The following is a 71753-nucleotide window of genomic DNA, read 5'->3' on the forward strand; positions in this document are numbered from 1 at the left end:
GGGGTCCACTTTTCGGAACCCGATGAAACATTACGGAATCCGGAAACCGTTCCGATACGAGTTCAACCACACTAAAGTTATCGAATTCTGACATCAGATTGTTTTTCAAATCCTAAATTTTCGTTTTTGGAAAGTTTGACAAAAATTTCAATTTCATCCATCTAAATCCGAAATAAACGATGAATATAAACATGGATTTATGAAATACAATCACTTGCAGATATAGAACACTTACCCAAGTCGAATTCGTGAAAACTCCCTTTGGAATAGCCCAAATCCGAGACTCAAAACTCAAAAATGAGTAAAAATGGCAAACTTTCGATTTTAATCATTCTGCCTAGGCAAGTCGCATGTGTGAAATGCGACTTTGTCTCATATTTCTAGGCAAATAAAAACTGCTACCAACATTCAGTAAATCGATTATAACTTTCTGTACAAATGTCCAAATGATGAATGGGTTATCTTTTTGGAAACTAGAATCAAAGGGATACAACTTTCATGCTTTGAAAATCTCCAGATTCATTATAGATTGCGAGATATAAGCTTCCAAAGTCAGTTGTGTGCATGAGAAGTTTCGCATACTGCTGTAGACAAAAATTGTAGTACCAGCCTTCAGTAAATCGACCATAACATTCTGTACAAATGTCTTAATGATGAATGTTTTACCTTTCTGGAAACTAGAAGCAGAGGACTACAACTTTCATGCTTTGATATTCTCCAGAGCCCTTTATATATTGCTAGATATAAGTTTCCAAAGTCAGCTATGTGCATCAGAAATTCGCATACTACTGTAGCAAAAAACCATCAGTTAAAAATGGCCTAAAAATGGTCCGAAACTCACCCGAGCCGCTCGGGACCTCGTCCGAATATTCTAACAAGTCCGGAAATATAATACAGACTTACTCGGGGGTTTCAAATCACGCCAAACAACGTCGAAATTACAATTCACACCTCGATTCGGACATAGGAGTTTCAAACTTTTTAATTTACAAAACTCATGCTGAAACGTATTAAATGAATCTGGAATGACTTCAAATTTGGCACACAATTCATAAATGACATACAGGAGCTATTCTAATTTTCAGAATCGAATTCAGATCCCGATATCAATAAAGTCAACCCCTGGTCAAACTTTCCAAAAATCTTCTATTTTTCAACTTTCGTCAAAATGCGCCGAATAGTCCTACGGACATCCGCCTAAGTTCGAAATCACCATACGAAACTATTGGAATCATCAAAATTTTATTCCGGAGTCGTTTGCTCAAAAGTCAAATCTCCGGTCAAACTTTAAAAATTCAAGCTTTATAAAATCAAACTTTTTATTTTATTTTTGTTTTTCAAAAACTAACGGAAAACTTGCCTACACACCTCAGAATAACTTCAAATTTTGTACACAAGTCATAAATATTGTTACGAAGCTGATCGAACTCTCGGAATCTAAATCAGGACCCGGTATTAATAAAACCCCAATTATGGCCAAATTTAGAAATTCTTTAAACCTTTAAATTTCTAGTTTTCATCGAATAGCGATAACTCAAGCTAGGGACTTCCAAATTAATTCCGGACATACGCCCAAGTCCAAAATTATGATACGGACTCACCGGAACCGTCAAAATACTGATCCGGATTTATTTGTTAAAAATATTGACCGAAGTCAACTTAAGTGAGTTTTAAAGTACTATTTCTCATTTTTATCAATTTTTCACATAAAAACTTTTCGAAAAATTTACGGACTGCACACGCAAGTCGAGAAAATTTTAATGGTGCTATTTGAGATTTTAGAACACAGAAATAATTTTTAAATTTAAAGATAACCTATCGGGTCATCACAACTTAAGCTATCGTAAATAATGCATAAGACGATTTCTAGATAATACAGAAGCGATCTATAATTTCATCAGGATCTCTCACTTTATAAAAAACGATCCTGGTAATAACTCATAAGTGATCAACTGAAAATTACTTAGGCGATAAAAATAAATATATGAGCAATTTCAAGATAACACATAGACGATCTATGATAGTAAAATACCTTTCAATTGAGGAAACAGAAAAGAAGGATGAAAATTGCCCGAAATATAACATATTTAATTGTTGGATGGATCTTCAAATCCTACTCAAGCTCATATAAGTGAGACTTCCACCGGTAAACGGGCATTAAAGAAACATAAATAAATCTAGCAAGTTCTTCAATTTATGAATCACACCCGATACTTCAAATCAATTAGTAATGCACCAAAGTTCCTCACAAAATAGCATGCATACTCACAACGAAATCATCATTTAGTTCAGTTCTCAAATCAGTGATTTACTCGTAGATTCGGAAAGGACAATATACTATACACTTTTAGGAGCAAAACAATATTAAGCAAATATCTTATATTATATAGATGGACACGCAAGACTAATCTTTTCAAGGAACTCAAAAATAAATATTCATTGAATTTGATTTTTGATGTAATGAAAGTCTAAAGCAAATAGATATGACTTGAATTAAAATAAAAAAGGTAATTTATCTATAAAAAAAAATAGTATTTGTGGTAACTAGAAGTCTGAATGGTTGGCCGCCCCTTCTGGTGGCGACCCACTATATTGGTCTTTAGTGGCGACCCTTTGACTTTATAAAGAAAGAGAATTTATCCTTTAAAAATAACTAGTCTCTTTGCTACACTAGCCTTAATTTTATGTTGACTTTAGTCACATAAATCCTCACACTTTATAGCAACTGTACTCGCTACAAAAGTCGAATAGGTCACAATTAATGTAATTATTCTTTGACGATCTCCCTAAAATTTTAGACGTAATTATTTGTGTTGTTTAGCAATTTTAGTAGCCACTCAATATTGACTATGCCGCCACTAAAAGTCGAATAGGTCGCCAGTAAATTCATTATTCATTTGGTCCCCTACATAAACTATATTTTCACGTGACGGTAAATAATAAATAGAAACATCATAAACATCGTTTGATCAAATCAATAGTCTTCACAATTATGTTCTAACACTCTCACACAAGTTCATTCTCATCATTAAATTATTTATGCACTTGAAAATATTTAAAGCGTGTTGTTGTAGGCACGTGCCTAATGTGTAATACCCCAAAATACTTCGAAATACTTAAGCGTTATTAAAAAAGTTGATGTGCACTAATTATATTATTTTGTGTGGAGACGAGAACTATTAATATGATGAATATCAATTGGATATTACAATAAGTGTACGAGGCATACTATAAGTGGTGTGGGGTCTAAGGAGAGCCCTAAGTCTAAGTCAAGTTGGAAATTACATGATAGACTAAAGTTCAAAATGAGTACGCACAAGACTAAACTTTCAACAATCATATATACATATATATAAAGAGTTATATGTTGCGAAACATATCAAATGAAAGATCTTCGAGTCTAGTTTCTAACACTTCAAACCGTTCAACATTTGGACACTCCTACAATAAGTTATCACCAAATTACCAAAGGCTGGAAGAATGTGATTCTGCGGTTAGACGTACGACCGCAAAATCATTATGCGATCGCAAAAGTGGTCTGCAAATCGCAAAATAGTCGCAGACCTGACCAGTACAGCCTAGTTCTAGGCATCAGATTTGCGATCCATTGTGCGACACGCATACCCATTATGCAGTTTATTGTGCGACCGCAGACCTGAGTTCGGAGGGTCCATTTTTCTATTTTCATAACTCGACCCCATTTTGATAAATATGCTTTGGGCTTATTTTGGGGTAATTATCTCATGATTTTAGAGATAATGAGAGTGTTCTAGAGATAGGGAGTAGATGAGGTATTTTGTTCATCAAGATCTTGTTCAATCCTTGAAATCCAATAAGGAAATCTCACAAGATATTCACTCAAGAGGTAAGATTCAAACCTCTAGTCTTCAATTTCAAGTTTGGGGTAAAAGATGAGTGATTGAGTGTATGATTCTTGGGTGTAAGAGTATTATGTATATATTCTTGTACCAATAAGGTTTGTAGGAAGATTCTTGAGCTCAAATAAGTAAGGATTGGGTTGTGGAGTGAAGGAAATCTTGTAGAAGAACCTTGTAGCCAAATTTGCACACCTAGTGTTTGATAAAATGCTCAAAGGAGCTAAAACCATGAATATCTTCCTAATTTGTGTTCAATTTTGTTATGTTTCAAAATAGATTGGGATTGCTAGAATTTCCGGAACGTTGAAGTAATTAAAGGAAAGCTCAACGCGAGGTATGTTGGTTAAACTACTCTCTTAAAAATGAATTCCATGATGTCCCCGTAAGTTTCAAGTATGGTTGTCTCAAGTTCCTTATTCTATGTTCCGAGATATTCCCAATAAATTCGATTGTCCCGAATAAGCAAAGTGTCAAGAATTATGTATTCAAAATGTGTTACGAATGTTCCTATCACATTAGGTTATCCTTTGGTAATGTGTTCAAGAATGATATGTGTATTAAAATGCTATGTCTTTGAGTCATGTTTCAAATGAAGGCTATGATGTCAAATTGTGTGAGAAATTTTCAATATGCTTAAGACTCTTAATTGCTCATATGTGTACCTAAAGTCTTGATTGGAAATATTTTATTGTTGATAATCTATAAAGATGGTTGGAAGTGAAATATGTGAATTGGGGGTATAAAGTGTGGCCAACGTTCCAAGAGTGAAAGTTATACTTGTGGCTAATGGTGCCAATGAAATAGGATGATGTGGGAAAGATTATTAAATGATCTTTGACTCAACTGTTCCAAAATTATTTCAAAAATAGAATTTCCTAAAATCTTATGTACTCAAGTCATGCCCATATGTGGTTGTTTTAACAAATGCTATGCTTTGTGAGTATTTTCAACGTGTTTTGCGTTCTTACATATTCGTGAGTGGAAATTGTGTATTGCCTTTTTGGGGGAAAGTATTTCAAGAATAAATGGTGTGTTACTTGTTGATGATTTTAACTTGCGCATCAATTGCCAATTATTTTACTCCATTTCTCGGAAAGAAACCTATTGTGCTTAAATTGTTCATTTATAATGAACTTAAAGTTGTGATTTCCGGAATATTATATATGTTGATATTTATGATGATGATACATGAGAGGAAAGAAATGAAAGTGTGGAATATCAAATACGGCCACCGTGCCTTGAATAAAAAAATCTTGTGAATGGCCAAAAGAGCCTAGGGAATATTGTTGTTGTTATTGGTTGAAAATACTAGTGGAGATTCATACAATGTGAAAAATGATGAGCTAAATACATTTGTACCTATGTTACCTTTGTGTGCAAAAACAAAAAGAATAGTTTTGGTAAGTATCATTAGCAAACCGAGGAAGGGTGGGTTGTAACAACCCACACCTAAAACTACATGTGCCGGTGTATGAATGGATTGTGATTATTCCCCTTATTTGGGATAAGATTTATGGGTTGATATTATTCTCCTTAATTGGGATGAAACTGCTAATAATTATATATTGGAAAAGTCAAACCACGCGGCATATGTTGGAAGGCGGCCTAGCTGATCGGGTGGAGATAGGACGCCATGTTGCGCACATGGTGGTACTACTCTTGGTAACATTTTTATTTCGCATCACATGTCAAACCACATTGTTCGTGTGGAGATGGCATAGCCAATCGGGCGTGATCGGACTTCGTGCTACAAACACGGTGGTATATCGGTGCTAATGATCTTCCAACCAATAATATATATTAATTTGATATTTTAAAAATTATTATCTATTAACTGCATATTTGGATATTTGTTGATTGTGACTTGTTGTCTCTATGGTTTTTCCTTTCTTATATTGGCATTCTATTTTGAAAGAGGACAGTTAGCTTTACATACTAGTACTGTTCCATATGTACTAACGTCCCTTTTTCTGGGGGGCTGCATCTTCAATGGATGCAGGTGGTTCATCAGCGGGAAACTTTGGTCCTCGTTAGCAGTTACTCCCTATTCAGAAGGTTTTGGTGAGACCTACTCTATTTCGGGCCTAATATCATTTGATGTTGTACTTTGTGTTTTGAGGCATAGCTGGGGCCTTATTGCCGGCATTTCCACATTACTCTTCTGTTGTACTTAGAGGCTCCGTAGATAGGTTGTGGGTGGTGTTTGATGTGGGAAATTAAACTAGAAATGCTGGTATTTGGAAAACATGCTTTTCATTATATCTATAAACTTGTAATATTTTAGAAATTATGAATGAAGATGCTAATGGAAATGAAATGGGAGTTGTTAATGAATTCTTTGTTCAGTGTTTGATTAATGGAATACATCTCCTCTTTATTCATGGATGAGTTTGGGTAGAAGAAAATCTAATAGCCTTTCTCGGCCGGGTTCACTCGGTTGAGCGTCGGTCGCGCTCCCCAAGTTCGTGGCATGACAAACCTGGTATTAGAGCCTAAGGTTTTAAAGTATCCTAGGATGTCTCAGAGCCGTGTCTAGTAGAGTCCTTCTTATGGGTGTGTTTTCGACCACATCTATAATGAGGAGTCTACTTGGATATTTAGGAATTTCTCACTTCTTTGGTACTCCTGATCGTGCGATAGAGCTCAAGATATGAAGTTAATTTCCTCGTCGTGTCTCATTTTCCATATGAGTAACCCACGGGTTCGATGCATCGAAGAGGGAATGAAAGAACCAATTGCTAGGTGAAGTGTTTAATGTCCCCACACCACCAGATTATGTGGTGAGAGCACCTAAGAAATTGAAAGAGGATTATTGGCATTAATAAGCCTGAATGTTTGATATGAAAGAAGATCCACTCAGGTTTATGTTGGATGAATCTTGAAATATGTTATGGTTGTGGAAAGAGGGGGCACAAGAAGAACAAATTCCCTTAGGTTGGATACACACATCCCGGTCTGCCCGATATGCGGGCGGAAATATTTTACGTCATGTTGTAAGTATGCTCAGAAACGTGTTATGGGTGGTAGACTTGGGCATTTCCAAAAGTCCATAAAACAAGCTGTTGCATAAATTGTTACTCCCGCCATGAAGGCTTGTAGGAAGACTAAAGAGAATGCTTATGATGTATGCAAAAAGGGTAAATATCAGGTAATTAGGGCGAGTCAGTTTAGCGGACCCCATCCTCATTGTGTGAAGTGTATGAGATGTCATTTGGGGGTATGTCACCATGGTACTAATGTATGTTTTGGATGTAGAGTAGAGGGGCATCAATTAAGGTACTGCCCTGTCAATCTAAAGTCATCAAGTAAGTCACTCCTTAATACATCATTACGAACACCGCATTATTTTTCTTGTTGTATATGTATATACATATTGAAGGGGCCTATATAAATATGGTCTTAACCAAAACGTTGGATCACAAAACATTGCATGTACTTACTTTCTAAACGAGATGCATTATTCGTGTAGCCACTCTATCACAAATTCTCTTATTTATAAACTCTTGAGGAATTGAGTTCTATAATTATGTCCTTGAATTGAGTTATAACTCTAGGATTAATACTTACCACTTGCTTTCCTAAATTCTCAACAAGAGACTATACCTGATGACATTTTTACATAACCTTTTGATTCAAATGGATAATATATGCCCACTTGTGCTTATGCACGCACCACCATAATATTTACCTATGTGGTATCAAATCTAATATAAAGCAGCCTAGTGTTGAGATCCTTCTTGAGCCACTCCTTTTCTCTCCGGTATATGTGGCTCATATGGTTTAAACAATCACTTTGTTCCTTTGTGTATATTATCATGAATCCTTTTCACCGTCTAGTAACATGAGAGAAAATTGATTTGAAAGACAAGTTTGTCGTATCTCTATTCCTCTCACATAGGATCAACTATTGGCAAAGGTTAAGCTGAAGGAATGATAATAATCTCACAAGTGTTCAACTTCTTCTTTTTCATCCTCATAGGCTTGTGGCATATCTATTCCTTGTGTTAGTTAATGTTAAGAGTGTAATGCCACTACATGTCTTTTGAAACCCATATCACATTTCGGGTGACGGAATATTCTCATTTCGAGTTAAACTGATTTTTCCTACATTATCAATGTCTATTAGGAAACTCTATGCCTCATTTGTCAAATCAATGATGTCATCATAATGATTAATCATGCCAGTACTATTTGCAGTATCCTTCATGTCTCTTATGATATAACTTCCTAAAATACTCTTCTCGGCATGTTGGTGGATTCTTGAATAATTCCAACCAAATCTCGGACCCCGTTGTTCCTATTTATAGTAACCTATGGGGGTTGAAGGTTCAAACATGTCAAAGAAGAAGCATTATCCCATGATCAAACATATTGGGTAGGAACGTTTATGGTCATATTCATGTTAGCGCATCTTAAAATCATTGATGGAGGTCGCCAAAGGTTTAGTTTGGGTATATGCAATAGAGATTTAGAGTTGAAGAAAGTGAACGGGTTATTCTTAAGATTTTCTCTATAAATATATTGGGTGAATTGTTAAGGAAGGTAAAGTATGTGTACTCACATTAGGCCTTATGTAATATTGAAGGAAATAGGCCAAACTATTAGTATGATGTTTTCCTATTATTGTCCTTCGTGTACTCGGTGTTTCATGTGTCTATGTCTAAGAAGGTAGTTGGAAATACTTTGTATATCGTTCTGGAGGAGGTTATTGAAGGTGAAGGTAATGGATAGTTAGCTTATGAGAGGTACCTAATTGTCATCCTTCTTAGATAAGTCCGGAAGTTGGGATTGCCTACATTGATATGTTATGGCGAAGTCTGAAAGTTGAGAAGGTCACCTTCATGGCCGAAAGTATTATGGAAAGAAAATATTTTTGCTTGGTTGTATAGCAGGTGGTTGTGATTTGAAAGGTACTTTCTATGTGTTATGATTTAAATATGTGCAACTCATGTCCAGATATCACTCTTGATAATATAATGCTTGTAATGTTGAGATTAGTATTGTTGATATACATTGTGATGCTTTGTCGAGTTGTGGATGTGTTGATACCCTATTTTTGGTGATTCTCTGGCAGGTGGATAGGCCCAGTTACAGGAGAAACATTATCGAAATGTTTAAGAATTTGTAAAGATAGCCGAATTTTAAGGGATATAAGAAAGTTTAAATTTTGGAAAGGAAGTATGAGACCGAGGTAGTCAAAAGTGCCTATGTATAATGGTTGGAGGTAAAAGGATGGTAACTCTATTCTTAGAAGTGACTTGCAAAACATTCAAGGACGAATGTTCTTAAGTGGGGGAGAATGTAACACCCCGGAAAATTTCGAAATACTTAAGCGCTATTAAGAAAGTTGATGTGCGCTAATTATATTATTTTATGTGCAAACGAGAACTATTAATATGATGGATATCAATTGGATATGATAATAAGTGTACAGGGCATATTGTAAGTGGTGTGGGGTCTAAGGAGAACCCTAAGTCTAAGTCAAGTTGGAAATTACATGATAGACTAAAGCTCCAAATGAGTAAGTACAAGACCAAATTTTGGACGCGCATATCTATGTATATATAAAGAGTTATGTGATGAACAACCTATCAAATTAAAGATCTTTGAGTCTAGTTTCTAACTCTTCAAACCATTCTCATTTGGACACTCCTACAATAAGTTATCACCAAATTACCAAAGGCTGGAAGTATGTGATTCTGCGGTTAGACGTGCGACCGCAGAATCATTATGCGATCGCAAAATAGTCGCAGACCTGACCAGTACAGCCTAGTTCTGGGCATCAGCTTTGCGATCCATTGTGCGACACGCACACCCATTATGCAGTTCATTGTGCGACCGCATACCTGAGTTCGGAGGGTCCATTTTTCTATTTTCATAACTCGATCCCATTTTGATAAATAGGCTTTGGGCTTATTTTGGGGTAATTATCTCATGATTTTAGAGATAATGAGAGTGTTCTAGAGATAGGAAGTAGATGAAGTATTTTGTTCATCAAGATCTTATTCAATCCTTGAAATCCAACAAGGAAATCTCACAAGATATTCACTCAAGAGGTAAGATTCAAACCTCTAGTCTTCAATTTCGAGTTTGGGGTAAAATATGGGTGATTGAGAGTATGATTCTTGGGTGTAAGAGTATTATGTATATATTCTTGTACCAATAAGGTTTGTGGAAAGATTGTTGAGATCAAATAAGTAAGGATTGGGTTGTGGAGTGAAGAAAATCTTGTAGAAGAACTTTATAGCCAAATTTGCACACCTAGAGTTTGATAAAATGCTCAAATGAGCTGAAACCATAAATATCTTCCTAGTTTGTATTCAATTTTGTTATGTATCAAAATAGATTGGGATTGCTTGAATTTTTGGAACGTTGTAATAATTAAAGGAAAGCTCAAAGCGAGGTATGTTGGCTAAACTACTCTCTTAGAAATGAATTCCATGATGTCCCCGTAAGTTTCAAGTATAGTTGTCTCAAGTTCCTTATTTTATGTTTCGAGATGTTTCCAATAAATTCAATTGTCCCGAATAAGCAAAATATCGAGAATTATGTATTCAAAATGTGTTATGAATGTTCCTATCACATTATGTTATCATTTGGGATTGTGTTCAAGAATGATATGTGTATTAAAATGCTATATCTTTGAGTCATGTTTCAAATAAAGGCTATGGTGCCAAATTGTGTGAGAAAATATCAATATGCTTAAGACTCTTAATTTCTCATATGTGTACCTAAAGTCTTGATTGGAAATATCTTATTGTTGATAATCTATAAAGATAGTTGGAAGTGAAATAAGTGAATTGGGGGTATAAAGTGTGGCCAACGTGCCAAGAGTGAAAGTTATACTTGTGGCTAATGGTGCCTATGAAAAAGGATGATGTTGGAAAGATTATGAAATGAGCTTTGACTCACCTGTTCCAAAATTATTTCAAAAATAGAAATTTCCTAAAAGCTTATGTACTCAAGTCATGCCCATTGTGGTTGTTTTAACAAATGCTATGTTTTGTGAATATTTTCAATGTGTTTTGCGGTCTTACATATTCGTGAGTGGAAATTGTATATTTCCCTTTTGGGGAAAAGTATTTCAAAAATAAATGGTGTGTTACTTGTTGATGATTTTAACTTGCGCATCAATTGCCAATTATTTTACTCTATTTCTCGGAAAGAAATCTATTGTACTTAAATTGTTCATTTCTAATGAACTTAAAGTTATGATTCCTTGAATATTATATATGTTGATATTTATGATGATGATACATGATAGGGAAGAAATAAAAGTGTGGAATATCAAATACGGCCACTGTGCCTTGAATAAAAAAATCTTGTGAATGACCAAAAGAGCCAAGGGAATATTGTTGTTGTTATTGGTTGAAAACACTAGTGAAGATTCATACAATGTGAAAGATGATGAGGTAAATGCATTTGTACCTATGTAAAAACAAAAATAATATCTTTGGGAAGTATCATTAGCAAACCGAGGAAAGATGGGTTGCAACAACCCATACCTAAAACTACACGTGCCGGTATAGGAGTAGATTGTGATTATTCCCCTTATTTGGGATGAGATTGATGGGTTGATATTATTTCCCTTAATTGGAATGAAATTGGTAATAATTGTGAATTGGCAAAGTCAACCCACACGGCATATGTGAGAAGGCGGCCTAGCTGATCGGGTGGAGATCGGACGCCATGTTGCGCACATGGTGGTACTACTCTTGGTAACACTTTTCTTTCACATCACATGTCAAACCACATTGTTCGTGAGGAGATGGCCTAGCCGATCGGGCGTGATCGGACTCCGTGCTACAAACATAGTGGTATATCAGTGCTAATGATATCCCAACCAATAATATATATTAATTTGGTATTTTAAAAATTGTTATGTTTTAACTGGACATTTGGATATTTGTTGATTGTGACTTGTTGTTTCTATGGTTTTCCCTTTCTTATATTGGCATTCTATTTTGAAAGAGGACATTTAGCTTTACATACTAGTACTATTCCATATGTACTAACGTCCATTTTATCGGGTGATTTATCAACGGGCAACTTTGATCCTAGTTAGCAGTTACTCCCTATTCATCAGGTTTTGGTGAGCCCTACTCTATTCCAGGCCTAATATCATTTAATGTTGTACTTTATGTTTTGAGGTATAGCCGGGACCTTGTTGCCGACATTTCCATATTACTCTTTTGTTGTACTTAGAGGCCCCGTAGAGAGGTTGTGGGTGGTGTTTGATGTGGAGAATTGAACTAGAAATGTTGGTATTTGGCAAACATGTTTTTCATTATATCTATAAACATGTAATATTTTGAAAATTATGAACGAAACTGCTAATGGAAATGAAATGGGAGTTGTTAATGAATTCTTTTTAGTGTTTGATTAATGGAGTACATCTTCTCTTTATTCATGGATGAGTTTGGGTAGAAAGAAATCTAATAGGCTTGCTCGGCCGAGTTCATTCAGTTGAACGCCGGTTGCGCTCCCCGAGTTCGGGGCGTAACATATTGACATCCCAATTACACTTAAACTACATAATAGATATCCTAGCTATGTCACTGACCTCTTAACTTGATAAAAATAATGGCATTTATGGCAATTAAAGTCGCCATAAAGTTAAGGCAATTACGGACCAACAGTTTTGGTGGCAACTAACAACGCCACTAAAGGTTATAAAGTCGCCACCAAAAGTCTGCATGATTGGTCACCCCTTCTGTTGGCGATCCACCATACTGACCTTTAGGGACGACTTAATGACTTTCAGTGGCAACTTTTGTTTCTCCAAAAAGAATTTGTCTTTTTAAAAAGCAACTCTCTTCACAACAATAGCCTTAACTTCATGTCGACTTTAGTTGCATAAATCCTGATATTTTATAGCAACTATAGTCGCCACAAAAGTCGAGCAGGCCGCTATTTATGTAATTATTGTTTGACGATCTACCTAAAATCTATTTTTTACGCGTAATTATTTGTGTTTTCTAGCAACTTTTAGTCGCCACAAAAAATATTGGCCACTAAAAGTTGAATCGATCGCCACTGAAGTCATTATTCATTTGGCCAGCTACATAAAATTTGTTTTCACGTGATGGTAACTAATAAATATAAACATCATTTGATCCGATCAATAGTCATGTAGTTCATAATTATGTACTAATACTCACACTAGCTCATTCCCACGTGCTTGTGCAAACAAAATATCATTTATTTATTTACGCACTTGAAAATATTTAAAACGTGTGGCTGTAGGCACGTGCCTAATGACATGCCAATTATACTTAATCTACACAATAGATAGCCTAGATACGTCACTAACCTGTTTTCTTAATCAATTCGACGACTATGATTTGGATTTAGTCTTAGGCCTACCCATAATGATGCAATTGAATGTCGGTCGAATATTAGCACACTTAACATTTATCCATTATTTCTCACTCATTTATATCATGATCTATATCCATTAACATTAGAAATTAAACTTTTTTTTATAGCATGACCGATATAAGCTCAATCATTTATTTTAAAGAGGAAGCTAACACTAACTTGAAACAAACATCTTATATTAAATAGATCGGCGCGCAAGAATAATCTCGAAATATGCTAAGGCAATTGCAGCCAAGAGAATTGTTTTTAAAAAGGATAAAGACTTTTGGTGGCGACTATGGCAGCCAAGAGAATTGTTTTTAAAAAGGATAAAGACTTTTGGTGGCGACTGACATCGCCACGAAAAGTAACGAGTCGACACCAAAAATTCGCATGGTTGGCCGAATATCGACGCACCAACCTTTACCCACTATTTCTCACTCATTTATATCATCTATATCCATTAACATTATCAATTGAACCTTATTTTTAACATGACCGATATTACCTCAATAGTTTATTGAAGAGGAAGCTAATATTAACTTGAAAGCAAACGTTGAGCAAGTTCTTTAAAATTTTGAATCACACCCAATACTTCAAATAAACTAACAATGCACCAAAGTTCCTCACAAAATGGCATGCATGCTCACAAAACGAAAACCTCGATTAGTTTAGTTTTCAAATTAGTTATTCATTCCCAGATCCAGATAGGACAATCCACTGTACACTTTTAGGAGCAAAATAATATATTAAACAAACATCTTATATTAAATATATGGACGCGCAAGAATAATCTTTTCGAGGAACTCAAAAATAAATTTTGATTGAATTTGATTTTTGATGTACTGAAAAACTAAAGCAAATAAAATATGACTTGTACTAAAATAAAATAAGGTAATTTATCTCAAAAAGAATAGTATTTATGGCAATTAAAGTCCGCATAAAGTTAAGGCTATGGTGGCGAAAAGAATTGCCTTTTAAAAGGACAAATTCTTTTTGTGGCGACAAATGTCACCACAGTTCATGAGGATCATGATTTCACGAGGAGCCCACACTTTATAAAAAATAATCCTATAATAAGTGATCAATTGGAGAACATTTAGGTGATCATAAATAGTTCATGGAACAATTTAAAGATAACACATAGGCGATATATAATTTCACCAAGATCTCTTATTTTATAAAAATGGTCATTGTAAAACTAACACGCGATCAACTGGAGATCACTGAGATAGTAAATAATACATGCGTGATTTCTAGATAACACATAGACGATCTACGATTTCACTAATATCTCCTACTTTATAAAAATATAATTCTTATAATAACTTATAATTAATCAACCGGGGATCAATTAGGTGATCATAAATATTACATAGGCGACTTTTAGGTAACACCATAGGCGAACTATGATTTCACCAGGATATCCCATTTTATAAAATCAATCTTGGTAATAACTAATATACGATCAACCGAAGATAACTTAGGCAATCATTAGTAATACATGGGCGATTTCTAGATAACACATAGGCGATCTATGGTTTCATCAATATCTCCCATTTTATGAGAAAATAATTTTACTAATAACTAATAATCAATCAACTGGAGATTACTTAGGCGATCATAAATAATACATGAGCGATTTCTATTAACACCATAGGCAATTTATGATTTCACCAGCATCTCCACCTTTATAAAAAATGATCATGGTAGTAACTAAAAAGCAATCAACCAGGAGGTAGTCACAAAGAATATATAAGTGATTTATAGATAATACATATGCGATCTATGATTTCACCAGGTTTTCCCACTTTATAAAAAATTGATCTTGGTAATAACTAATAAAAGATCAACCGCATATCACTTAGACGGTCATAAATAATACATGAGTGATTTCTAGATAATACATAGACGAGTGATGATTCCACCGGAATCTCACACTTTATAAAAAATGATCATGATAATAAGAAATAAGCGATTAACCGGAGATCACTTAGGTGATCCATTATATCAGATTTCAAAAAGTCAGAAGTATTTTCATCTTTCCTATTTTACCTATTGAAACCAAAAAATAAAATATATAAATCAAATGTACATTCACTCAAATTGTCAATTATGAATCACTCTTAAGTTTCAAATATGAATATGCAAGTATATATATTTATATTTAGCAAGTTTTGAAGATTTTGCTTGACACTTGCTGGAACAATATGGAGAATTGGTTCACACACTTGCTTCTGCACACTAAAAGATGTTAGGGAACTGAAATCACTACAATCAAATTGTTGAACTTAACAACAATCAAACTCAAGAGAGTAAAGATCACTAAAAAAGATTCTTTTAGAAATATGCTAAAAGATGGCCGCAAAGTGAAAATGGAAAAGAAGAAGCAACTAACATATAATGGCTAATTATGTATGAAATCATTACTTGTGATGCCCTTTTTGGCCTTGGTTAAAATCAAGTTATAAAATTATTGCTTGTTCAGTTCTTTATTAGTTGTCATTAGACAATTTTTTTTTTACTCTTCTCCATTAGTTTTATAATAGAAGATAAACATGCAATAGCCAAAGGAAAAATTTTACTTTGGATATTACAAAATTACGTTTCTATTTTTTTATTATTAATTTCAATAAGGTACACTTCAATAGCCAGTTGAAAAATTTTACTTTGGATTTTACAAAATTACTTTTCTAGTTTTTTATTATTAATTTCAATATGTTCTTCTTCTTTATAAGCTAATGGGACCCATAAGATCACTAACTAAAGCTTTTAAATCCAATTAGATATATAGAATTCTATTTACCATTTAACTAATTCCCCCAAAAATTAGTATATTTGACTTACATGGTTTTTATCTATTGTATTGTATCGTATTGTTACTTTAAATACGATGTTTGTTTTGATTGTTACTTAAATTTAATTGTGTCGTATCGTTAAATCCGTCGTTACGTAACGACGAAATATGCCACTTTATGTAACGGCCGATTTGATGTGGTCGCATCGTTACCTTGTCTTTTTCTCTCAATCTCACCCTTCATTATTATTACATAATTTTATTTTATCATTTACCCTACCTTTTTATATACCGTATCATAATTTTTTTTTATAATATTGTAAGTTTATTCTTCGTATTATTGGTGTATGATATCATAAAATGACGACAAACGACACAATATATCCAAATATTTTATTCATCAAACAATACAATACAATACAATACAATACGATACATATCATACATACAATAGGTAACAACCATCCAACAATGCATTAGGGAAAAGACCAAACAATTGTTTTCAAGACGATAAGGAAAAAAAGCTGTGCCACGCTCTTTATCGACGGCCACTTCCGCCGGAGAATACATTATGAAGACCACCGTAGCCACCTCAATTTCCTCATTACTTCCACACCCAAAAATCCTCTTTAGCAAAAGAGTATTTATTCCATTGAAATTCTCAGACACAGCTTCATTTTCACGGGTAAAATTTCTAACTATAAATTGCAGCAATAGTAATAATATTAATAATAATAGCTCAGGAAATGGTGAAACGGGGAATTTGAAGGATGCACTGACTGGTATTGTGGACGAAAGAGTAGAGGAACTTCTGAACAGAGAAGAAAACCGGGTTTTGCTTGATGGGTTGGAGAAAGCAACTCAAAGAGTAGAAATGGCTAAGAAAGAACTTGCGGATATTGAAAGACAAGAATTGGAAGTTAAATTGTTGAAGGATTATATAACTCAGCTTGAAACTAGAACTTCTGAGGTAAGTTTTTTTCTTTTTTTTCTTTTCAATTTAACTTTTGTATTCTAATACTACTATAGAAGACGGAGTTTTCTTAGACCTTGTATTTGTACTAGGAAATCCGTTAATTATATATATATATATATATATATATATATATATATATATATATATCTAATTATGAAATTAGTAACTAAGACGAGGGATCGGTATTGACCATATAATAAAAGCATATCTTGGTCCATGGAGTCCCAAGAGGGTAAGAACTCCAACCTGTCTGATACTTCTTCAGTTCGGCGGCAAATTCAGAACCCATAAATTTCAATACATCGGTGCTTGCATAAATCTCTTCATTGTCAGTGTATCATATGTTAAAATCCTTTTTCTCCCTTATTCCTCACTCTTAAATTTATGCTTTACTAGGTCTAGCTATTCTTGCATAATAATTTGATTGAATAACATGTGTGCAATTGACTAGCTAACTCTATGTACAAAGGAACAAGTGCATCATTGCTTTTAGGCACAGGCAGGCCTCTGTTGTCCAATTATATCGTATCATTTGGCCAAAGATAGATTTATTGAGAGAAAGGCAGAACTTTATTTTATATATTCTTTTTGTTTTGATAGGGATTACTATTTGTTCCTAGATTTTTGTCATTATGCATATAGATTGTTCGTACCTAACTACATTGTAGTCGTCTTGACCTGCAATTGCTAAACCACAGGAAAATAAAGAGCAATGATCTGAATTCATGCCTTTAAATAAGGAAGTGTGGTCCTTTAGTTGGCACCAGTGTTGTCAAAGGTGAAAAGCGTTAAAAAGCGCTCCAGGTCTATCGGGGCTTTAAGCGTAAAGCGGAATTGAAGTGTGGGCTTTAGTTTAAAAAGGCGCAATGAAGGAAAAAATTTATGTAATGCAAGAACAAATTAAGAATTTCACTCATAATGATTTCCTTAACAATTAATATATCTTTTTGCCAATTATATTTATTGTTTTGTACCGCTCTATTCAAGATAGAACTTATGGGCAATGCGGCGCACACCTCAGTGCCTTGCCTACACAAAAGTGTAGACTAAGTGAGGCGAAGCGCATGCACTGAGCTTTTGAGCTTCAAGGTTTAAGCGCGCCTCAAATGAGCATTTGACAATATTGGTTGGCACTTCAACTCGGAAGCTTTAGAATAGACTGTAGATATAAATTCTATGTTTTTCGAGATCACAATGGATTTACTTGATTATGTGGGCGAAATAACTAATGCATCATCATAAGGGACTGCAAACAAACTGCTTACCAAGTTAAACTGGGTAAAGGGGACTCTCAAGCGACCTCAGTCCAATTTACGGAAATCTTGTTTTAGCACCTTGTATGCCCATATGGGATAAGATTGAGAGCTAGAAAGGAATTATATAGCTGACCACAACTACTTTGAAATTGACACATAGTTGAATGATTGATTGACATGTTTTAGCACCTTAAGTAGGGAGTGTGTTTCAAGTTTCCGAACGTCTTAAGAATAATGTTAGCATAGTTCATAGTCTTGCAGATGCTCTAAGAAGTCATTAAAGCTTTTCGAGAACAATTGTTGCTACATGCTATAGTTAAGATACTGATTGGTTGATGCAATTGAAGATTGCAGAATGCCAGAAAGATATTTCAGAAGCAAGAGCAATGATTGAAGAAGCTGAGCGCTCCCTCAGCGTTAGTGATAATGCTAGGAGAGATGCTTCCAGGGGAACAGACGGAGATACAATAAATAGAGATGAGGAGAGAGTAGAATCCATAAAAGCAGCTTCAATTTCTGCAGTTGTTGGCACGCTTGCAGCGCTTCCCATTTCCTTAAGTCGAATCACCAGCTATTCGGAGCTAATACTCCCTCTTTCAATAACCTTTATTAGTTGTGCTTTGTTTGGTGTAACCTTTCGCTATGCTGTAAGAAGAGACTTGGACAATTTTCAGCTCAAGTCAGGGACATCCGCAGCATTTGGTTTTGTCAAAGGTATTATATCCTCATACTAAGTCACTGTACTGTGTCACTTTTCTCCTTCCATTTTCGTTGGTAATTCTCAACTTGTTTAGATTCGAGGGATGCTTGATTGACTGATTGATTACATTAAGAGTTCAATCAGCTGACAAAGGATGTTCTTAAGGTTATTGTTTCTTGGCTGCAACTAGTATGCTGATGCACACATATTCTAGTCCATTCAATTTGCTGTATTATCCTGGTCTTGCCAAAGAAAGTTTCCGCAATAATTTTGGTATTTATAAACTAAACATTCGATGTAGGCCTAGCTACACTTGGAGGTGGACCACCATTAGAGTTGGATGCTGGCAGCTTCTCGTCTCATGCTCTTGATGGCGCGGTCTATGTCTCTGAGAATCTTTTGATCTTTCTTTTTGCTGGTGTTGGCCTGGATTTATGCTTTAAGTTGAGGATTTTGAGCCCCTTTCCTATTGATAGATCAATTTCAGAAGCAGATAAAATTTAAACGCCTTGTTGCTTATTTATTATTTTTAAAAGTTGTATATGCAGTAAACTGAACTTATAGTCCTTAAATAGAATAATACTTGAGATTGTGTCCGTAAGCACCATCTCAAGGACAGTGAAATTGTGTCGACCGAAAGAAATTGATCAACCCAGCGTACCATGTCAAGGACAGTGAATGGACCCCCCCCCCCCCCCCCCCCCCCAAACAACACCCAAAAAACAAAATTAAGAGTCATAAAATCAGAAGGAATAAAGTTGCACTTGAGTTCTTTTCCATCATTCAAATTATCAGGAATAGCTATCATTTGGATCCTTCCAAAGACAATGAAGTTAAATGAGCTTGTACTAATGTAATTCCTCTATTTTTTCATGGTATTTACAACATTGAAGCAATGAAGTTAAATGACCTATCTATCTTCCAAATTCCTAAGCAGGTTAGAGCATTGAGATTCTCCGAATGGAAAAGGCCTATGGAATGATCTCATCAATAGATGCCTATAGTCATCACTTGAACACCATACTACCTCCTGCTGGAGCCAGCTTCAGTCTAAATCCTGCAAGTATGAAAGAATATTTTGTCACTAAACGAAAACGTAAAAGTATATAAACCACAATAATCTGCCTCATTGCAGCATCTATCGCGCAACACTTGACGAATGAACATTTTGATATAATCCAAAATCGGAAGTGAGACCTCATAATCATCCAACCGAAAGCTCACTACAGCAGGTTTCCTAGCAGTAATCTTGGTCTTCTTTGATTGAGCCAAAGCTGTCTCTAGATCAGACTGTGACAATGGCCTTGGAGCCTGTAACATAAACAACAGATCAATCTTTGCTTAGATGAGGATTGTAATATATAGTGAAACTGTGAAATTGTAGACTTGCCAGAAGACTCTTAGTCACAACTAATCATCATTGAAGCAACACCATATCTAAAGTGATTAACATGTAAGATTAGGCTCCATTTAATATCCACCACATTAAGATAAAACATGACTGGGCAGTATGATTCCAGACATCTGCATTGCCTATATGAGAAGAGTTTTCCACTTCTTTCTGGCAGTTCCAATGATCAGAATGTAAAGTAAACCAAAAGATGAAATACAACTTTTCCGACCTCCGAATTATATCATATCTTCTGCCAAAATAACATTATTAAAAGTCAGTTTGACAGGCACACTCAAGGAGGCCGTTGCCACAGTACACCTGTACTTCCAGATCGGGGAGCAAATCATTAAAATGCACAGTTACCATGTGTATTTAGAAGTCATAGTCAATTGCACAAATATTTGATCTATGACGCGCATGCATAACCCCACGTATGCTGTTGCGGGAAAAGCAGATAATAACAATCAATTACAGTAACAACTTGCGGAAGTATATAGCCACCTGTGATTGCTTTCCTTTCTTCTCATCTTGCAAATACTCCCTAAGAGGAATAAAGGCAGCTAGCTTGCAGGCCTCGAGAATGTCTGAACCAGTGTATCCCTCACACAAGCCAGCAAGTCGATCAAAGTCAACGTTATCTTCAATTCTCTCACCCTTCAATACTACCTTAAATATCTTTGTTCTATCACTAAGGGAAGGTTTCCCAATCTCAAATGACTGAGAAAAGCGCCTAAGTATTGCCTCATCAAGGTCAGTTGGGCGATTGGTTGCCGCCAGGACCATAACTCTAGCATTCTCTGCAGAGAAGGAAAATTCATTCCTTTATCACTTACATATAGCATAGCATTCATGAAACATGTTGTATAAGGCCACATTTTCTGCAAGAAATTCATACAAAAAGCACCAAGTAACAATGGGAAGCATGTCAAAATAAGATATAATTCCCTAACAAACTAAAGCAATAAAGCTACCAAGGCAGGGGCGGAACAAAATTGCAGTGAACAGTGTGGCAAGACTGCTTCGCCTAATAATTTACCATATATGTATCTATATGATCCTATTTAATTGAAAAGATGAGTATAAACTTTTAAACTGATTCTCCAACTAATATTAGTTGATTGATTGATACACTTTTTAGATTGGCTAAACACCAACCCCGGCACACTGGTAGAGAAGGTTCAGAATAAAACTCTGGTCACGTGTTCCACCTCCGTCCTGTCTTCTTCTTTTAAACAACACAGCTGTTCTTCTTATGTATATATTTAAGATGAAAAACTATTTATGTATACAATTATTTATAGAACAAGAACTGAAACAACTAAACAGCAATCTGAAGCTAGTTCCTTTTTTTATGGATATAAGTAAACATCAATTTAAGCTCACTTCTCAAACAAGTTGGGGTCGCGGACGAGGTAGACCTAAAATCTCATGGGAACGAAGTTGTCTCGTAAAGCCTAGTATTTCTTGGGATCAATGCAGACTTCGCTAAAGAAAAGACACAATGGAAGAAAAAATTCATATAGGTGATATCTACTAGCGGGAGTACAATTTAGTCTTGTTAGAGAACTTCTAATATAATAATTATTATTATTATTAAAATTATTGTTATTATTATTTTTATATAGTTAAGTTAGTTCTCACTTATATTTAGGCAGAATAGCCTAGTAAACACTTGTACTTGTTTCGGTTTGACATCCCGGTCCTTCTATTTCACTTTCTTTCATCCAACCCCTACTTGATCAAAATCTATGTTTTGAAACCTTGTGACGATGTGTGTCTCACAATCGCGCAATATCAGAATCCACATGGGATAAAATATTCCATGTCATTTTTTATTTTACAAAAAATAAAAACTAACCCTTTTTGACTTTTGCTTTTATTTTTTGACTTTATCTTCATTTTGTTTTCCTACTCCACCATCTCTTCTCCTTACCGCCAACAACTCCACCACCGCCATTGCCGGAAAATTCCTCCGGCCACCGGAGAACACCATGAACCTTCGCAAGCTAGCCACAATAAAACTCTTCCGCACGCCTCCATCTTTATTCCTTCACCGATACAACCAAAAAGATAAATTCACTTCCCAACCATCTCCATTATCTAGAGATCAATCTTCATTCTTCATTGGTTTCTTATTATTGACAAACAACACACTTCATTTCTAGATAAACTGAACAGATTTTTTTTTTCAAAAAAGCAGATTCACTTCTCCATTAAAATCGAACAACCCATCCTTTGCTCTTTAGAAAGTGTTATCTGAAAATTACAATGATTTTTGTGTGTTGGATAAGAATATGTTCACGGCAAAATGGTTTTTGGGTGAAAATTAGGGGAGGGAGAACGGGAAAGGGAAGAAAGAGAAAAAGAAATAGAAATGGGAGATGGGTTTTGGGGAAGAACGGGAAGGGGGGTTAGTTTTTTTCCTTTAAATTTTACTGTTTTTTTCATTTTTATTATTATTTTCTTCTTAGTTCAATCATTTCTTAGGCCAATTATTTATGTTCACGCTCGTTGTATGCGTGAATTACACGCTTGTTGTCCAACTCAGCTATAATGTTGCCACATATGATCGGTCAACGGTCAGGGGGGTTTAAAATATAGGTTTTGATTAAGTAAAAGAGTTTGGATAAAAACAATGTAGAAGGACCGGGATGTCAAACCGGAACAAGTTTAAGGGTCTACTAGGCTATTCTGCCTTATTTTTATTTGGTATGATGATAACATGAGCTGAGCTTAAATGGAGAAGTGAGAATTCATATACCCGACCCTAATTTGTTTGTGATAGAGGCATAGTAAGTTTTTTTCTTGAAATGGTAATAGTGGTACTCATAACAGCACAAAGGTAGTGCTGGAATTTTCTGTACAAGTGAGAAAAAAACCAAAAGTGTAGCCCTCTTCTAATCTTAGAGGGATTCTAGGAATTAAAGTTTTTGCCTCATTTGCATATTCCTTTTTACACGAAAGTGAAATAACAATATACAACATAATTTATTCTTGTGGATGATTTTTGTTTGCCTTCAAAACATCTTGAGTCTCTCCAAATCACCCACCAGATACAAGTTGGAGTTGTATGCCACCAGCTCTTTCTCACTTTGCCCAACCCTTGCCTATACCACCAACTTAAAAATCCTGTGAGATCCCAGGCATTGACCACTTAATTCCATCAAAGTTGAGAAATAGCTGAATTGAGGCATAGTTATTGTTGTATAAGCAAAAATCAATCTCAAGCTAGTTGAGGTCAGCTATGAATCCTCAAAAACCATTTCACTCCACATGGAGCTGTTTCACTCTAATACTCAATAATTTGGAGTAAAAAAAAATGCTAAGACCCTGGATGCATAGCCGACCCAACCACACTATATAGATACCTATAATAAGGAAAAAGGTAACAATGCTAAGAGCCTCTAATCCTCATTGACGTAACACTAGGAGGTATCTAGCCCCCACCCCCTCCTTTCTAAAGCAAGTCAATTGTACTTGCTAGGATGCATTCCTTGGACATACTATACCTAATGGTTATACAAACACTCCTTAAAATACAAGCTAATGTATCAATTCTTTAACATAACTAGTCAGCTAGTGCTGATGTAACTTATAAATATCTGTATCCTACAGCATTAAGATAGAAAGTAAACTATTATAAAATAGTATATCAATCCAAGCACAGTTTACTGAATTATATAGCATTCTTCCAAAACACCGTTAAGTAGATGCTACATAAATATTTCAAACAAAGAAGACCCAAACGTGAAAGTACAAGAGTGCTATAAATTTCCATGACTAAAAGCAAAATTTATATGTGAATTTGAATATGAAGTGAAGCCAAAAAAGAACCAGCTATTCGCAGATAGTTACTCACGATCAGTAGTAAAACCATCCCATAAGGCCATGAACTCAGTTTTCATGCTAGTCAGCATTTCAGTCTCACTTGCACGACGCTGGCCCAAAAAGCTGTCAACTTCATCAATAAATATTATAGCAGGCTGGAGCTTATACGCCAAACCAAAAATAGCAGCAACTGCAACAAAAAAACAAACCAAAAACAGATAAGGAGAGGAAAGAAAGGTTAAAGAGAAAAACAAAAGATCATGTGCTTATTATGAACATATAGCTAGTTAATGCTGATATAGCATGCAGATGAATATGCAGTCTAGCCTTATCCAGTTTCGTCTTCTTTCCTTCCCACTTTCCAGTAACTGCATTTGTTAGCAATAGAAAGTCAATCCCTTGCTACAAAATTCACTCATGAAGGAAGATAGCGTGCTGAATCTGCATCCCATGACTCCACTTCCTAAAACCTAACCCCTCCATAGCTCCTAAACCTTTCCACTTTCTTCTTTTCAGCGACACCACGTTACTGTAAAGACAGATTGGAGTAGCTCCTTCATAAAACATTCAGAACACTAGCAAACAAATTGAGCATCATTTAAGCAATACATTCCCTCCTGACTCCTAGGCATGAAAGGGAAGTAAAAAGTTTTCATATATCAAATTCTTAGCATGCTAAATCAACCCCTCCAATTTCTTATCTATCCCACCAAACAGATCATTGCACTTAATATGGAGTTTTCAATCAAAAGACAGAACAAAAATTTAGTTAGACCTCTAATGTAAAACATACTTAGCTACGCAAAGGAAATTCAAAATACTCACCAAGCTTTTGCGCATCACCAAACCACTTGCTCATGAGAGTAGAAACCTTCACATTAATGAACACAGCACCAGACTCTTTAGCAATGGCTTTAGCAAGCATTGTCTTCCCTGTCCCAGGTGGTCCATACAACAGAACCCCTTTCATTGGACCAAGCAATTTCCCATGACAAAACAATTCAGGCCTTCGTAGAGGTAAAATGGCCAGCTGAAACAAAGTATCCTTAATCCCATCCAGCCCCCCAATCGAATCAAACTCCACATCTATGTGGTCTGGATTCACAACATCCCCAGCAATCATATCCTGCAAAGAGTTACTCAATAAATGGAGACCAAATTTTCCAAGAAGATCAAACCACAACAATCCCAGCAATCATATCCTGTAAAATTGTCACCAACAACAACAACTACGCCTCAACCGCAAGCTAGTTGGGGTCGGCATATGAATTCACACTGCCATTTCACTCTATTTGGACACATTTCATTCCGACAGTCAATAATTTGTGAGTTCCCTAACATTAGAGGTTCTCTAACTTTCCATACCGCTAAGCGGGATGTAAGTAAGCATCATAACTAAGCCTTACTCCACTCTGTCCCGTTTTACATCATTGTACGACATTATAAACTATTAACACTTGAGATTCAAACATTTTCTTACTATGGTTTTTTCAAAATTATTTTAAAAGAATTTTCTATCAACCACGATAACATCCAAAGGCTATAGCCCAGTGGTCAATGAAGTGAGAAAAACCATGAGGTCTCAGGTTTAAATCCCAACAGAGACAAAAATGACTAAGTGATTTCTCGGCCTAAGCGTTTGTGGCAGAGTTAGTCGGCACATGTGCTTGTGTAGCAAGTACGCGGCGGAAATAATCAAGGTGCGCTCAAGCTTACCCGAGCACCACCATCGTAAAAAGTAAAATAAACTAAAATTTCCATCAACCGTGATATGTAGTACTTTTATAAACTACTAGTTTCTAAAAAAAATCCAAAATATAGCGAAAATGGTGCGTGAATAGAGATAAAAAAAAATTTAGATATATTGACCCTTTCGTATTTTCTGAGTTTACCTCATAAGGAGTGGTGTGGATAAGAGGACGACCTAAGCGTTTAGAGAGCTGTTTGCGGGATTCGAGAGCTCTCTTAGAAGCTTCGCGATTGGGATCGAGATGACGAAGCCCAGCGAATATGAAAACCATCCCTAAAGCTGCCGTAGCAGCGGAGAGTACAAGCTCTACTATCAGCTTTGTCTTTGCATCAGTGCCTGATTCCGCCATTGATTTAGAGAGACTAAGCTCAGCTTTTTAGGGATTCTGTTCTTCTTCTGGAATGAGAAAGGAATATTAGAATGGATTTTAACTAATATAACTAACAAAGCTTCTAAGCGCAAATGCCAGGCGCGAGCTGCGTCTAGGGAAAGGAAACGTGAAGTGTAACAACAAGGAGTCTTTTGGTACGGTGGATAACATAGTGCTTAATAAGTTAGTATTAGTAATACATCAATTTAACGCATACGTTAATAATGTAAGTATTAGTTATGCAGATATTATTTTTTATTTATTGTTTGTTGTGGTGTATTTAAATTATAATACATTACATGATTTTTAAGAAAAATAATTGTTTACAAAAATGTCCTCCATATTCTCAAGTTTTAAGGGACTTTAAGTATAATTTTATCTTTTAACCAACCTAATGCATGCATTAGTAGCCTTGGTATTACTAATGTTATGATTTTCTATGCATTACTTATACATAGGATAATACCAAGTATGAGTAGTAGTTATACACAGGTTGAAAAAAAATATACTAAACAAGGTATTAGTAAAGCATAGAGTTAATGCTTGCATTATTTTTTTTAATACCTCCTGTCAGACCACCCCTAAGAGTGAATTTTTTTTTAAAAATAAAGTAGACTATTTCTTAAGTAGAAAATATTACTTTAAAAATGCATAATAAATAAGTAAAAGCAAAGGTGGCAATTAAACGATTTTAGTCGGCTTCAAAATTGGAAAAAGTAAATTATGACAGACGGGGCAGGAATATTTTGATGTCTATACTTTTCCTTTGCTATATTAAAATTTTTATTGATATTTTCTAATCTCCCTTCTCTTATCGACAAGTGATTTGCTGTCGATGTAAAGTTCACTTTGTATTGACACAAAAACCTTACAATTATCAGAATGTAGTGTTAATTTATTTCTTTCCAACACTACAAATTATTTTGCTTGGGGATTAAGATATAATTTGCTGTTGATATCGTTGGACTTTAGGGTCTATGACCACTATTTTTTACTGTTGAATAGGCAAGGTTTCTATGCAATAATTTTATGCACTGCAAATACTGGAATTTAAGAATTTAAGATACTAAAATTCTTCCTGATGAAATTACACAATTTCTGAGCTGAGACCTGCCAACATAGCAAGAAACTCAAGGATGTTCAGTGTCAAAAAACTAAACACTATCACCATTAGGGGTGATCCAAATAGAGCTCAGATAAAGAAACAGCACGAGGGGAAAACTCCACTAAAATACAATCAAAAACAGATAAGTCAGTCATACTACAGCTGTGAAAAAATAGTCTGCGCTGATCCAATCTTGATAACAGACCATTTAGATATCTGGTGCAGAGTTGAATCATAGCACATTAAGATCAATCTACTTTTGCGGACACAGAAGTGCTTAATTTTTTCCGTCGCTGAACTGCCTACATAGTTATACTCCAGCATATATTGTGCTCCATCAAAGGATTGGCTTTGAGCTCCTCAAAACTGAGCTTAAAGCAGGCAAATTTAGTGTTTCCTTCCACTAAGATCTTCTTCATCTTCATTCAAGTCCTCAGGATTTCCGGAAGGCCTTCTAGAAATTTCCCACCTCCTTATCTCATCTCTTGATTCTTCTTGTGCTGAAGGCAAGTTCTTATGATCGTTTGTTTCCTCCTTCAATCCATTTTGAAAAAAATATTAGATACGAATATTAAACTTCTAAATCATTTAGTTTTTGTAATAAGCATTTCAAGTGATTGATACCTCTTCAGAGATGCTATCATCTTTCTTCCTAGAAACTGATGATAGTTCCTCTCCAGTCCCAGTAAATTTGTTCAATGCCTGAAAATCTCCATTTTTGATACTTACTTCTAGCTGGAACCAGAGAATATTTCCAATTAGGACCTCAGTATAATTGATTTATTGAGTTTGAGATAGACTGTAGATATATTACTTGAATGTGGAAGATGCACAAGAGGATGCTAGCAATTGGTAGCCAGCTGTCTTCAGGAGAAAGAGACAGATTGGTTCTGCATGCATAAAAGAACATCAGTATGAGAATGTAATGCCTGGTTACCAATATAAAGGCAAAACGACTCAATTAAACATTTAAAAAAACTGAAGTAGTTGCTTTGGCTAAAGCTACTGCAGCAGAGAATACCACTTTCCTTAGAATCCGATGTTATCCACAATGAAACAAAAGAGCAAGTGAGAGTTTTCACTATTTGAAGGAAAATTTTGGGAAAAGCTATTGACCATCTTTTCAATCGTATAGCAGCGTTTAGAGGTTTGACATAAAGAAACATCATCTACTTTTGCCATTCAGAGGGTGTTAAAAGTTTTATTCAACAATATACGAGGGCGGCCACTAGATTAATCTTTTGCATTAAGAGTGGCATTAAAATCAGGCTTATGCTTTACTGCCTTCAGCATAAAGTAGCTTAGCATGTCTACAGATTAATCAGAAGCAGACTTGTCTTGATTCAGTTCAACTGAACCTCCTTCGTCAGAAAGCTTCACTGTTTTATAGGTAAAATAATGTGTATATCTATGTGCGTGCGCTCACGCTACTGAATCCCCCTTGACTTAAGGAATATATTAGAGCAATGATTAGGAAGATTCAAGATTTATAGAAGGGAAGATGCAAGTTTATACTGTGCAACAGATGCTACACTTGTAAAAATGACCGTGAAGATATAGACCATCTCTTTTTACATTGTGTAGTGGCCAAAGGTATATGGGACATGTTCAGTACACTTTTTGGTATTAGTTGGGTTATGCCAGGATCTTTGAAGGAAGTTTTTGTAAGCTGGAACAACATGAGAGTTGGGAAACCCATCAGAAGTATATGGAAGATGGTCCCTCATTACAGTATCTGGACTATTTGGAAAGAAAGGAACCAAAGATGTTTCGAAGGAACTTCAACTCCTACATATATTTTAAAATCTAGATGTCTTCTTAATCTTTTTGCTTGGTGTAATCATTATGACGCTAATAGCTCCATTTTACTTTTAGATTTTATTAGCTCCATGAACAATTAGGTGGACTGTTAGATTATGCTTGCTGGAGCTCTCTTTTGTTATTTTGTAAGATGCTGCATCCTCTGGATGCTTTGATTAATGAAACAACTTCTTACCTGATCCGGAAAAAAAATATTTATATAAGGTCCCATGTTCGAGCTTCATTAGCACCATTTTGTTTCCTTTTTTTGAAGCTTCTTGGTGAAAATCCTAGGGCCACCTCTGAGACTAACAATAAACTTCAAATTTTCACAAGCATTTATAGTCCAACGGTTACGATAAATTGTCTTCCAAGCAATAAACTTTAAGTAGGCGTTTGGACATAAGAATTGTAAAATTCTAAAAAATGGTGAAAAAAATTTTCAAGTGAAAATGATATTTGAAATTTAGAGTTGTGCTTGGACATAAATTTCAGTTTGGGTTATTTTTGAAGTTTTGTGAGTGATTTGAGTGAAAAACAGCTTTTTGGAATTTTTTAAATTTTCGAAAATTTCCAAAATGTATCTTCAAGTGAAAATTGAAAATTTTATGAACAAATGCTGATTTTGAAAAAAAAACGAATTTTTTTTTGGAAAAAGGAAAAAATATTTATGTCCAAACGGGCTCTAAATCTTACAATCGCATTAACACTGGTAGCTTATCATGGAAATCGAGAAGGATATTCAGCCACTCCTGGAACAGAGAGTACAATGCTATAAATGTATTTGCGCAAGCTGATAGAAAGAGAGCACAAAGGAGCCCTATATCTTGTCATCTATATTACATGGATCCTTCATTTTCCATGACCTGTGTATGACAATTGTGATAAGGTGCGGCTATTTCATGAGGATTTTTCAAAATACACCTAAAATTAGCAAAAAGGTTGGCATACCCTTCCCGGATACTTTCGGACACCCTGCACTAGATACATATCCACAAACAAATCCATATAACATAGCTTGTTATAGTCAAGATTACTTTACCACTTCACTTTAATTTATAGTATTTCAGTCTGAAAATTGTATAAACATTTGGAGATGTTCAGGTACATGCACGTCTTGTACTCAAGTAGCAGTTTCTTAGCATGTTTGTTACATCAACTATCTGACGGGAAGGCCTTTTTAATATGTTGTTGGAGAGGAAGGCATTAGGAAAACTGAGTCAATTGTTTAATGATTCGTTTGTTGATGGATTATATAATATACTTTCTTCAAAGAACGAGGTTTAACTAAGTCTAACCTAAATCTTCAAGCAACTGCAGAACTTCAAGATATTCTACAAATCATATATCTAACAAGGAGAAAGAGAATGTTCACAAGATAATTAGAATTACACTAATTTGAACAACAGAAACATCCCAGATATACAAGCAACTATTTCAAAATAGCAAATCTGAAACCAGAGGACAAAAGGTGTTTTAGAATAAGCAAATTTTTAAACTTGTTCAAATAAGTAGTCTAGCTATTTAGATTATTAGTTGAGAAAAATGCTTATCAACTTAATTGATATCCTCTATAACACACTCATCGTAGCTCATACAGTTAACTGCACATAGGTCCTTAGCATCCTAGATAGGAAGCCAAATCATTATGTACTCATTGAGGCTGGTGCAGAGACATACTGAATACTAAAACATCAGCTAGAAAACTAAAGTTTTGAGAGCTCCATACCTTAAATATGGAGCCAAATACACAAGAGCATAAACAGCGTAACGCTGCTTCCCAGTATCCAACCACGCGAAAACCCAACTCTACAAAGTAAAACATGAAATCAATCAATTAACCACACCTCAATCTCAAATTAGTTAGGATCAGTTATATGCATCCTCTAAATAGATTAATTACTTTTACACAGAGGCGGATCCAAGATTTAAACTTAATGAATTTTTGTATTTTAGGATAGGGACCTCAAGTGGTAGTAACTGAATTCCGAATTTAATTTTTGCACATATTTAGTAGATTTCTTAACACATATACAGGCTTCTGCCCCTGCTTTTACGTTATTGTCAAACCAGCTAAAACCTCAACTCTAAACCCTAAACGTGAATCGAGAACAAATGAATGAATGAATACGCGACGAAAAATCTCACCATCCAATTAAAATACGGAATGAAGCTGATAATTCCCATAACAGCAAACCTCGCATCAGCAGAATCAATCACGGAGTCCCCGTCATCATCCTCCGTGTAAGTAGTCGGAAAAACCAACGAGCTGAAAATGCAAGCACCGATAGCGACGGCGATTGGCGCGTCGTTTGCAAACTCTGCCCTACAAGTTCCATTTCTCAACCTTCTCTACAAAAAATCAAATAACACAATAAAATGACATCATCATTAAGTTAACTTAAACAAGCTGGTATATTAAGTTAAGCTGAGATTAGAGAAATGGAAATAGTACTTAAGTTAAATTACCAGATTAAGTTTTTTGCGGAGGCGAGCTCGATATAGAGGTAGAAGAGCTGGTAAAAGAGAAGATCGTAAGGATTTTGGTGAAGTTGGAAGAAGTACTGCTGATGTGGAAGTAAGAGGAATCATCGTCGGAGATGGTGGACGGCGGCGGTGGCATCTAACGTGTGCCGGCGAGGGGTTAGGTGATCGGCGTAGGTTAAGGTTATGGAGTTAGGAAAAGGGTCATGAATCCTGCACTTTTTTAGAACAGTGCCCAAAGTAAGGAAGTCGCTGAAAGTATAGCTAGCTTCGCGTAAACTAATGGTATTTATAAATTGCATTCATTAATTGCAACTTATAAGTGGCATACAATTTTTTGTTATAAGTCACATTTCCTACTATCTAACCGGCCTATGTCAAATGTGATTATGGTCACTAATCAGTTTTATTAGTTATATATAGATTTTAATTTCAAATTTTAATTCGTCTAGATAAAAAAAATAGACAATTGTGACTTAAATTCCTTTGATAATAACCCATGTATAATTAATGATTGTCAATTTCTTATACTTCCAAACTCTCTTTTTTAACTTCAACTTCAAAACCTCCTTTTTTTGGTTGATGCATAGGTCTACTAAATAGTGATTTTGAATCATTTTAGACCTTAGTAAATATGTGACATGCTACATTGAAAAATAATTCGTTACACTGTGAAGGAATATTTTTTTGTGGGATAAATCATTCTCTATCGAAAAATTATAAATGAAGAGTAAATTTTGAAAAGAAAAATCTGGATGAAACAAATTAGGAAGTCCAAATAGGAATTAAAATGGGGAATATTTTGAGGAATGTTTGTATTGCTACATAAATCGCACTTGACATCCATAAATCTCATTCAACACATGCGAGTTATAAGCTCCAGCCTCCCGCCAACAAATGCGACTTATAAATGGCAAGCAACTTATCACACTTATCACCTGTGTTATTGAGGGCTTCTTTATCCTTATCTTGTACCCTACAATTGCCTTTTGCATATTAACACACCATTGAAACTGAGAGCCAAAAATGCATGTTTTGGGGGAAAATTCCAAATAGTGTTACTTTTGAACAAACATACGATGGTTAAAGTAGTAACAAGGAAAGGACGTAAACCTAAAATGATGTCCAAAAGCGTAATTATTCACTGTAGATGTTTGTTTTACCAACCAAAGAAAAACTAGATTTTGTATCTAATCAACAAACTATCAGTAAGTTTCCAAATTATTTCTAATCTTTGTTTAATAGCATTTAGTTTTGTGCAGCTTAACGTAACATCACCATTCAAGGAAATAACCACAACACAATATAATCCCATTAGTGGGGTCCGTGGATGATAGTTTGTACGCAAACCTTACCCCTATCATGAGGTAGAGAGGCTGTTTCCGATAGACCCTCGGCTACCTCCCTCCAAGAACTCCCCGCCTTGCTGCTCTTGGAGTGACTCGAACTCACAACCTCTTGGTTGAAAGTGTATGCTCACCACTAAAGCAATCCACTCTTGTCAAGGAAATAAATGCTAACTATTTTGATTTTAAAAAAATACAGCTAGCTGGTACATATTACACTTCCCTAAATATAAGACGATAAGAAGAAAAGAAAAACTAATGAACACCTTCAGAAGTTTAACTGGTCCGACGCCACGAAAAAGTAAAGTTTCAAAAGGATAATAGATACAAAATTATGTCACAAGTGACGTAATAAGAAAGGAGAGAAATGAAATTATGTCAGGCATCGACCAGATTGAGGGATGCTTGAGAAGCTATAAGCATTATTGAATACATTCATGGTCACATTGATTGATATATGTTACAAAATTACAACTTAATTTTGCAATTCAGATTACTACATAAACTAAGGATCTACAATTAAAATGGACAGAACTGAATCCCCGACCCCCACCCTCTGCCTTCCTCTCCCCGCCGAGCCTTCTCCGCGATCTTCTATATCTAAATAAATAATCCCTTTGATTGGAAGACGTGAATCTGCACAAAAAGCTTGTTTTCAGCTCGTACTCATCAAACAAATGAAGAAATTATCTATCCACTGATTATTTTGCTTATTGTCACTTGGAGATGGATTCTTCCACATGAGCTATTCAACTAGGACAAGCGCATGATTCAGCGACATAAGAATAGTACAGCCTGCCTCTTCCTATACCTCAACCTGCAAAAGCGAATGACACTGATAAAATCCATCAAGGCATTTACCTGCGAGAGAAGATTTCAAAACTGTCTGCTATAGCAACATCAAATAGACACCTGAATATACACGGTGTTTTACACTTGAAAAGTATCATTTGGCATCACGATTCCAATTCTCTTCTGTCCCCATCCTCTCCGCAATTTGACATGCCATTTAACCGCTGTTGCAACTGGTAGCAGATGAAAAATCATTGTTAATGAATGAGCAAACACTGAGATACTGTTAATAAACCTCTTCCGTTCGTCCGTCCCTCCCTACTTTCTTTCAATTGTTGCTACTTTAGGCCTAGTTTTTTAACCTAAACTTCATCAAGTAAAAGAGATATCTCCACGCCATTGGTGTTCTTTTAGTTACTATTATTATTTATGAAAATATTCCCCAGAATTTCTTTTTCTCATGTTTGGGAGGAAAAGAAATGTTTAAGAATTTTGGAGACACTAGTCATATTTTTGCAACGATCCTTCTTTGGGAAAGGTCAGGAAACTGAAAGAAGAAGATTATAAAGCATTGTTTTGCCCTCCTCTTCTCCTTCAACTCACCCAATTGGTACTCACAACCTTAGAAAGCTATGCATTTTCTTTTCTCCTCCCCTCTTTTTACTTTTTTCTGCTCCTATTGTCCAGAAAGTAGTTTGGTGTATGTTTAACCACAATAGACCTCTTGTTATCTTTTCTTTTTTTCTTAAATCCAATTTAAATTAGATAGACCTTTGCATTGAAGAAACTGAGGGTGCACTTACCTGCCAGTATTTTAATTTTTCTGCAGTTAATTCATCTGTCAAATTAATCATCCTGCAAAGTAGAGAGAAGATCAGTTCTTCAATTAAAAATTGTACATAGAACTGAGAGAAGCATGACCATAGTTGATTTGTGTGTGCAGCGGGCTAACCTAGCCTGAAGCTCAGATATTTTGACTAGCAATAGCTTCTCCCTCTCAGAAACAGCTGCTTCAACCTGCAAAACGAAACAGTCTTGATCAAAACATTTGGGTTGCATACCAAGTAGTACTGGGGGCATCCCAATGATGCCAGATGCACAAGATGAATACTTTAAAAGTGTTAACACTAGAATTCCCATGAAATTATCAGCAGCAATCAATAATATATTTTATTTACTTTCTAGTCTCTATGGAGTAGGGGTAAAGCTGCGTACGTCTTATCCTTCCCGGACCCCACTTGTGGGAAACTACTGGATTTGTTATTGTTGTTGCTAGTCTCTATGCCAGATGCACAAGATGAATACTTTAAAAGTGTTAACATTAGAATTCCCATGAAATTATCAGCAGCAATCAATAATATATTTTATTTACTTTCTAGTCTCTATGGGGTAGGGGTAAGGTTGCGTACATCTTACCCTCCCCAGACCCCACTTGTGGGTAACTACTGGGTTTTTTGTTGTTGTTGTTGCTAGTCTCTGTGGAGTAAGAGGCTAGAGAAAACGAGGCAAAAGATAATAGAAACACCTTGTGATGAGATCATAGATGACAGGAACAAAATGGAGTATTGGTTACGCGATATGGCAATTAAAGGGGTTAAAAAAAACACATAAATATATTTTTTTTTATTAGCCCAGACACACATATAACAATTCTAGGCTAATGAAAAACATCTTCTTAAGTAGGACAAGTCAACCATCCAAATAATACATCAGACTGTATACGTGTGCGCAGACATATAGCAAAATCTCCTCTTATTAACTCTTTTTTTTAAAAAAAACAAGATATCCCCGGGAGCTAGTGAGGCGTGGTTCAGAACTAATGGGCCTGGCGCTCAACCCTTCTCCACTTAAATACCAGGCTTCTGTTTGCGGTAGGGTTCAACTGACGTGCACCTAACCTACACATCATGCGTTGCGCTCTTACCATTTCCTCTTTATTATCAATACTCAGTTTATTTACTTCTTGTCTTTCTCACTTCTAATATAAACAGTTGAATGTACAAAATTCTTTATCCAGAAAACTCCGTCAAGCACATATTCCAGTTTCTCAAGAATTAAGCAATAATAGTTGGTGAACTCCTGAAGTTTGATTTCTGTGTGTAGTTTACTTGAAACAAACTGACAAGAAACATGAAGAAAACCAGATGGCTGAGGCATCCTATTGTCAATCAAGATATGATAAATAGATAAAAAATCAAACATTTCAGCATCCTTATGAATCGACTATATAGGTACAGTGTCTGTCAGGATACCGTTGATAAAATACACTGTCCGATTGCAAACATCTTGCATTCAGATGGAAGAATGATTCAGCACAAGGATCATTAAAGAAAGATTTTGAAACGGAGAAAGGTAAGAAACAAATGGGTAACTGAAGCAGAATGGGGAAAAAGATTGAGCAAGCTGCAAATGATTTCTCCACGTCCACTTAGGTTTCAAGGACCTATTGCATGGTAATTAGCAGGAAGCACAGCAGGTACAAGGAAATTCTTCCAAGCAATTTAGGAGCTTGGTATTATCAGTAATTCAGTATGGTGTATATCAAATGGAGGACAGTCTTAAAATAGGAGAAGTAGTTTCATATATTCTACACAATAATTTTCATAGCTTGAACACAACCTGATAGTTTTGCTGTCCTGTAAGATGCATTGGAAAGAAATGTGTACAATACACTTAATGGAGCTCCACATAAACATTTGCAGCTTCTAAATTCTTAAAGCTAACATATTTTCAAAGCAAAGACATGTACTTACAGTTCCGTTGTTCTCTGGGCGCTGTAGGGGAGGTAACTTTCCATTTTGAGAAGCTGAGATAGAATAAGAAATTTCAATTAAGTAAACCTGAATCCATGTTACTATCGGTAGACATGTTTCATTACATAAGGGCATTAGAGATTTCTTTCTTGTTTACTTACAATCTCCTGACTCAGATAGTTGCAAGCTACTCAATAGATTTACAATGAGATCCTGATAACAAGAGCAGTAGAAATAAGAAGTTAGAAGAACCAGAGAAATAGAATTGAATTAGTGACTCGTCCCCATTTCCTTTCTTGTTTTTGTTTTGTTTGGGCGGAGGGGGAGTGATCTTGCATCCCTACCATACACTGATGCCTTACCTGTTGGATTGACGTCTGTTGAAAAAGATTTTGTAGGTGAGGCATGAGAACTGAAGCAGGAACATTATTAAGGCCAAGATCCTTCGGTGGTTGACAGGGTGGCTGAAAATTGATCAAAAAATTGATTATTAGGTCAATTAGTTCTTCGTTTTTCACGGCTCTTTTCACTTGGTTAAGACAAAATAGCCCATTAAGGTGGGGCTCAAAAGTTTTAACATATTCCATCATTTAACTGCAGTAGTAAAGAAAGGGAGAATACACACACCATCTGTTTAGATTCGACCAGCCATTCTCCAACACTAGCAGACTTCCTAAGTGGTGATCCCTGGGAATCACAGAAATCGGGTCAAAGATACTATAGGAATGAAACATTGTGTTCTTTTGAATCAAAAGGCAACATTACACCACTTACTTGGGAAGATCGTCGAGGCACTGTACATAACGGAATATCCTAACATACATATTTAAGTTAGCCAATAGTCACCTAGAAGAAAGAGCATGTAAAAATATGATTTACCTTCACAAGATCTACATTTTCCGATGTTACAGAAAAACGGCCTTTTATTTGAACCAAGTTCGGCTTTGACTTGTCATCCAAAGAATCTTTGAATCCTGAACAGATAAAAATTATAATTACTGCAAAACCCTTAGTTAGGATGTCACCTAGATTTTCCCTATAAACCAATAGTCATACACACAATAGCAAAATGAAGTTGTCGTAAGAGCATTAATACCCCCAGATGATTTAATTGGAGCTGATAAACTATTTCCAGAAGCTCGGTTAGGAAGCATTAAGGGGCCACTAAAGCTGGGTGCTCTTCGCACTTGATGAGCTTTATCTCCTGGTTGTTGGTTTTCAGTTTCACTTCTGCAAGAGAAACATATGTTACCTCACTGAAAGTTCCCATTTTGATAGCAATTGTCCAGACAAAAGAATAATCTCATACTTCGATGTGCAAATGCTCCAAGAAAGCACAATGAATTACAATGTAGAATGATTTCGGTGTATTTGGATTATTTCATACACCGAAATTAGCCTATATAACATGTATTCAACACACTAATTTTAGAGAAAATGCCAGTGAGAATTCCTTCTCTCATGGAAATCTTCTCATTCCAACGAAGTAACAATCTAAGAAAAAAATCCGGCACCTGCCAGATAGATGGTAGAGAGACCAAGTTTGAGCTTTTGATTCTTACCAATTCCTTTTCACCCCGCAGCTGAATATGGACTGAAGGGAAAGGCTATTTGATTCCTGAATATTAATGAAGCTTCATATTTCAAGTTGTTTTGGTGCAATGTTTTTTTAAATAAGGTAAAGTAATTTATTGATAATGTACCAAGATGGTACACAAAGATGTTTTGATGCAACGTTTTTCTTTTGATAAGTTGTCTTGGTGCAATGTAAGATACAGCGGAATAAGAAAGCAATGAGTCGTAGCAAACCTTTCAGAGTTCCGAGCTCTTTCTGATGCCGAGTGACTTAGTACAACACCAGCCATAAGTGGTCCACTCTGACTTTGACGAGCTTTTGGGGTTTGAGTTCTATTCTTGACCGGTAAAGCATCTTTCTCAGAGGTTAGGGGCTGCAACTCTGTTTTTGATGCGTTCTTCTTTAGTCCATTTTTCTCCCAATGATCAGAATCCAGTTGACTACTTTCCAGATCTTTTCCATTCTTGATCTCATATTCAGCTAATGGCACTTCACCAACACTTTCTTGCTCACTGGAAAAAATGTATCAACGAGAATTCAATTGAGATTATAATACTCCAAGGCCTACTTTGACCAAAAACAAAATTTTAATTAGTGGCTCACATAATCATAGCCCATGCATAACCATTACCTACGTTATCATATTTTAGTGATGATGACAAAACCATTATTAATATGCTCTCCAGGGGAGAGCAGTTTAAAAACATATGCTGATGTTTTTGATCTTCTGATCATAGCCCATGCATAATAGTTACCTGCATTATCATATTTTGGTGATGATGACAAAACCCTTATTAACATTCTCTCCAGGGGAGAGCAGTTAGTTCTCATTAAATACGCTGATGTTTTTGATCTTTTGTAGAAGACAAATTATTACGTTGAGAACATCTGGTTGGTACTTGGTTCCACAGGAAAAAATATTCTCTCCAGAAGAAAGAACATCATGGATAAACTAACTTCAAAAACATCAATATGGAATCTCAGAACAAAATTTAACAAGAAAAAACACATACATCCTGCACCTCTATTTCTATGACATGCTTAGTTATTTGGGACATTCCAAAATGTTTGACACCATTCAGTAAGATAAATATTTTACAGCATTTATAATACATATTTGGTTAATTATCCAAATTTTGAACTTTAATATGATGTTTCCTGAATCATGCTAATTTTCAGGCATTACTTTAATATTTTATTACATCAATACAATATGCTTTTAAGTTATATTAACAACTTAAACACCCATCCAGAAAATACGGCTATTTAAAATGAGGAGTACAACATTTGGTCTCAAGATGGTTTAACTCGTTCTAACTCCTAAAAGTACCAAGGAATTCAACTCTTTAACACTTCGGAATTCAGAATAAGGAGTCAGATTCCCCCTTGCAAACTAACAGCAACTAATTTGATATCTTTCTACGACAATTTTTTTGTGCCTGGACAAAAAGAGTGACACGTATACCTGGCAATCGAATCTTTTCTCGGGATCTGTTTTCCAGCATATGGTGATGCAATAGATTTTTCCTGCAAATAGGAGAAGAATTCACGTACAGGATGATATGGCTAAAGAAAAAAAAAGGCTAAATATAGATCTAAGCCGATATTAATAGCTTGAAAATAGACTAGAAAACTATAGCAAAAGACTACAAAAGACCTTGTAGTTCATATAAGCTTTCATGGCTTCATCTTCTTCCTTAATTTCTTGTATTTCGTCATCGTCCTGTACCTGTCACAGCGAAAGTCAAACCAATTCAAATTTGGGATGGCAAAAATCATGGAGCAGAAGTGAACGGGTATGTTTATCAGACACAAAGAGACCTCTCTCACATACATACCAGTGAAGCTTGAAGCTTCAAATCCTCCAGATCAAAGTTCCAGGCGCTAACTCCCCGTTGGTATTCACTCTGTGAAGAACAAAAAGTTAAAACAACAACATACCCAGTATTATCCCACACTGTGGGGTCAAGGGAGGGTAGTGTGTATGCAGACCTTACCCCTACCTTGTGAGGTTAGAGAGGCTGTTTCCAAAAAGTTAAAACAGAAGGAAAAAATTTAAAGAAGGCAACTCCTGATTATGTTCACTCTCAGATGCTACAGATAAAGAAAATTGAAAAGAATAAGATTAGCCTACAGGCACAAAGTAGACACTGCAAAAGAGAAAAAAGATGAAGGAAAATACTTTACTTGCTTTTATAAAATTAAAAAACTAGCCATAGACACAATGCAAGTAGCAACAATTTCAGCTAGGAACGTAAATACATAATTTGAGTACATCATCACCATCCTTTTTGTTTTTTCTTTAGAAACGTGAAGTACATCATCAACATAATATCCCTCTCCAAAGTCCAAAGATCGAAACAGTAGAAGAAAAGAAACTATAGAATTTTCTAAAAGAATAAAAGAACCAACAGAATGAAGTTGACAGTTAAAATTAGCCAATTGTATTCTCTAACCAATTGTATATTTGTATCTGAGATTTTCATGGAATGCATAAAGTCCAAAAGAGCAAAATGGAGGTCCTAAGTTCTGGAATTCATAATTGAGTGGCTGACTAAATTTTCTTATCAAAGATGGAAAACCAATTCTGGACCACATAGATACATCACTCTGTTGGACATTTTCGCTCACAGAAAAATAGCATGGTAGCTACTGCAATAAATAAATGCACAAAAATATAGATGGTATAACCATTGCGCACTAATGAACAATGCCATTGACAGAACAATTGCATCAAACCTGTGACAATGCTTCCTGCTCGGAAGAAGGCATTTTCTTCAAAGCTAGCTGCGCAGCATCTTTAAGCTGCAATGATTTCATCAAGCAACATTAAACAATGCTAAGTAGGAAAAATAATGAACCCTTAGAACAATCCTCTTATGAAATACCTGCAGGGCTTTAACTCGATGCCAAAGTGGTGGCAAGTCAGCAAAAAGTTTCTTTACAGAAAGCTCTGGAGGCTTGGCATTTTTGAAAAAAGAATGCTTCAACAACTTCTCAGCGGTTGGCCTTTTATTTTGATCTTTCACCAAGCACATTGCAACCATTTCCTTGAATGACTGTTACGACAAGTAAAAACTCTTTTTCATTTCCATACATGACCACAAGATAAAGACTGAAGCACATAGCAAAGCAACATATTCAAATATCTTCATGAACATATGTAAATGAAATTGGCAATAAGCAATACCATTACCTTAGAGAATTTTTTGTCTCGGTCATAATCAAGTCCAGGAGGGGCATTCTGTATTGTCATCAGTAGAACCTGTGGCAAGAGAGCAGAGGGTAACTTAAAATAATGCATACTCAAGCACAAAGCTAAAATATTATTGTTGAACCCTCTTGGAAATGTATATATATATATACCTTCATTGGAGGGTACTTTGAAAATGGTGCATGACCATGAGCCAACTCCAGGGCAGTTATTCCAAGTGACCAAATGTCAGCCCTGTAGAAGGAAGAAAATTAATGTCTCTTGCAACAATCATAATAATATTCCCAGTAACACTGTATAAGTAAACCAACACATCATCCAGACAAGCACAAAATGTAGACAATTCAGAATTCTCATCTTAGGGCCTGTTTGATAACTTTTTTTTCTTCTAAGCACTTAACCTGACCAATTTAAGTGATAATAATTTAGACTTCTTTATACCATAAACAAAAAATCACTTAATACTTTAAATGTTCAAGTGAAACAAAGTCTAGTTATCACTGAAGTCTGAAAGACCACATATCCAAAAGCAAGTTTCATGAATAAAAATGCTTACATCATTTCTTCAGGCATGATGGATGCTTCATCATTACAACATGAATAAGTACATAAACTCTAGCTAGCATTATCTAGTGACAAAATTAATATACTTCCAGTTATAGTTTCAACAAATATTCAAGAGGATATTTTAGATTTGAATTCAGTGACAGGATTAAAATACGTAAACTTAATACCCTTCAGTATGAAAATTTCAGTAGCTAAAATCACCCAACGATACAATTTCAGTCGGAATTCAGACTTCAGCTTTGTCAAATAGCTCTCAGTCAACCACTAAATGAATATTTACATCATATCATATGAAACCATCAAGACCTTACTCATGACAAAGAAAACTCACTTGAAATCATATCCAGTTCCAGGCTGCAGAACTTCTGGTGCCATCCTACAAAATAAAAGTAGTTGATAGACATGTTCCATAGAAACAAATACTGATGAGTGGAAATTGACCAAAAGGATGCTTATATGCTCACCAGCACGGAGTTCCTACAAAGGTATTCCTAGACCGTTGTCTATCACCACTGTCAAACATGCATGCTGAAACACCAAAGTCCCCCAGCTTTACTATCCCATTAGTATCCAGCAATATATTCCCAGCCTGCAATGAGAAAAAAGTGGTACAGAAACCACAAATATTGCAAATTTGAGGATTAGCGACAAGGGAACATCAGTTTTAACAAACCTTAACATCTCGATGGATGTGCCCATGTCGATGGAGATATTCCAAAGCCTTGAGAGTTTCCTTCAACATAGAACAAATAGCGGATTCTTCGAATCCATCTGGATATGCTATCTTCATGAGATGCAGACAAGAACCCTCGGCCATGAAGGGCATTACCACCCAAAGGTAGCTATCAACAACAAACGAACAGAATGACTTTATTACATTAGGATGGTCTATCAAACTCATCGTTTGAGCTTCCCTGCGAATGTCATCCTGTGAAGAAGTAAATTCTTTCAACTGACCATTGCAAAAATAGCAGCATGATAGATCCAAATAGAAAAGCAATTACAAGAACAGTCTTTATAATGTGACACCTCAACTTGTAACTATAAGAAGCCTTCCTTGATACTTCTACTCCTCAAAAAGGAACACAAATCACGTCGAGAGAACTTTTCTCAAAAGACTTACAATCTCTCGAAATGCATGCAACTTTAGCTAAAAACAGAACCTTTAAGCAAAAGATCCACACAATGCGATTAGGGTTGAGTTGTTACTGTCACACTTGTATTTTTAGTTTGGATAGATTTGTACTAGTGATAAATGTGAGACTTAGAAAACATCTATTTTTAGAGAACGGAGAACCTCTGATTTGTCCTAAAAAAGAAATTGTTGAACGGTGAAATAAATGAGCCTGAATAGAGTAGAATGAATAAAGGGGATTCATATAGTTAATTGATTCCAACTAGTTCTGGGATTTTTTATTTTATTTTTTTGATAAAGTAAGTGATTTCAATAGATGGCATCAAGAAGATGCAAGAAGTACATGATTTGGCATTTAAGCTTACAAAAAATATTCCGGCTCCTATACATAATTGGCTAAGCCAGATCTAAAGAACTAATGAAATCCAAAAGATGATCAATGTTGATAGGGTACAGTCTAGACCAGCAAAACAAATTCGCAATACACAGAGCAACTAGTTCTGGGATTTATTGATTGAAAGGGCAGTCCGGTGCACTAAGCTCCCGCTATGCGCAGGGTCCGGGAAAGGGCCGGACCACAAGGGTCTATTGTATCAATATTCGAATATGTTACTCTTTAATTCATAATGCTGTTAATGGAAGAGAATTGGGCCACCTGAAACATATAATGAACCAAAAAAGTAAAAATATAGTTTACTCAGTTAAAGAAAATATGAGGTGTTATTCTTCTTTTGGGTTTGGGAGTGGTTTTTTTTTTTTTTTTTTTTTGGGGTGAGGGGGGGAGGGAGGAATTTACATGCGCCAACTAAATATATTATTCCCTAATAACATGGAAAAGAAATTATCTAGCGACATCAGATGCCAAAAAGTGATTCCTAGTCAAAACTTTTAATCTAAAATTGGTGGAAGTAGCAATTTGACGGGCTAGTCCTTAACATTCAAATAAGTTGAGTAGTGAATAATGTTTTTTAGCCAAATGAGTTCGTCTTTGTACTCTTCAATCAAAATAAGAGTTTCCTAATTAATTCTCCAATATGGGTTGTTAGCCATTAAAAAGGTGGACACCAATGCCAGGAGGATTCCGTTATAGCGGGATCGGGAGAAGGCGAGTGTAGTCACCTTTCCCTCCTCAATGGCGAGTGCAACCAACAACTTCACCAATTTACCGGTAATCCCAAACATGCTCCCACATTCCAACCAAAAATTACAAAAAATAAAAACAGAAATGTTTAGCCTAACTATTATATTGTTAAATGCTCGTCTGAGGCGCGCGTAAATTCTAAGACTTAATGGAGTGCAAGCTAGTCACTTCGCCCCACTTGCGGCATTTTGGTGCAGGCATAGCGCGCACCTTAATGGTCTGTCTTAAAGAGGACAAGAAATAGATAACAAATTTATATATTTTATAAACTTATATATTATTTTTTTTATAAGTAAAGATAATTATTAGCAATATGATATGTTTTCCTTTACCAAAAAAAAATCCTTTTCAAAGCAATATGATATGTTTTTCTTTTTATAATTCCGGTGTACGGGCCAGCTTGCATGCAATTCGATTATTCCACCGGGTACTGCTATCTCCAACCAGTATAGGTACATAGTCTGCCACTGCCAAGGCTTAGACAGATAGAAAGAATCACCTACTGCTTTTTGTCTTTGTTGGGATTGAATTGTAATCTCCGAAGTTTGCACTTAGTTCATTGACCACTAGGATATGTTAGCAACTTATGGATGAAAATATGTGAGAAACTATGATATGAAATCAGAATTTTAGTACAAAAAGAATATGTCAATAATCTGAATTAGAAACTTGCTTCAAAATCATACATTTACAACTAGATTGAACTTGTTTATATGGCTTTTACTCCGAATATGCTAAGTTATTGTAGTTTCCAATTCTATAGCCCATAAAACTACTTTTTATTTTTATTGTAACTTTATCTTGTAATATACTTTTTCTTGCCTGGGCCTTACAACACTAAAAATCATGCTTTACTTGCGCTTTGTGCGGTTAAAGTCAAAACCCCACCAAACACTTGGTACCTTTCTTTGTTTTTCACCTTTGATAACACTGACCAAATAAATTTTGGTGGGTGAACACATGCACACATCAATACAACCCACAACCAGCTAAAATTATAACTAAACTTTTGTCCCGAGTATAACAAAGGCATGTGCCATCGCTCTCGGTTATTTTTAAAAAAAACAAGGTTATACTCTTTTTTACAGTGATGTTAAAAGCAACAATTTGAGGTGGTCATGGGGAGGAGTTCCAGCTGTAAATGATTGACTACTGAGAAGAGTTAAAATGTACAAAGGGAAAGAACCTATACTTCAGAACACTAGCAATATGCCATAAACAAGAGCAGTCCTTCATGCTATAATCTTGTGAAACTGGAGATGCAGAATGCATGTAGCAGTTTTCCATATGAGCAGGTGTAGGTTGTGCGTATGTTAGTGCCAGGTACTAGTATACAAGTTCAAGAAAACCCTATCTGCCAAAATGAACTAATGTCACAAGTGAAAGAGAAATGCTGGGCGGCACGAAAATTGACCTAGCAGAGAGGGTCATGGTTACTTTCGGGATACTTCCTCTCAAATATTTTCCTCAGGCTGGTTACAGTTAGGGGACTATTAATTGCTTGTACCAGTTCTATATTTACCTTATTAAGAAGGAAAAGATATTGAAGGATCAATTCATTTGAGAATAATAATTTCAAAAAGACGAAAGTTGTGGTGTTCTAATAGTGAAAAATAGAACAAGAGCTTTAAGAGAGAAATCAGCTAACCAAAAAGAAAACTTTTTTGAATTTTGATAGCTAGCATCCCTTGATAAAATAGAATTAGCGGAGATAGGGATGATGTGGTATCTTGTTGGGAGCTGGGATTTGATAGTATTTGTCGCACGGATCCCATGATAAAGGTCGATCTTAGATGATGTAATTCAAGTGAACATTTAAGAAGAGAACTGTTGCAAAGTTTCTTTGTCCATTTCATTGTTGATCAATCTATCACTAGATGCAAGTCGTTGTTATTCTTACTACAAGTTAAGTAAATACAGCTGCCACTTTGGAAATAAGCCTAGTTAATTGATTGTATTTTGTAATCTGATTACACACAAATTAAATCTCGCTCCATATTTCTGTTAGTGCGTTAATACTGATTTGTTTTCAGCATTATAAAATTATTATAGGAACCAATACACGTACAAAATCAGTAAGTTTGTTAAATCAACATCACTTGGAGCTACCAATTAATGAGTCTTGTTACATTAGCCGTTGACAAATTACAAGAAATACAAACATTTGACCTATTCAAGTCAAAGCAAACAAGGGAATCACAATTGAAGCATCGTCCGTTCAACTCTATGATCTCCATAGCCAAATTTGCAGTTCTAACCACTCAGATATACTAAAAGTGCATCTAATCCGCAAGTCAAATCAAGTCAAAATCAAATTTTCAATCAGTAAAAACTCGAAGCAGAAGAAATAGAGTAGGAAAGGAGAACAAACCAGATTGCTATTACAGCGATCGAGATCCAAGCACTTGACTGCGATGACTTCATTGAAAGGAAGATAGATCGCTCTATAAACAGTTGCACTAGCTCCGTAACCGACTTCTTCTAGAAGCTTGTAATCGTTTGGATTCGCCGAATAATTTCTCGGACCACCGCCGGCCATCGCCGCTCCGCCCGAAGAAACAGAAATCGCTTAAGTGTTATAAAACTGAATTGTATAAAGTCGCCGATTATGGAAAATGGCCGTTAAAGTTGACAGAGAGCATCGGAGATGTATTGGCAGTTGAATGTAGCAGCTTACAGAAGAGCTATTCTATGACAAATCTCTGAATTATTAGGCTATTATCGGTATTTTCAGATTTTGAGTTTGTTTTACTATTTTGTTTTTCTAATAATATATTTTTTCTCCTTTTTTTTCCCACTAAAATTCTAGGCGATAATTTACTGGACGTGCCTGTTGACTACCATGAGAATGAGAGAGAAAAAAGAGAGAAATATATGAAAGGAAGGAGGTGACTGGATATGGATACGGCTACGAATTCGGGTCTGGGTCCGGATCAAAAGTTGGGTGGTGTAGAGATGCTGACGTGGAGACCTGCATCTCTTTGATGACACGTGGATTCTTTGCCACGTGCTATGATTAGTGCAGGTTAATCAATAATTTTTGGCATTAAAGGGATTTTAGTGAAATAATAAGCCAAGATTACTCCTTTTTTCAAAAATATTTCTATTTGAAGAGCAAAAGGGTTGGAGATTTTCATCAGTATCATTAGAGTTTAAATTTCGATAGCCATAAGTACTCTTCCTTCGCGGATATGACATTTATTCCCTTTAAATCATGAAAATTAATCGTGTTTAAATTATTTTTCAAAGTAACATTTTATCAGGTAGACTCATAAGTTAGTGCATATGGAGCTCAGCCAAGTAGAGTGCTGTAATTAGCAACAGAAAGCAGAGGAAAATTAAAATGAGATTATTTGTGCATTAGTGGGTTTTTTTGTGTAATTTCCTCTCTTTTTTTTGTTCAACATCCAAATTTATCTCTTATATCTCGCTGGTCTGTGTATATTCTTCTAATTAAAAAATATAAATGTTCTTTTTCTATTGGTCAATTGTTTAAAGTGTAAATTTTACTTGTTTGATTTCTAGAGAAATAAAAATAATCATTATAAATATAAGGGATAATCTCAGAGATCTTCTAGTTGATTTTGCTTTGCAACACTCAAGAATGTTACTTGTCTTATTCTTTAGATTAGAATAATAGATAATTTCACTCATTATAAATAATTTTCTATAATTAACTGTAAAATAATTTGATACCATAAGATTTTTTTATAGTATTCTTGTATAGAAGTCAACACTTTCTAAATACGATCTCGAGTTAAAAGGCCTTGACCATGAAAATGAAGCATTGATTCTATACTCGATTCAAAATAAAAAAAATCTTCGGCTAGTTGTTAGTGGGGGTCATACTCCAAACTAAAAATGTTCAAACAAAATTAGATTTGTAAATTAGAAATGCGCTCCTACAAATGTAAAAAATATACCTAATTCAATTTATCGATTCGACTTGAAATGATCAAAGTTATTCATAACTATTTATTTAAAACAAGAATATAATTGATAATTACAAATATCTCTACTAGATTTAGTTTCATAACAATAATAAAGAATGCTACTTGTCTTACTCTCTAGATAATTTCATTTATTATTATAATTAGCTTTAAAGTAATATGGTAACATTAATATAATATATCCCTTTAACATTGTATAGAAGTCATTCAGCCAACATCTTTCTAAATAGGATCTCGAATTAAAAAGGCATTGACAATGATAAGGAAGCATGCTAATATCAAAATTGAATTACATTTTTTTTTTTGGTGCAAATCAAAAAATGAATTACATCATTGTTTACCCGCAAAATGGATAGAGTTGAATTTATACGTAGTTCCGAGAATATGTGGTGTTACTTAACACAAAATATAAGGATCAATAGAAATGTAAATATAGATTGCAGAGAATGCGAAATAGATAAGGTTGTCAAGAACAATGAATCTTAGGATTCAACAAATAGAATCAATGTAATAAATCTGAAAGAACAATTCTTTAATGTAGAAGAATATAGCACTTTTATTATAATGTAAGCGTGAGAAAAACTTGTCCTACAGAAATAGTAACCAAGCCCCTTTATAGTGGAGGAATTTGGCTCTAAGCATAATAAAATAAAACATTCAGTGGGAGACCCATGATAAGTCAGTTTTTCCATAATTTCTGCCAAGATTCTCTCTAGTGGGATTGCAACGGCTTTTGTCTGCGAGCTCGATCTTGATTGGAACCCTCGATTTTGGTTTGAGCTTGATTTCGGCTCGAAGACGTGATCTTGGTTCGAGCCCGATCCTAGCTCGAGCCCTCGAATTGATTCGAGGTCAATGTTGGTTGGTCTCTGGATTATCAGCATGATAGATCTACTCTACATCATGGTTCGATTTTGATTCGAGCTCGATAATGATATCGAACTCGACACGGATCGGCCTCCCCAGGTTCGAGGTTAGTTTGTTCCACCTTCGGGATCTTACTTCGATAAATCATCGTTCGGACTCGATCGGACGTGCTAAGGCCGAAATCTATTTCGACCGTATACAGATAGTCCCCTCATTTCTCAGAAAGAATGTGGCGAGAAACGATATGATTTTTTAACAGCTCGATCGGATTATATCCTGTCTTTTCCATCAGGTTCGACCATGACGCATCTGGTAGCTGTCCCATCTGTTTAGACTTTCAAGGTATTTAATGCATGTCAGGCAGTGGTCGGCCACTGTTGATACTGAACTGACATCGCTTGAACCTATAAATAACCCTTTCTTTTATCTTTTACCATTTTTACATCTTCTATCTTACAAATTTTCCAAGTTCTTCTTCGTACTCTCCAACTTACCAGTAAATCTGTTATTTCTTTCCGCAAAAAATCCCTTTTCAATTCTACCAAATCTTTGTCACTTTCTTCTACTCCTCACTTTTGAATTCGAAAATGGCAAAAATATCGCAAACCATTCCTCAGAAAGAGAAGGCTTCATCTTCACAGTGTGCCGCCGATGAGACACTGGCAGAACCACGGCCTGAGGAATGTGTTCCCGGAGCGTGTGTCCTTACTTTAGATTTTAAGGTCGATAAAGGTTCATCAGTCCCTGGCCGGTGTGAGCCGGTATCGAGGTACATGTGTTCGATTACCGAGAAGCACCTCGAACAGCTAAAAAAGGATTGCAATTGGGGTGAGAAAGAAATAATAATTCCTACGCCCGACAAAGATATCACTTCTTACGTGAAAGGGTTTTTGAATGTGTATACTTACCCTTTCACTCTAGGTCCCCTCGATTCCGTTATTACTGACTTCTGTCGATAATACCAGGTAACCCTAGTCTAGGTCCATCCTTCTTTGTGGCGGATCGTTATCCTGATCCGATATTTTGTGAGCAAGATCGAAGAGTTGACGTTCACCCTCGATCATCTTATCCGATTATACCGTCCTCGACTTTTTCGAGAAGGGTTAATGAAACTCCAGCATCGGGCTACCAAGACTCTGTTCTCGAGTATTGATGAGGATAGGGACCGGGGTTGAATGGACAGGTTCGTTCGAGTAAGGACTTCGGACCGGATTCCAACTGAAAATATGCCTTTTCCCGAGGAGTGGAATATGAAACGTAAGTGTGATCTTGTTGTTACTTCTATTTTCTTCTTTCATTTTTTCTCTCATCGACACTCCTCTTTTTTTTTATGTAGCGGTTCCCTAGATTCCCGAAGCAATTCCCGATCTCAAGAACTGGGTACGAGCCCTTGTTTCGACCTCCACATATGCCAAGCGCTCATGGCATGATTTGTCAAAGGGTCGGTGGGAGGCCAAAAATCATGGTAAGCTCATTTCTCGGACTCTTTGATGATCCGAACGAGGTGGTTTTCAAAATATTTTATTAAGGTTTTCCATATGCAGGTTTGGGTAAAGACGCGGTTTTGAGGCCCTTGTCCAATGAAGAGAAAATTTCGGCCTCTGTCCCAAAGCTGGTGAAGGAAAATAAAAGGAAAAGAGCATCGGTTCCCGAAGATCCAAAATCAAAGAAGAGGACGGCTCGTAAGCCGAACAAGAATGTCATCCCTTTGACCGTGGAATCCGTTCTGCATCTAAGGGATGAAGATGATGATGATGATGATGATGATGATGATTATGATGATGAAGAAGAAGAAGAAGAAGAAGAAGAAGAAGAAGAAGAAGAAGAAGAAGAAGAAGAAGGAGAAGAAGAAGAAGAAGAGAACGATAAGTCCGTGCTGGCAGTCCGAACGAAGAGAACCACAGATGCCTCATCACCTGCTGGATCGATGATGCTCCATGAGGCTCTGCCTCGAACTGAAGATATACCGGAGAAAGATTCGGGTAGATTCCCCGAACTAACGGATATCGAAGACACATCTCATCGGAGTCAACTGGCAGGGGATATGATCGAAGAGGCCCTCGAACCCTTTCGAACCGAGGAGAACGCTCCTTGCGATTCATTTGGGGCAGCAGCAATCGAGGATTCGCCTACCTTTCCCGCTTTTTTGCAGGGGTGATTCGGGAAGCTCAAGCTCTGTGAGCCCTCGATCTAGACAGGCCTCACGATGAAGAAGATCCCTTTCGTAACCTGTTTACCGGTATTGAGGATGTTGCCAGTGCTAGTGATGAATCAGATCTTTTTCACGGATTGCGACAGGCTTTGAATCATGTGAGCTTTTAGAATTATTTTGTCGGTACTATATTTATGTTCGTTTTTCGTTAACTCCGCTTCTTGTTTATTTGTAGGCAGCGGCAGTTCATCGAGAACAATGTTCTCGATCCTAGAATGAGCTGCATTGATACGTAGCCGACCTACAACGGGCTACTGACGGGAGGAACTCCCTTAGACTTTCCCTAGGGAAGAGAGAAGAGGAAATAAAAGACCTCCGAGCTGAGCTGGACAAGGCTTATCGAGATCAGACCGATTTGTCTAAGCAGGTAATGATGCTTTTGAAAGCCTATGGGCTTGATACGGGAACGATAGCAAACATTTTGGTCTCATAGCTGTAGCAAAAAATCGAGATGATCGAGAAGCTTCGTGAGGAGGTTGACGTGATAAGAATGGAGTCTTTGCGGTGGAAAGAAGGTATGGACCGCTTTGTTGCATAAAAAGAGACTCCTCGAGCCAGTTATCATCGTCCGAAACCCAACTTCAGAAAATGAAGGAAAAAGGCTTGGTTCAAGCAAGAAGAATTGAGGAGTTTGAGGCTCGGTTGGCCTCTGTACTTGCCAAGGCCGAATCTGATGCCGAAAAGGCAAAGGCCGATGCGGATGTGCTCGTGGCCGTCTATCGGGCCGATGCTGAAGCTGCCCAAGTCCAGACAAGAGAGGCAGCCGAGTTCGCCAATATTCGAGCGCATTGGGTCGCCGAACTTACTAAGTGTTGATCTAGAAGAAAAACTCTCGAGGAGATCCATGCTCGTGGCTTCTATCTTGCTGAAGAGATAAAAAGGGCCAAAGAACTCGAAGCCGATGCCGAAGCTCTGGTTTCTGATGGCGATGACGATGACGATGGGAGCAAGAGCGGATCCGAAAACAGGGGGGAGCCTGATAAAGAAGAGACCGCTCATGACCGAGAAGTTTAGTTCTTAGTTTTTACGTTGTAATCACCTATGCAGATAAATTTGTATATAGACATATCTCCCTTTTTGCCGACTTGTTTCTGTTGTTGTTTCCTATCTTGTGAGGGCTTTATTCACGCCTTATGAATGTTTTCACAATGATTTAAACAACTTAATCTAGAATTTGTAGCCTCTATAACCGATCGAGCGCTTACTCAAACTTGGAGCGATGTATGCCTTAGGCTTATTAGTTGTCAATGATTCGATCTTGAAGAAATATAGCCCGTAGGCATAATGGTCGAGTGAGTGCTTGCTCGAACTTGAAATAAAAGTAGCCCATAGGCTTAATCGAATGAATGATTCGAACTCGAAATAATGTAGCCCGTAGGCGTAATGGTCGAGTGAGTGTTTGCTCGAACTCGAAATAAAAATAGCCCGTAGGCGTAATGGTCGAGTGAGTGTTTGCTCGAACTCAAAATAAAAATATCCCGTAGGCGTAATGGTCGAGTGAGTGTTTGCTCGAACTCGAAATAAAAATAGCCCATAGGCATAATGGTCGAGTGAGTGTTTTCTCGAACTCGAAATAAAAATAGCCCGTAGGTTTAATCGAGTGAGTGACTCAAACTTGAAGTACTGTAGCCCGTAGGCGTAATGGTCAAGTGAGTGTTAGATCGAACTCAAAATAAAAGTAGCATGTAGGCTTAATACTCGAGTGACTGTTTGCTTGAACTCAAAATAAAAATAGCCCGTAGGCTTAGTCGAGTGAATGATTCAAACTCGAAGTAGTGTAGCCCGTAGGCATAATGGTCGAGTGAGTGTTAGCTCGAACTCGAAATAAAAGTAGCCCGTAAGCTTAATGGTCTAGTGAGTGTTTGCTCGAACTCGAAATAAAAATAGTCCGTGGGCTTAGTCGAGTGAATGATTCAAACTCAAAGTAGTGCAACCCGTAGGCGTAAGGGTCGAGTGAGTGTTTGCTCGAACTCGAAATAAAAGTAGCCCATAGGCTTAGTGGTTGAGTTTATCTTAATTCTGATTGCATAATAAATCTCAAAATAGAGGAATTTTCCTTGGATATAAGAAGTCGATAAAGAAGAGAACTTTCTTCGCACGTTATTACACGCCTAGGTTCGGGCCAATCTATATGAGCATGGTTCGCTTCGACCATTTGGCTCTTACAATTTTTCCTATTGGAACCCTGTTGTGAAATAACTTTCTTGCGAGGCCTCAGATATTGTTGTAAATGTTGCACGATCAATGGTTGCCTCATTAAAAACCTTGCCGAAAAACTCATTTGGGATAAAAACGGTCTAAGGGAAAAAGAATGCAACACGTGCTTTAGAGCCATCTTAGCCCTTGTTTGGACTACTGCAGGGGTCAGTTTTGAGATATAAACGAATATGGAAAGGTTGTACCTTAGCAATAGTACCATTTTAGATGTGTATCATTCCAGCTGCTTGATAGCTGTTTGCCGTTTATAATGCCGAGCTTGTACGATCTCTTTCCGATGTTCTCGAGCACCTGATATGGTCCTTCCCAATTCGGTCCTAGTTTTCCTTCGTTCGGATTTTGGGTATTGATGGTAATTTTTCTTAACACTAAGTCCCAGGCTTGAAATGGCAGAGCTTGGTTCTTCGGTTATAATATATTTCAATTCGCTACTTTTGGGCGGCCAACTGGACAAGAGCAGTTTCCGGTCTTTCGTCCGATAGTTCGAGGCTGGTATTCATGGCCTCGTTATTTGATTCTTCCCTCGCGAATCGAAATCTGGCACTGTGTTCACCAACTTCGACTGGTATCAATGCTTCGAACCTATATACTAAGGAGAATGAGGTCGCCCCCGTACTGGATTTTGACGTCGTCCGATATGCCCAAAGGACTTCGGGCAGGATTTCTCTTCATTTCCCTTTAGCGTCGTTCAACCTCTTTTTTAAGTTTTGAATGATAGTTTTGTTCGTTGATTCGGCCTGTCCATTCCTACTGGGGTGGTATGGCGTCGATAATATCCTTCTTATCTTGTGGTCTTCGAAGAATCTTGTTACTTTGCTGCCAACAAATTGTTTTCCATGGTCACACACTATTTCGGCGGGTATCCCGAATCGGCATATGATATGATCCCAAATAAAGTCTATAACTTCTTTCTCTCTTATTTTTTCAAACGCCTGCGCTTCAACCCATTTAGAAAAATAGTCATTCATAAATAAAATCAATTTGGCTTTACCTGGGGTTGATGGTAGAGGGCCGACGATATCCATTCCCCACTTCATGAACGGCCATAGGGATAGGACTGAGTGGAGTCGCTCTGCGGGTTGGTGGATCATCGGTGCAAACCTTTGACATTTGTCACATTTACGAACAAATTCCTTCGCATCTTTGCCCATATCGATCCAATAATACCCTGCTCTGATTATTTTTCGAACTAATGTATCGGCTCCAGAGTGATTCCCACAAGTACCCTCGTGCACTTCCCGTAGGATGTAATCGGTATCTCCCGGACCCAAGCATACTGCCAGCGGTCCATCGAACGTTCTTCGGTACAGAGTTCCGTCCAAAGCCAACGTGAATCGAGCAGCTTTAGTCCGTAGGGTTCTGGAATCTTTAGGGTCCGATGGGAGTTTTCCGCTCTTCAAGTATTCAATATACTTGTTTCTCCAATCCCAGGTTAAGCTTGTAGAATTTATTTCGGCATGACCTTCTTCGATTACCGATCTTGAAAGTTGAACAACATTTCCCGAGCCCGAATCATCTACCTCGACCGACGACTCCAAATTCGCAAGCGCATCGGCCTCATATTTCTGTTCCCTTGGTACATATTGTAAAGTCCATTGTTTGAAATGGTTCATAGTGACAAGCAGTTTATCTAAATACCTTTGCATTCTTCCTTCTCGAACTTCGAAGGTTTTGTTTACTTGACTCACCACCAGCAAGGAGTCGCAATTGGCTTCAATGACTTCTGCTCCCAAGTTTCTAGCTAGCTCGAAACCTGCAATCATGGCTTCATACTCGGCTTCGTTGTTAGTCAACTTGATAGTTTTAATAGATTGCCTAATAGTGCTACCCGTGGGTGATTTCAAAACTATGCCCAGCCCGTACCCTTTTACGTTCGAAGCCTCGTCCGTAAAAAAGGATCCATACCCCCGATGATGTACCTGATTTCAACAGTTCTTTTTTGACTTCGGGTACGAGGGTTGGTGTGAAATCAGCCACGAAGTCTTCTAAAATTTGAGACTTGATGGTTGTGCGGGGTTGATATTCGATATCGTACCCACTGAGTTCGACGGCCCATTTGGCTAGTCGGCCTGATAACTCAGGTTTGTGCAAAATATTACGAAGTGGCTAAGTGGTTAACACACATATGGGATGACATTGAAAGTACGACCGTAACTTTCTTGAGGCACTTATCAGTGCAAGTACCAATTTTTCTAGGAGCGGATATCTAGTTTCCCCTTCTCTTAAGATTCGACTCATATAATAAACGGGGAATTGCGTACCTTGATCTTCTCGAACTAGGACACCGCTTACGGCGACTTCCGATACTGCCAATTACAAACAAAGTTTTCTGGTCTATTTTTGGAGTGTGAAGTAGTGGTGGGCTTGATAGATATCGCTTTAGTTCCTCTAATGCTTGTTGGCACTCCGGGGTCCAAGCAAAATCGTTCTTCTTTTTTAGTAGAGAGAAAAATTTGTGACTTCGGTAAGATGATCTTGAGATGAACCGGCTTAAGGCTACAATCCGACCCGTTAGCCTTTGTAGGGGCTTCACGCTATCCACAACGACGATGTCTTCGATGGCCTTGATTTTATCGGGATTAATCTCTATTCCCCGATGTGACACCATGAAGCCGAGGAACGTGCCTGAACCGACCCCGAAAGCACATTTCTCGAGGTTGAGCTTCATATTGTATTTCATTAAAATCTCGAGCGTTTTCCTGCAAATGAGTCAAATGGTCCTCTGCGCGCAGGGACTTAACTAACATGTCATCAATATAAACTTCCATTGATTTTCCTATTTGTTCTTCGAACATTTTATTTACTAAATGGGACGTTATGTCCGGCGGTATCCTTGTTATATCTAAATGGGACCAGGCAAAACAATCGATGTTATCGATAAGAAATTGAACGAGTTTCTTCCTGAGTTTGGGGCTCAACCCCGTTCCCAAGTATACCTTTCGCTCGAGCCAGTGCTCGATTAATATGACTTGCTCTAGCTCCTTGATTGTTGATTTGGTGGCGTCGGAGTCATCGGGAATCACAAAAGATCGAGGGACCCTTTGATCATCATCCTCTTCGATTTTCTAGTTGTCTAGCTGGGTCGAATCCGGTGTCTGTGATTGCTATTTGGTGTCCCGTTCTCCTTCCGGGCCCGATCCTTTTATCGGCGAAAGTGAGGACATTGGTTTAGCTTCGTCGACAACGAACATTTCCTTTGCGGCTGACTGTTCTCCGTACACCATTTTGACACCTTTCGATGTCGGGAATTTGAGGGCCTGATGTAGGGTCGAAGGTACGGCTCTCATGTTGTGGATCAATGGCCTTCCGAAAAGGGCGTTATATCTCACATCGCCTTCGATCGCGTGAAACTTTGTTTCCTGGATGGTTTCGGCCACGTTTATTAGTAGGATTATCTCACCCTTGGTGGTTTCGCATGCCATATTGAACCCGTTTAGGACCAGAGTTACGAGTACGATCTGATCCTGTAGGTCGAGCTGCTCTACTAACTTCAATCGGATGATGTTGGCTGAGCTACCTGGATCGATTAACACACGCTTAATTTTAGTTTTATTCATGAGTACGGATATTACCAGTGCGTCGTTATGAGGTTGGATGACCCCCTCTGCATCTTCATCAACAAAGGACAAAGTCCCCATGGGTGCGTAATCTTGAGTCCGATATCATTTTTCTCTCACCATCGATATTTTAGTGCATTTAAGTACTGGTCCCTGAGGGGTATCGATGTCGCCGATGATCATGTGGATGACGTGTTGCGTCTCTTCTTGCTCGTTTTGCTTGCTGAAATCCCTGCTTTTAAAATGGTTCTTTGCCCTATCACTCAGAAATTCCCGAAGGTGCCCTTCGTTAAACAAGCGAGTTATTTCCTCTCTTAGTTGCTTGCAATCTTCCGTTCTATTGCCATGGGTACCATGATATTCGCACGTTTGATTGGAATTTCTTCGGGCAGGATCGATCTGCATGGGTCGAGGCCATTTAGTGTCCTTGATGTGTACGATGGCTGACACGAGAGCGGATGCACCAACGCTGAAGTTATATTCTGATAATCGAGGTGCTTCTATAAGATCGACATATTTATTGAAGTCGCTCTTACTCATAAGCCCCCAAGAATTTTGTCCTCGATCAATCTTTCGATTATTCCAAACTTTATTGCGTGCTGAACCATTGTTCACCCGATCTGTGACGTACGGTCGATATCAGTCTCTGTTTGGCCTTTGTTCTCTGTTGATCTCCTTTTGGTTATTAGTAACTGTCATGTTCTGATGAACGGGTCCGTACGGAGCTCTCAACTGATCATCCTCGACCCTAATTTTTTATTGGTATCGGTTGTGTACATCTGCCCAAGTTATCGCCGGATACTCAATCAAATTTTGTTTCAGCCGATGTGATATTGTCGAACTTAGCTCGTTCAACCCTTGGGTGAAAGCTTGTACAGTCCAATCGTTTGTGACCGGGGGTAATTCCATGCGTTCCATTTGAAATCTGGATACGAATTCCCTCAGCATTTCATCCTCCCTTTGCTTTACTTTGAAAAGGTCTAATTCCTCGTTGTAACCTTTATGGCACCAGCATGTGCCTTTACGAATGAATCTGCTAAGATGGCAAAAGAATCGATGGAATTCGGCGGTAAATTGTGGTACCAGATTATCGCTCCCTTCGAGATGGTCTCCCCAAACTTTTTCAACAACACGGATTCGATCTCATCGTCTTCCAAATCGTTGCCTTTTTATGGCACATGTGTAAGAGGTGACATGTTCGTTATGATCGGTCGTACCGTTATATTTGGGAATTTCGGGCATACGAAATATTTTTGGGGATTGGCTTCGGTGCCGCATTCGACGGAAAAGGCTTTTGTATGAATATTTTTGAATTAAGCCCCTTTATCATTGGTGAAGCCCCCAGGATTTGATCGACCCTGGCATTGTACGTTTCCACCCTCTTGTCGTTGTCTTCAACTCATTTTGTGAGTTCCTCGAGCAATTTAGTAATTCCGGGAGTAGTGCCCGATTCTTGCTCGTTAGATTTCACTATGGCGGGCTCTGTTCCAGGGGTGACTTCTCGAAGTGGATTGGAATCCGCCCTGCTTTGTGCGCGAGTTTGGCTCTGTAGCTGAGCTATCGCTACTTGTTGGGCTTGTAGCATCTCGAAGATCATACGTAAGCTGGCCCCGATTTCTCCCGCATTTTGGGTGTCTTGGGCTACGGATCGAGTACCGCCCTAAATGCTTCTTTCCGATTCGGAGCGCAGATTCGCCTCCAAAGTTATTTGTGAATTAACATCCAATGGTATTTCGGCTCGAATTTTGGGTACTTCGATTCGAGCCTCGGTGCCATCGTTAATTAGCCTTCCGGCCCCGGGTGCCAAGTTGTTGGTTTCATCTTGAAGGCCGACTTCGTAATCGGTCGGTGAAGCCATTTGATTGGTGGTTATTCGTAGCTGATCCGAAATTCAGGATGTTTTCGAAAATAAGTGCAAAGCACAATGGCATGTTTTTTTAGATTTGTATCAAATAACCACTGTTATCCTCGGCCCCACGGTGGACGCCAAACTATTTACCCGAAAAATGGATATAGCTGAATTTATACGCAGTTCTGAGGATATGTGGTGTAACTTAACACAAAATATAAGGATCAATAGAAATGTAAATATAGATTGCAGAGAATACGAAATAGATAAGGTTGTGAGAAACAATGAATCTTATGATTCAACAAATAGAAACAATGTAAGAAATCTGACAAAACAATTCTTTACTGTAGAAGAATATAGCACTTTTATTACAATGTAAGCGTGAGAAAAACTTGTTCTACAAAAATAGTAACCAAGCCCTTTTATAGTGGAGGAATTTGGCTCTAAGCATAATAAAATAAACATTCAGTGGGAGACCCATGATAAGTCAGCTTTTCCATAATTTCTGCCAAGATTCTCTCTAGTGGGATTGCAACAACTTTTGTCTGCGAGCTCAATCTTGCTTGGAACTCTCGATTTTGGTTTGAGCTTGATTTCGGCTCGAACCCGTGATCTTGGTTCGAGCCCGATCCTGGCTCGAGCCCTCGAATTGATTCGAGATCAATGTTGGTTGGTCTCTGGATTATCAGCATGATAGATCTACTCTGCATCGTGGTGATTTTGATTCGAGCTCGATAATGATATCGAACTCGACACGGATCGGCCTCCCCAGGTTCGAGGTTAGTTTGGTCCACCTTCGGGATCTTACTTCGATAAATTATCGTTCGGACTCGATCGGACGTACTAAGGCCAAAATCTATTTCGACCGTATACAATCATCTCCCCACTCAACTCTACCAATTCCTTCAAAGCTTATAGGCATTTCTCAGGCTATTAAGAATTTAAGATGACTTTTCATTATGAATTTTAGTGTAAAATCGTTTTTTATCCCCCAACTTTCTTCTAAATAATCGAGTCTTCTCTAATGAAGTATGAAAGAGTCAAATTCGTCCATTTTCTACTTCAAGTATTAGACAACAACATTTTAGATAATAAAATGTAGCAAAATTCGAGATAAAAACAGAATAGTTAAGCTAAGTTTTAAAATCGACAATTTTAGTAACATGCAGTTGCTTCTAAATAAAAATCAAGTAAAGTAGAAGAAATGAACCATACTTATGGCTTCACGTTCAGAGATGGAGTACTATTCTTTTATTTATTCAACTACATCATTAAAGGCTATGTAATGAAATAAATATTTAGCCTTACATATCTTGAGATTAATTATGAAACCAAAATAAGGAATCATAAATTCTTAATTAATAGACATTATCGATTGGGAGGGCGGGGGACGATGAATCAAAGTTCGAAGTGGCTCTAAATTAAGGTAAGGTGATAAACTTAAAATGGATATAAAGCTTTAATTGATAGAGATAGAGGAAGCAAAATAAAGATAGATTAATTAACGAGATTTTGAGCTGATACAATCATAACTGCATAGTTTGGATTGAACCTATTTGAATTTTGAACCATTATTATTCTGCAAACAATTAAACAAGTAAAAGAAATTAAGAATGGGTGATGTTTACCGGAAAAATCGGATAACGTTAGATTTTGTGTGTGGTTCTAAGGATATGCGACACAATTCGATATAAATCGTGTAGAGAAATAGAGATACATATATTCTTAACTATGAGAATATGAATATTGAGCAAAAGAATGAATAAGGTAAAATAAAACAAGCATGAGGAGCTATATTTCAATATGAGAAGTGATCTTTATATTTTTTTAGCTTACCACGATTCCCCCTTTTATAGAAGAGGGTCATTACAAAAAATAATAAAATAAAACATATAGTGGAAGAACCATGATGACTTGTCTCTTCCTTGATTCCCGTCAAGATTCTCTCTCTTGGTGCGATTGCAACGGCTCTTGTCTGTGAGCTCGTTACTGGCTCGAACTCGTTAATGGGTCAGGCCCTTCGGTCTTGGATCGAGTTCGACCTTCGAGATGGGCGTCGCGTATTTCCGACCTCGAAGCAGTGCCTTGCAGATCGATTCGGTCACGGACTCGATAGGATTATCGAGCCTCCTCTTCGAGCGACCTTCGGGCTCGAGGCTCGTTAGTACCGACCTCAGAGCTCACTCCCAAAACCTCATTCCGACTTTTTAACACTCGAACTCGATCGAACGTAAGAAAGTCGAAATCTATTTCGACCGTATATAGATAGTCCCCTCGTTTCTCGGAAAAGGATATGGCGAGAAACGATATGATTTCCCAGCAGCTCGATCAGATATACACTGATGTTTTTATCGATCCCGACCATGACGTATGTAATGCTCGATCATCTTATGCGTCTTTACAGTCCCCGACTTTATCGAGGATACTCGAATATTTTCTTCCCCTGTGGAAATTGCCAGTTACCTTCGGTCCTTGGTGACCGGAGAAGATCAATCAGTGATGAATGCGGTGGGGCCCGCCTATCTTTTCAACGAGGCCCAGCATGCTTTGAATCGGGTAACTCTGATGGCGTTTTCGCCGCTTCTTTTACACAGAGTTGTAGGTAATTATAAAGTTTCTCCTTTTGTTTGCAGGCTTCGATGTTGCATCACGAGGCTTTTCTGTGAATCAGGGAGGAGCTTGATGCCGAGGTTCGGAGCCTCACTGAGAAGAGTGACTCGTACAAGTTTCATAGTGAAAATACTTCAAGCAGATTTGAAAGCGGCTCGGGAAGAGCATGAGGAGATGGCTGAGCAGGTATTCCGAATGTTCCATGATAGTGAAGATGAAAAAGAGATAACCACTAACGATCCAATTCTGCAGTTTCGGCAGAGGATCGAGCAGATTGGACGGCTTAATTCACAGGTAGATGCGCTGCTGGTCGAGGCAGAAGAATTTAAAAGGTGTATGGATAACCTTGCCTCGAAAAAAAAGGAAGTCGTCGAAGCTCAGTTGGAGTTGTCCGATGCCCAACTTCGATCTACGAAGGAAAATGCTTTGGGGCTGATCGAAAAGATGAAAGAGCTTCAACATCGGTTGGATTTGGCCACTTTAGATAAAGCAGATTTGGCCAAAAAACTCGAAGTGGCCAGATCTGAAGTGGTCGAGGCCAACAAAAGAGCCGATACCAAAGTGGCTCAGTTCAGGATTGATTTCGAAGTTAATCAAGCCAAATCAGCGGGCATGGTCAAACATGCAAAGTGGCAGGCTCGGAGAGAGGCTCTCGAAGGGGTCAAAGCTTAGGGCTTCGATATTGAGGCCGAGATTGAAGTCGTCAGGGCGGAGGAGAACAGAGCTCGGAGATTGGCCTTTCCTGAGGAGGACTCCGATGACTCGTGGGAGTCTGAAGACGAGGACGAGAATATGGCCTCCGATGAAGATTGAGTCATTTAGGGCCTTAGGTCGATCGGTGCGTTCTTGTGATACCGCTTCCGGTTTTTGTATAAAGAACTTCCTTTTGGAAGAGTAGCCTCCTCTCTACAAAAAAATTGTAAATATAAATCTTTCTTCTTTTTGAAGAAAAATGGCCTTTCAAACTAAATAGATAGTTTGAATTTAAATCTCTGTTGCCTTCGGGTCTCATGGGTAGTCCCCTTTGCTTTATCGGGCTCGAGCGTCCTTCAGCTTAAATAGTCAAGTGTTTGTTTTAATTCGAAGAAATGAGTAGTTTTGCTCGAAATAATGTAACATGTAGGCGTAATAGTCGAGTGAGTGATTGCTCGAACTCGAAATAAAGGTAGCCCATACGCTTAACAGTCGAGTGAATGATTCGAAATTGATGCAATATAGCCCGCATGCGTAATCGTCAAAGTAGCCCGTAGGCTTAATGGTCGAGTGGATGATCGCTCGAACGCGAAATAAAGGTAGCTCGTAGGCTTGGCAGTCGAGCGAATGATTCGAAATCGATGCAATGTAGCCCGTAGGCGTAATAGTCAAAGTAGCCCGTAGGCTTGGCAGTCGAGCGAATGATTCGAACTCGATGCAATGTAGCTCGTAGGCATAATAGTCAAAGTAGCCCCCGTAGGCTTAATGGTCGAGTGAGCGCTCGTTCGAAATAAAGGTAGCCCGTAGGCTTGGCAGTCGAGCGAATGATTCGAACTCGATGCAATGTAGCCCGTAGGCATAATAGTCAAAGTATCTCGTAGGCTTAATGGTCGAGTGAGCGCTCGTTCGAACTCGATCCTGTTTGCATAATAAATCTTGAACATAGAATATCGGTAAAGAAGAGAGCTTTCTTTGTAAGTCATTATACATGGGTTCATGTTTTGCGTCAGGGCTCGGGCCAACTACATAAGCATGGTTCGTTTTGACCATTTGGCCCTTACAACGTTTCCCGTTGAGACACTGTTTGTCATGAAATAACGAAGTAACTTCCTTTGCACCGAACTTGATAATCATCACAGATGCGTTCAATGATAAAGCCCCCCTGTGTACGAGGTTGATATTAAAGAGGCCTCGGATACTCAGTAGTAGTATCGTTTCCACTATATGGCTGGTATCGATCTCTGGTCGACTTTTGCTTTTTCGTAATGGACCTAGAAGTCAACTGGTCATCTTCGACTATTATTTTGGATTGATATCGATTGTGCACATCGGTCCAAGTAATAGCTGGGTACTCGATCAGACTTTGCTTCAGCCGCCGTGAAGCCATCGAGCTCCGCTCATTTAGACCTTGAGTGAAAGCTTGAACGGTCCAATCGTCTATGACTGGTGGCAGATCCATTCGTTCCATTTGAAAACTAGCTACGAACTCCCTTAGCATCTCGTTATCTTTTTGTATTACCTTGAACATGTCCGACTTTCTGGTTTCGACCTTTATGGCTCCGGCATGTGCTTTTACGAAGCAATCTACAAGTATAGAAAAAGAATAAATGGAGTTAGATGGTAAATTATGATACCATATCATTGCCCCCTTTGACAGGGTTTCACCGATTTTTTTAATAATAAAGATTCGATCTCATCATCTTCCAAATCATTGCCCTTGATAGCACACGTGTAAGAAGTGACGTGCTCGTTAGGGTCGGTCGTTCCGTTATATTTGGGTATTTCGGGCATACATAATTTTTTGGGGATTGGTTTTGGGGACTGCACTCGAGGGAAAAGGCTTTTGAAAGAATTTTTTCGAATCTAGTCCTTTTATCATTGGTGGAGCTCCGGGGATCTGGTCGACTCTGGAATTATATGTTTCTACGTTTTTATCGTTGGCTTCAACTCGCTTTGTGAGTTACTCGAGCAATTTAGTAATTTCGGTAGTAGTCCCCGATTCTTGCTCATTTGACTTCTCTATGGCTAGTTCCGTTCTATGGGTGACTTCTCGAAGCGGATTGGGCTCCGGCCTGCTTTGTACCTGAGTTTGGCTCTGCAACTGAACTATCGCTATTTGCTGTGCTTGTAACATCTCGAAGATCATCCGTAAACTGACTCTGATCTCCTCCATGTTATGGGTGTCTCGAGCTACCGATCGAGTACCGCCCTGAATGCTTATTTCTGGTTCGGAACGCTAGTTCGCCTCTAGAGCTATTTGTGAATTGACATCCAATGGTACTTCGGCTCGAATTTTGGGTGCTTCGATTCGAGTCTCAGTGCCATCATCAAGTGGCCTTCCGGCCCCGGGTGCCAAGTTGTTGGTTTCATCTTGAAGGTCGGCTTCGTGGTTCTATAAGTGAAGCCATTGCTGATTTAAAGTTACAAACTGGCGTGTACTTTAGATTTATATCAAACGATCACTGTTACCCTTAGCCCCACGGTGGGTGCCAAACTGTTTACCGAAAAAATCGGATAACACTAGATTTTGTGTGTGGTTCTAAGTATATGCGACACAATTCGATATAAATCGTGTAGAGAAATAGAGATACGTATATTCTTAACTATGAGAATATGAATATTGAGCAAAAAAATGAATAAGGTAAAATAAAACAAGCATGAGGAACTATATTATAATATGAGAAGTGATTTTTTTTTTTTAGCTTACAAGGATTTCCCTTTTATAGAAGAGGGTCATTACAAGAAATAATAAAATAAAACATATAATGGAAGGCTCATGATGACTTGTCTCTTCCTTGATTCCGCCAAGATTCTCTCTCTTGGTGCGGTTGCAACGGCTCTTGTCTATGAGCTCGATACTGGCTCGAACTCGTTACTGGGTCGGGCCCTTCGGTCTTGGATCGAGTTCGACTTTCGAGATGGGCGTCACGCATTTCCGACCTTGAAACAGTACCTTGCGGATCTATTCGGTCACGGGCTCGATAGGATTATCGAGCCGCCTCCTCGAGCGACCTTCGGGCTCGAGGCTCGTTAATACCAACCTTAGAGCTCACTCCCAAAATCTCATTCCGACTTTTTAACACTCGAACTCGATCGAACGTAAGAATGCCGAAATCTATTTCGACCGTATACAAGTGAATAAGCTTAAGTATAAAGTGAAATTTATTGGTGTAAATAATCTCCGGAAATTTGGGTTAACAATATCAAGATCACTCTCAAATTCTCAATATAGACTCCTATTGTTAGAACTTACAGCAAAAAATCGTATTAATTACTACTAAAAATAAGTTTATAGTATAAATCTTCTTCTTCTTAATCTCTTAGAAGAAGCTCTAGAGACCAAATACCCAACACCCACCCCAAGGCACATCACCCATATCCCCACATCTAATGCCCACCCAACTCCCTCCGTCTCAGCCTCCTCCGCCGCTGCTTCCGCCGTGTCTCCGCCGTCGGAATCTTCTTCACCTTCACACTCCAAGCAACAACAAGTGGACCCCTCAAGCTCATTTTCAACTTCTCTTTGTTCAGGGATCTCCTCCAGCTTCTGAAAACAGCTCCTCCGCCGTGATCTCCTCTTCTTCACCGTCATCTCCACCTTCTCTGTTATCACCTCCGCCGCTGAACCGGCGGCTCGTCCTTCCACCGCCACACACACTTCCGCCCCTTTTACGTGCAAATCATCATTTTCGAGCATTGACCTGCAATCAATTCTCCAATTATCCTCAACTCCATCTTTTCCGAAAATACCCCTTAAAATCTTTACATCAGCGATGTATATTTCGAACCTTACTCCTTCACTCGCTTTAACTCTATCTCTGCTTCCATATATGACCCCTTTTGTTGCCTTCTCAGCTGACACGACCCGGTGGAGCGTAACGAAACCCGGGGCATTGGATCGGATCTTGGAGTCGTTAATCTCCAATGGACTTTCACTTATTCTTGGAAGATAATGCAGTGTTAGACAATCGGGTAAGGCATTTTTGGTAGGTGAGGAAAATGAGAAATGGAGATAAAAAGCTTTGATTTTCAGACGATCTCTCTCGTATTGCTGAAACCCTTTACACATTTTTGCCTATCTTTGTTTTTGATGTCTAGCTACTTTGAAATATTTGCTGCCACACAATCCACTGAAATTCAACCCTTAATCAAACTATTTGATATACATTAATGCTGTAGTTTGGATTGAAGCATGAATTATGAGGTTGGGGTTTTATGTAGAGATATAGCGTGAAAGGCTAAAGAAGGGGGCGACGTTTGTTTTTGAACGAATCTTGGGGCGTGTAGACTGGAGAGCACACGGTTTTGACAATTTGATAATTTGTCAGCAGAGGGAAAAGGTAAGGACGAGGAAAATGGATTTGGACAAGATCACAAGACGACAAATTTTGCCAAAACTAAAATAAAGAGAAAAGATAAGACGACAAATTAGGAAGACGGATTTGGCCAACAGGGTTTGATATGCCGCGTGCCAAGTTTTTTGTTGTTGTTCCTAAATAGTTGCAAATCCTTGCGAGTTGTTCGCTTGTATACTTGGTACGTGGTTTGGGGCAATTTGTTATGCAAATTTCTAGTTTGAAATGAAAACAAATCTTGAATTGGAAGCACTTTCTTTTGCAAGTTGTTCGTTTGTATACGTTGTACTTGGTACGTGATTTGGGACAATTTGTTATGCAAATTTCTAGTTCGAAATGAAAACAAATCTTGAATTGGGAGCACTTTCTTTTGCAAGTTGTTCGCTTGTATACGTTGTACTTGGTACGTGGTTTGGGGCAATTTGTTATGCAAATTTCTAGTTCGAAATGAAAACAAATCTTGAATTGGGAGCACTTTCTTTTTTGGTCGAATAGCCTAGAAGATATTTATACTTGTTCGCATTTGTTATCCCGATCTCTGTACTAAATAAATTTCATTTAGACACTTATATATATTTAAAGTTAATATTTTAAATCCCTTTGACCGTTGACCAAGTTTATGTGGCAACTTAACGGTTGAATTTGACAAAATACATGTATAGCACGCGTGTAAGAAGCATGAATATTAATATTTAACCGAAAATAATTAAAATAAGGAAAAAAAAGAAAATACAAACATTAAATTAAAAAGTAAAAGAAGAGTGCTTCTTCTCTTTCACGTTCTGCTCTCCCCCCCCCTCTCCAGACACTTTCATCTTTGTACTAAACAAAATTCATCGAGACACTTATATATATTTAAAGTTAATATTTTAAACCCCTTTTGACCGTTGACCAAGTTTATGTGGCAACTTAACGCCTGAATTTGACAAAATATATGTATTGCACGCGTGTAAGAAGCATGAATATTAATATTTAACCGAAAATAATTAAAATAAGGAAAAAAAGAAAAAGAAAATACAAACATTAAATTAAAAAATGAAAGAAGAGTGCTTCTTCTCTTTCACATTCTGCCCCCCTCCCCCCTTTTCACGTTATCCCTCCTTCTTCATTTTAACCCAAAAATAATTGCAACACAATCCTCCTCCACCACCTCTTCATCAACCAATAACATCCCTAGACATCCGAAATAACCGCCAGATTGGCAGCAATTTTTGGAAAAAATTCTTTCCCACATCCTCATTCCCCAACTTTTTAACACGAGCTTTTGCAAAGAAAATAAATAAAAATAGTGTAAGAATATTGCCAATAAAATATGTTTCCGACAAGTTTATCTGTAGCGAAATTTCAAAAGTTTTTGGTGATGATAGTCTTTTGGGTGGTTATTTTTCAATGACCTGTTCTTTTGGTGGTTAGGCAATTTTAACGATTTGGGGCTAAATACAGAAAATTTTATCAATTTATTCTCTTGATTATTTGTCACATAACATTATTACTTGTGGGCCGTTTTGAAGGTGTTGGTAAAGATAAAGGGAATGGTGGGGAATAAAGATGGTGAGGGAGGAGGAGGGTGGTAGAGGAGATGGTGGAATGATTTTTTTTTAAATATGAAAAATAAATTCATGATGATGTGTCAAAAAAATCTGACGGGGACACTGATGTGTCATTCATGTCAGAGATTTGAAGAACACGCGAGAAGAGAGTGGTTTAAAACACTGATTTTGAACAACTATAAGTGTCTCGATGAAACTTCGTTGAGTACATGGACCGGAATGACAAACGCGAATAAGTACAAATGTCTATCAGGTTATTCTGCCTTCTTTTTTTAATGATTCTTATGTGGTTAAAATCAAATTAATTGGAATCCTAATGTGGATATCAGACACCAGAAATTTTTTAAAAATACTAATAAAATAGTAAGTATATTAAAATAGATATTTCAAATAAACCAAATTTATGTAACCCCTCCAACTCTAGAAAGATTTAGTGATATAATTCAAGATGGGTTGGGTGAAACCTGTATTGATGTTAAAGTAGAAGCATGCAACTGAAAGTATGCAATCCAACTAACTGATCCCTCTTGTTGGTTAACGAATTACTTAATTGGCTAGCTTAAAAAAGTAAATGAATAGAGAAAGAATGTTTTGTTATAAATAGTATTTTATTTATGATGAATGTCTATATTTTAGAGAGATTTTAGGGTTGTTATTTGGTGGCTAAGTTATTTTTTCCCTATAAATAGAGGGGTTCTATTTCATTGTAATTTAACCCAAAAGCAATAAGAACTCTCTCTCTCTCTCTCTCTCTCTCTCTCTCTCTCTTTGCAATATTCTTCTTTATTGTTTTATTACATGTTATCAACACGAGACTCTAATCAATTGAGTAGAGACTAAAATGATGAACCATTGGGCTTTGAATTTTGAAGCTAAGTCGTAGGATCGAGAGACTAATTAACAGTTTAGATGTACTTGACTCATCCTGTCATGGAAATTCATTCCCCGTGAAAATTAATTTGGCGTGATGAGTTTCATTATGTGATGATAGCAACGAATTGACAAATCAAGATTTTTCAAATTCGACAAATGAGATATGTTTGATCAGTTGCTTTTGTGCTAATTGCACTGAGTATGGAAACATGATTAAATTCTGGATTTAAGGTAAGTATTTTATTTTATTTTTTTCTTTTAAATTCTTGAAATTCTATAATTTAATTTTTAATTCAAGCAAAGACAATAAAATTTGATTATAACTCTATTGGAGTTTATAAGAAATTATAACCACCCGAAGTGGTAAAAATTCTATGCCATGATCAAATCATATATGATTATGAGCTCAAGAAGTGGAAACTTGTCCCATTGAATTTGTTTCATTCTCATTCCCTTAAGAGAATATGATAGCAGTATGCGATAAGTCTTAAAGAAGACAAAATTATTACCATAAAGATATCAATGGGTGTGGACGTGGCATTAGACGAAATTATAATCTTCATCATTGTGATAATGAGAATATTAAGAATTCTCAAAATAACCATTCACTATGTAAAAGTAATATTTGTCATCGATTTGACATGAGATTTTGTAAAGCACATATAGATAATTATGGTCCATTCATAATGTCAATGTGACAACATCTGATTTATGAATACATATTCATTCTTTGAAGAATATGAACATGCTAGTGGTAGTGGATAAACCACACTAATCTCTAGAAAGAGGTTTTAGATGAACTATGAAAATAGTTTTATTATTATGGCATGAATGGTCATTGGTCACGTACCTATTGTAGAGCCAAAATATTTTAGCAATATATTTATTAAAAGACAATAGTAATGCAAGAAATAAATCTTGCATATAATTTTGACCATGACCATAATGGTATAACTTTCTCCTTAAAAGTTTATTCACCATATAGATGCTGATGAATACGTAGTAGTATAAAATTAATTGAGAGCTCTAGAAGAGCCAATTATACTATTTTGTGACGTAGTAAGTCTCAAATAAACTTATTGAGTTTCTAAAGTATTCGCGAAAGCGGATGGTTATATTGAGAATATAAATAATGAAGATTTAATAACTTTATATTACTACAGCTATAGTGGGGTAATATGTATATATGAATACTACCCGCTTTATTGCCCGATTTGTATTACACAAATAAAAAATATGGCGAAATTACATGACACAGTAAACTGGATGTTTATTGATATAAAACCCATGTCGTAGTAAACTGGAAGTTTAATTAATAATTGCGCATGTCATGATGTAAACCTGAAATTTACTAATACGGATAATTTTATCAAGCATGGCCTATTGAGCAATTTTGATTTAGATGCGCAAAATAAATGAGAATTAAAAGGGGTAAGTGTTGAAGAAGATTCTTTATGAATTCTCTTGTTTTGCTTGTTCTCGCGATTATTATACCAACTAAAATTAGGATTTAATCCCTAGAATTTTGGAATTTATCAAAGGTGAATATGGGCACATTCACCTGTCATGTATACCTCAATAATTTAATTTAAAGCATAATTTCTAAATTTTCTATTCAAGACAGTTTATCTTGATAAGTTGGTTTACATCACAATTGGTTTAGCAAAATGATTTATTGAGTGCCTCCATTTAATAGATAAACTATTACTTATGAGAACAAATTATTTATATCAGTTGATATACGTTATATACGAAAGTATATTACATTCTTCCCTCACTGGTGGTTTAGGCTCATGAACCAAATAATTCCATCTTATTATTATTGATGTGCAGTGTATCTTTTGATTAACACCATAACGCACAAAGGTGGATCCAAAGTTATGAAAGCAAGTTAGTTTTTCTAACATGAGGGGGAGACAAGATAAATGATTGACAAAACATTACGTGGAATGAATTATCATTTGTACATCTAGATCCTCATATAAGATAATATGAATTTGAAGTTCATAAAAATATAATTCATATGCAATATATTGCAAAGTATGCCAGACGCATTTGCTGACCCAAAGAAAGTAACTATTTTCTCACTACAAATGCTCCTATTAAAATAAGTCATAGAAGGACAAAGACTATGGTACGCTTAAAGTGTATAGACAAGTTGATTTCAAGTAAAATTCTTGATAAAGAATATGAGCAAATGATCAAAATGATCATAATAAAGTGGCAAGTGATCTAGAATATCACATGACATAACATTTCATAAAATCCAGGAAAGGTTTAGGTACCTGAAAATATGAATGAAGAGATCTCTATATCATGTCTTTATGAAGAAAAAAAAGATTGTTGGAACCGATATAAAATGTTCGTCGATTACGTCTATGATAACGTTAAATATATATATATGAGGATCTTAAGTCTGAAGAAACAATTCGAATAGAATTGGTTTCATATAAAGGACACATAGTTTTGGACATGTAGTTCAAACACTTGAAAGTATAAAGTCAACAGAGTGTGCAATCACTTTTATCTATCTTATATGTCTAGCGTGATATAAAAACTCGATATGCATCTAAACTCTATTTATATGGATTATATGACAATCTCTGAAATATTTAAATCGCTTAAAGCATACATAATTCTTAGTCCTGGAGTACCACATCCTAAGTGCAATTTGTGCACAAATGTATATTGATATAACTATAAGCATGATAATGTAATAGCGAACTTTTTTGCCACTATGGAGATATTAAAAAAGTCACTCCACGACATTATATGAAGTAATTATATATCTATCAAGAA

The 71753-nt window shown here is 36.9% G+C and overlaps 5 protein-coding genes across 9 annotated transcripts; 1 reads left to right on the top strand and 4 right to left on the bottom strand.

Annotated features, from left to right (window-relative positions):
* Nucleotides 1-16482: 16482 nt before the first annotated feature.
* Nucleotides 16483-19568, top strand: LOC104086077 (uncharacterized). The gene is made up of 3 exons (XM_009590243.4): nt 16483-17005; nt 18615-18981; nt 19269-19568. The coding sequence occupies exons 1-3, from the start codon at nt 16607-16609 to the stop codon at nt 19469-19471; spliced, it is 969 nt and encodes a 322-aa protein (XP_009588538.1). The 5' UTR covers nt 16483-16606; the 3' UTR covers nt 19472-19568.
* A 142-nt stretch (nt 19569-19710) lies between these two features.
* Nucleotides 19711-26426, bottom strand: LOC104086078 (uncharacterized). Its single transcript, XM_009590244.3, has 6 exons — nt 26081-26426; nt 25014-25314; nt 24220-24378; nt 20862-21157; nt 20165-20278; nt 19711-20024 (listed from the first exon to the last, which is right to left on the bottom strand). The coding sequence occupies exons 1-6, from the start codon at nt 26285-26287 to the stop codon at nt 20013-20015; spliced, it is 1089 nt and encodes a 362-aa protein (XP_009588539.1). The 5' UTR covers nt 26288-26426; the 3' UTR covers nt 19711-20012.
* Nucleotides 26427-27357: 931 nt separating this feature from the next.
* On the bottom strand, nt 27358-32005 carry LOC104086079 (uncharacterized). The gene is made up of 6 exons (XM_009590245.4): nt 31683-32005; nt 31362-31565; nt 30943-31022; nt 28228-28303; nt 28038-28148; nt 27358-27947 (listed from the first exon to the last, which is right to left on the bottom strand). Exons 1-6 carry the CDS (start codon nt 31803-31805, stop codon nt 27801-27803), a joined length of 741 nt encoding a protein of 246 aa, XP_009588540.1. The 5' UTR covers nt 31806-32005; the 3' UTR covers nt 27358-27800.
* A 1387-nt stretch (nt 32006-33392) lies between these two features.
* LOC104086080 (uncharacterized) lies at nt 33393-47065 on the bottom strand. Of its 5 annotated transcripts, XR_004504241.2 has the most exons (24): nt 46593-47065; nt 42619-42873; nt 42410-42534; nt 42277-42321; nt 41531-41612; nt 41361-41429; nt 41053-41223; nt 40904-40969; nt 40003-40071; nt 39822-39893; nt 39630-39691; nt 38398-38676; nt 37685-37818; nt 37468-37562; nt 37363-37401; nt 37216-37275; nt 36951-37052; nt 36750-36801; nt 36589-36641; nt 34788-34852; nt 34639-34690; nt 33956-34068; nt 33764-33860; nt 33393-33679 (listed from the first exon to the last, which is right to left on the bottom strand). XR_004504241.2 is itself a non-coding variant. In XM_009590246.4 (23 exons), the coding sequence occupies exons 1-22, from the start codon at nt 46758-46760 to the stop codon at nt 34000-34002; spliced, it is 2184 nt and encodes a 727-aa protein (XP_009588541.1). In that variant the 5' UTR covers nt 46761-47065; the 3' UTR covers nt 33393-33860; nt 33956-33999. The 5 variants fall into 5 exon arrangements, 3 of the variants coding, with proteins under 3 accessions (XP_009588541.1, XP_070039042.1, XP_009588542.1); XR_011410707.1 differs by lacking the exon at nt 33764-33860 and having other exon boundaries at nt 33905-34068; XM_009590246.4 differs by having other exon boundaries at nt 33393-33860.
* Nucleotides 47066-65315: 18250 nt separating this feature from the next.
* LOC104117481 (uncharacterized) lies at nt 65316-66423 on the bottom strand. Its single transcript, XM_033661620.2, has one exon. The coding sequence runs from the start codon at nt 66243-66245 to the stop codon at nt 65466-65468; it is 780 nt and encodes a 259-aa protein (XP_033517511.1). The 5' UTR covers nt 66246-66423; the 3' UTR covers nt 65316-65465.
* Between the last annotated feature and the right edge of the window lie 5330 nt (nt 66424-71753).

This window comes from Nicotiana tomentosiformis, chromosome 8 (genome assembly GCF_000390325.3).
Source record: "Nicotiana tomentosiformis chromosome 8, ASM39032v3, whole genome shotgun sequence".
In the NCBI taxonomy this organism is placed as follows: Eukaryota; Viridiplantae; Streptophyta; class Magnoliopsida; order Solanales; family Solanaceae; genus Nicotiana; species Nicotiana tomentosiformis.

What these genes read in the sequence shown, in the direction of transcription:
- LOC104086080 (XM_009590246.4), bottom strand. Translation starts at nt 46,760, where the DNA reads ATGGCCGGCGGTGGTCCGAGAAATTATTCGGCGAATCCAAACGATTAC. An exon ending in TTTGTAGGAACTCCGTGCTG is followed by an intron (nt 42,322 to 42,409) that starts GTGAGCATATAA and finishes TTTATTTTGTAG; the next exon opens with GATGGCACCAGAAGTTCTGC. An exon ending in GGAACTGGATATGATTTCAA is followed by an intron (nt 41,613 to 42,276) that starts GTGAGTTTTCTT and finishes TTCCTTCTACAG; the next exon opens with GGCTGACATTTGGTCACTTG.
- LOC104117481 (XM_033661620.2), bottom strand. Translation starts at nt 66,245, where the DNA reads ATGTGTAAAGGGTTTCAGCAATACGAGAGAGATCGTCTGAAAATCAAA.
- LOC104086077 (XM_009590243.4), top strand. Translation starts at nt 16,607, where the DNA reads ATGAAGACCACCGTAGCCACCTCAATTTCCTCATTACTTCCACACCCA. An exon ending in TTGAAACTAGAACTTCTGAG is followed by an intron (nt 17,006 to 18,614) that starts GTAAGTTTTTTT and finishes ATGCAATTGAAG; the next exon opens with ATTGCAGAATGCCAGAAAGA. An exon ending in AGCATTTGGTTTTGTCAAAG is followed by an intron (nt 18,982 to 19,268) that starts GTATTATATCCT and finishes CATTCGATGTAG; the next exon opens with GCCTAGCTACACTTGGAGGT.
- LOC104086079 (XM_009590245.4), bottom strand. Translation starts at nt 31,805, where the DNA reads ATGATTCCTCTTACTTCCACATCAGCAGTACTTCTTCCAACTTCACCA. An exon ending in TTCCGTATTTTAATTGGATG is followed by an intron (nt 31,023 to 31,361) that starts GTGAGATTTTTC and finishes TTTACTTTGTAG; the next exon opens with AGTTGGGTTTTCGCGTGGTT. An exon ending in ATGATAGCATCTCTGAAGAG is followed by an intron (nt 27,948 to 28,037) that starts GTATCAATCACT and finishes AATGGATTGAAG; the next exon opens with GAGGAAACAAACGATCATAA.
- LOC104086078 (XM_009590244.3), bottom strand. Translation starts at nt 26,287, where the DNA reads ATGGCGGAATCAGGCACTGATGCAAAGACAAAGCTGATAGTAGAGCTT. An exon ending in TCCACACCACTCCTTATGAG is followed by an intron (nt 25,315 to 26,080) that starts GTAAACTCAGAA and finishes AACTCTTTGCAG; the next exon opens with GATATGATTGCTGGGGATGT. An exon ending in GGATGGTTTTACTACTGATC is followed by an intron (nt 21,158 to 24,219) that starts GTGAGTAACTAT and finishes CCTTCTCTGCAG; the next exon opens with AGAATGCTAGAGTTATGGTC.